This window comes from Tachypleus tridentatus, chromosome 13, assembly GCF_004210375.1.
Source record: "Tachypleus tridentatus isolate NWPU-2018 chromosome 13, ASM421037v1, whole genome shotgun sequence".
Taxonomy (NCBI): Eukaryota; Metazoa; Arthropoda; class Merostomata; order Xiphosura; family Limulidae; genus Tachypleus; species Tachypleus tridentatus.
In genome coordinates, this window is record NC_134837.1 from 198,841,585 (window position 1) to 198,913,673 (window position 72,089).

The 72,089-nt window shown below is 34.3% G+C and overlaps 18 non-coding genes across 18 annotated transcripts; all 18 read right to left on the reverse strand.

Moving 5' to 3' along the window:
- Positions 1 to 10,624: 10,624 nt before the first annotated feature.
- TRNAF-GAA (transfer RNA phenylalanine (anticodon GAA)) lies at positions 10,625 to 10,697 on the reverse strand. Its single transcript has one exon. It is a non-coding gene; the product is annotated as a tRNA-Phe (tRNA).
- Positions 10,698 to 13,078: 2,381 nt separating this feature from the next.
- TRNAF-GAA (transfer RNA phenylalanine (anticodon GAA)) lies at positions 13,079 to 13,151 on the reverse strand. The gene has a single exon. It is a non-coding gene; the product is annotated as a tRNA-Phe (tRNA).
- A 2,449-nt stretch (positions 13,152 to 15,600) lies between these two features.
- TRNAF-GAA (transfer RNA phenylalanine (anticodon GAA)) lies at positions 15,601 to 15,673 on the reverse strand. The gene has a single exon. It is a non-coding gene; the product is annotated as a tRNA-Phe (tRNA).
- Positions 15,674 to 18,120: 2,447 nt separating this feature from the next.
- On the reverse strand, positions 18,121 to 18,193 carry TRNAF-GAA (transfer RNA phenylalanine (anticodon GAA)). The gene has a single exon. It is a non-coding gene; the product is annotated as a tRNA-Phe (tRNA).
- A 2,444-nt stretch (positions 18,194 to 20,637) lies between these two features.
- Positions 20,638 to 20,710, reverse strand: TRNAF-GAA (transfer RNA phenylalanine (anticodon GAA)). Its single transcript has one exon. It is a non-coding gene; the product is annotated as a tRNA-Phe (tRNA).
- Positions 20,711 to 23,150: 2,440 nt separating this feature from the next.
- TRNAF-GAA (transfer RNA phenylalanine (anticodon GAA)) lies at positions 23,151 to 23,222 on the reverse strand. The gene has a single exon. It is a non-coding gene; the product is annotated as a tRNA-Phe (tRNA).
- A 2,442-nt stretch (positions 23,223 to 25,664) lies between these two features.
- TRNAF-GAA (transfer RNA phenylalanine (anticodon GAA)) lies at positions 25,665 to 25,736 on the reverse strand. Its single transcript has one exon. It is a non-coding gene; the product is annotated as a tRNA-Phe (tRNA).
- Positions 25,737 to 28,176: 2,440 nt separating this feature from the next.
- On the reverse strand, positions 28,177 to 28,248 carry TRNAF-GAA (transfer RNA phenylalanine (anticodon GAA)). The gene has a single exon. It is a non-coding gene; the product is annotated as a tRNA-Phe (tRNA).
- A 2,436-nt stretch (positions 28,249 to 30,684) lies between these two features.
- TRNAF-GAA (transfer RNA phenylalanine (anticodon GAA)) lies at positions 30,685 to 30,756 on the reverse strand. Its single transcript has one exon. It is a non-coding gene; the product is annotated as a tRNA-Phe (tRNA).
- A 2,434-nt stretch (positions 30,757 to 33,190) lies between these two features.
- TRNAF-GAA (transfer RNA phenylalanine (anticodon GAA)) lies at positions 33,191 to 33,262 on the reverse strand. Its single transcript has one exon. It is a non-coding gene; the product is annotated as a tRNA-Phe (tRNA).
- Positions 33,263 to 35,695: 2,433 nt separating this feature from the next.
- On the reverse strand, positions 35,696 to 35,767 carry TRNAF-GAA (transfer RNA phenylalanine (anticodon GAA)). Its single transcript has one exon. It is a non-coding gene; the product is annotated as a tRNA-Phe (tRNA).
- A 2,434-nt stretch (positions 35,768 to 38,201) lies between these two features.
- Positions 38,202 to 38,274, reverse strand: TRNAF-GAA (transfer RNA phenylalanine (anticodon GAA)). Its single transcript has one exon. It is a non-coding gene; the product is annotated as a tRNA-Phe (tRNA).
- Positions 38,275 to 40,709: 2,435 nt separating this feature from the next.
- TRNAF-GAA (transfer RNA phenylalanine (anticodon GAA)) lies at positions 40,710 to 40,781 on the reverse strand. Its single transcript has one exon. It is a non-coding gene; the product is annotated as a tRNA-Phe (tRNA).
- A 2,431-nt stretch (positions 40,782 to 43,212) lies between these two features.
- TRNAF-GAA (transfer RNA phenylalanine (anticodon GAA)) lies at positions 43,213 to 43,285 on the reverse strand. The gene has a single exon. It is a non-coding gene; the product is annotated as a tRNA-Phe (tRNA).
- Positions 43,286 to 45,721: 2,436 nt separating this feature from the next.
- Positions 45,722 to 45,794, reverse strand: TRNAF-GAA (transfer RNA phenylalanine (anticodon GAA)). The gene has a single exon. It is a non-coding gene; the product is annotated as a tRNA-Phe (tRNA).
- Positions 45,795 to 48,230: 2,436 nt separating this feature from the next.
- TRNAF-GAA (transfer RNA phenylalanine (anticodon GAA)) lies at positions 48,231 to 48,302 on the reverse strand. Its single transcript has one exon. It is a non-coding gene; the product is annotated as a tRNA-Phe (tRNA).
- Positions 48,303 to 50,739: 2,437 nt separating this feature from the next.
- Positions 50,740 to 50,812, reverse strand: TRNAF-GAA (transfer RNA phenylalanine (anticodon GAA)). The gene has a single exon. It is a non-coding gene; the product is annotated as a tRNA-Phe (tRNA).
- Positions 50,813 to 53,250: 2,438 nt separating this feature from the next.
- On the reverse strand, positions 53,251 to 53,322 carry TRNAF-GAA (transfer RNA phenylalanine (anticodon GAA)). Its single transcript has one exon. It is a non-coding gene; the product is annotated as a tRNA-Phe (tRNA).
- Between the last annotated feature and the right edge of the window lie 18,767 nt (positions 53,323 to 72,089).

The window sequence follows — 72,089 nt, forward strand, 5'->3', positions numbered from 1 at the left end:
TGAATTTAAATTCAATTTATTTTCCACATGCACGTATTGAAATTCTATCTTCTCTACCCCGTACTCATACATTGATGTAACATTTTGTAAACTATTACTGAAAGTTATACGTACTGAAAAACGATAAACCATTGAGATGTGTAGAAATGTCTGTTACGCGGAAAGAATCAAATTGAATTCCATTAAGAAGTCAACGCCCTCTACCTTCAATTCTTAAACATCAGGATATTTCATGAGTATATCTTATTGCAAATAAAGGAAATTGTTTTTCACTCTTTTCCAGTGCACCTCCTTCTCATTTTCCAAGAACGTTAGGCAGTGATGCGCTGCTTTGTATTTATATAATAGTTTATAGATGAAAACATAAAAAGACAAAAAACGATACTCTTAAAGAAATGTGCGAGAAACTGTCACGTATATTTACCTCGTGATTTATATACACAATTAGGTGTTCATAATGGTTAGCTATACGAGATGCTGGTCACTTCAAAGTTTAACGAATTCAATGGAAACGTAAGAGACAGAGAGAGAAAATAAAATATTTAAGAATGTAAACTACAACCACAGAAACACTATGATAAAAGCTGTAGTTCAAGTGACCGTAGTGAAACATATCTTCAGTATAAGAAACACAATGATAAAAGCTGTATTTCAAGTGATAGTTGTGAAACATATCTTCAGTATAAGAAACACTATGATAAAAGCCATGCTTCAAGTGACCGTGATTAAACATATCTTCAGCTTAAGAAACACTGATAAAAGCTGTACTTCAAGTGACAGTAGTGAAACATATCTTTAGCATAAGAAACACTATGATAAAAGCTGTACTTCAAGTGACCATGCTGAAACAAGTCTTCAGCATAAGAAACAATATGATGAAAGCTGTACTTCAAGTGACCATAATGAAACATATTTTGAGTATAAGAAACACTATGATAAAAGCTGTATTTCAAGTGACCATGCTGAAACAAGTCTTCAGCATAAGAAACAATATGATGAAAGCTGTACTTCAAGTGACCATAATGAAACATATTTTGAGTATAAGAAACACTATGATAAAAGCTGTATTTCAAGTGACCATAATGAAACAAATCTTCAGCATGTGAAACACTATGATGAAAGCTCTACTTCATGTGACAGTAGTGAAACATATTTCCAGTATAAGAAACACTATGATAAAAGCTGTACTTTAAGTGACCGTGATTAAACAAATCTTCAGTATAAGAAACACTATGATAAAAGCTGTACTTCAAGTGACCGTATGGAAACATATTTTGAGTTTAAGAAACACTATGATAAAAGCTGTACTTCAAGTGACCGTAATGAAACATGTCTTCAGGAGAAGAAACACAATGATAAGAGCTGTATAACTTAAACAAACGGAAAGTTGACATAAAGAAAATGCCAGTAATAAAAGAAGAAATATATTTTCTAGTATCTATGAATTGTCAGACATATGTTTTTGTTTACATGCTATATTAACAGATATCAAAGGAATACCGCAAGGTTGTAATGTCCGTATAGAAGCACTGTACTATATACTAAGATTATATAATAGTCGTATGAATATGAAAAGATACACATTGATTGAATTTGAACATTTGAATTGTCGTGAAGGAAAGAGAAATATGTTTGTTTACGTTAATGGTTATGAATGTGAAAATAAACATAATTCGTGATGACGAGAAACCCACTTGAAGTAAAAATGTATCTTAAGATGTCTGGTATGGGTATTAAAACTTTTACACTGTCGTCCTTAAGACGTGCCCGGCAACTGCCAGTTGCGAACTCTCTCTTTGTTAACCTGAGATGACCTAAGAGAGTCGAAACGTTGTTCTCTACTTTATTTTAATAAAAAATAAAATAACAATCCGGAGTAACTGCTACGCACAAACTGTTTTCTTTGCGCTCGTGTGAGTATGTTTGTTTGTTTTTTGAATTTCGTCCAAAGCTACACAAGGGCTATCTGCTCTAGCCGTCCGTAATTTAGCAGTGTAAGACTAGAGGGAAGGCAGTTAGTCATCGCCACCCAACGCCAGCTTCTGGGCTACTCTTTTACCAATAAATAGTGGGATTGACCGTATTATTATAAAAGGACTGAAAGGGCGAGCATGTTTGGTGTGACGGGGATTCGAACTCGCGAACATCAGATTATGAGTCGAACGCCTACCCTCTAAGTGAAGATCTTTCAGTGAACTGGGTGTGACCCTGTGTTAAAGGTTATCGGTCATTTTGTAAATGATCCTTGAACTTTACCTTAGGATTTAATCAACTGCACAATGATATTTCAATTTCATCATATTTTAATGCATGACGCCTTATTACAGTTCAAGCCTAATAACAAGTGAAACAAAGAATTAAGAGTAGTTCAGTAAATACATTTATTTATCAATTCTGGAGAAATTTTATAATCTTAAATTCTTTTTTTTTAAATTATTTATCCACTTGAACTTATATAGGTAAAGTTTCAATTATACAAATGTTTTTACAGGTGCACAATTTATGAATATCTGGACACTAGGAAACCTCCTGGCTCGGACAGTTGACCCTTGACTGTCAAATCTTACTATTTAGTCAGAAAAAGTAGCGTAATACTTAGTGGTGGTTACTACTGATTTGCTGTATTTTCTCTTGAATCTTAACTTATGGTGGTTACTGTTGATTTGCTGTTTTTTTTTTTCTAGAGTCTTAACTTATGGTGGTTACTGTTGATTTGTTGTATTTTCTCTAGAGTCTTAACTTATGGTGGTTACTGTTGATTTGCTGTTTTTTTTTCTAGAGTCTTAATTTATGGTGGTTACTGTTGATTTGTTGTATTTTCTCTAGAGTCTTAACTTATGGTTGTTACTGTTGATTTGCTATTTTTTCTCTAGAGTCTTAACTTATGGTAGTTACTGTTGATTTGCTGTTTTTTCTCTAGAGTCTTGACTTCAAAATTAGGGATGGGCATGTTTTGTGTATCCGTGAAACACGAACAAACCAGTAAAACAGATTGTAAAGAAATATATTTGTTATAATTTTCTAGTTTGAAACTTAAAGACTGAAGTCTATTTAGCTATCTGTACAATAACTTTCTATCGTTATTTTAGAATCAGTTTGTTATAAAACCTGTACATTTAGTGACTATATGATTGGTAACAGACAGGCTTGCTATTTCGGGACATGAATAAACTATGTTGCTTCCAATACTTTGTTTTATAAATTATCTTCTTACACATTAGTTTATCCTTCGGTAGAACAGGGGTAAGTTCACAAATTTACAAGTTTTTAATTTAGGATAAAGTAATAACCCTGTGGCTTAGCTATGAAACACAAACTATACCATTTTTCAAAATCATTTGCCAACATTAATACAAGAGATATAATAACATAGATTGAAACAGCTTTTTGAAATTATTTTATTTCCTACATGAATGATATCATATGCGAAACACGGGGTAACTAGCTAGGTCAGAGACCCCTGAAGTTCATCACAGCTCTCCCTAATTTTAACTGTTGAAGAGAGTGGAATTAACCAGCCAGAAAAACTCGTCGCCTTTGCAGCTACTCTTAGCTGGATAGAAAGATTGGCATCCACAGTTATATCACTAAAAGTATAGGATATCTCGAGCAGCGTATCAAGGTTTAAACCTTGATCAGAATTACTTCTTTCTTTACTCTCACATTATCTTGGAATGTTACTGAAGGATATTAAAAAAAAATAAAGTAACAATGTCTTGATGCACAAGAGAAAAACTTGGAAGTAACCAAGAGGACTGAAGAAAATATACTTTATTTAATATCTCATTTTGACCCTTTATTGTTTTCACTTAAATCTCTTAGAAAAAAATCTGTTTTATCTCATCTCTTCCCGAAAATTATTTAAAATTTACTTTTTTATTTCTTGGCAAATATTTATTAGTTTATAATCTTAACCTCCATTCCCATGGCAGAGCGGTATGTTTTCAGACTTACAATGTTGGAAAACTGATTTCGATACCCGTGGTGAGCAGAGCACAGATAGCCCATTGTGCTTAACCTCAAACAAACGAACTTATAATCTTAACCTTATGTTTTCAAAATTATTCAGTTTATCCTAATCCAGACTGAAAAAGATTTGGATTACTAAATTTCTCACTTTGTCTAGTTTTGGATTCTCTTTGTCTTTACTTTTTGCCCTTTTGGATAAATTTCATCATTTTTATGTTCATTTTACTTTGATTTTTTGTTTGGTTATTTGTTGTTAAATGCAAAGCTGCATAATGGACTATCTGGAGTGCGCCAACCTCAGGGATCGAACACTGTAAATTATCGTTATAAGCCCTCAAGCTTACCGTTGAGTCATGGTGTTTGAGATCTCCTGGAGTACCTATTTATTCATTTTCACAAAGGATGAATCGTTAGATTCTAAAGGGATGACCATTTCAGAGAAGTAGGGCGGCTTTAAGTGGTATTTCCTTTTTGTATATGCTTGCCCTTTCAGCCGTGGGGGAGTTATGTTACGGTGAATCCCACTATTCGTTGGTAAAAGAGTAGCCCAAAAGTTGGCGGTGAGTGGTAATGACTAGCTGCCTTCCTTCTAGTCTTAAACTGAAAAATTAAGGACGGCTAGCGCAGATAGCCCTCGTGTAGCTTTGCGCGAAATTCAAAAACAAGCAAACAAGCAACTTCAACCCCGGATTTTGTGGTAGCAATGAATTATAAATATTAAACATTGGAATTTCTTAAAAGGTAAGGAATTTGTCAAATATGAACAGAAAATTAGAAATCAAATGAAACTCGGCAATTATAACATTCATAAACACAATAAGATGATGGCGCCATGCAGAGGGAAAAATCCTCTTAGTTTAAAACCAATCTGTGTTTTTTTTATAATTACATGCGCTACACGTTGACTTTGTGTGAAGACAAAAATTTAAATACTCGTTCATCATGCTACCACTGAGGTCGCTGTTATCGTGAGCGAAAAGGTTAAATCCCACGTGTGCCATGTCGGATATAAAGAATGGATTAGATATTAAATTCCAAATTATTAAAAGTTGTAGCAAGTTTATGTGACGTAGCAGTTTGAAATTTGGCGCTCACTTTACTGTATATAGTCTTTTTACTGTGTAATGTATGGATAGAAACCTTTACAACGTTAAAGCGTACATCCAACAAAACAGCTATTTTCATTCTGAAGTAACAATACTGTTTGATGTTTACATTGTTAAAAAAGTACGGTAAGAACGAACATCTTTTATGGTTGGAAAAAAAAATATAAAAATGTACTATATGTCGTCGTTATTTGTATACTTCAATTTCTCGAAATATCTTCCCAAAATTTTAAATATATCGCTGGATAATTTGACAACGCGAACAGTGTCGTTGTATGAAATATAATCGTATCCCAAGCACAAGTTTCTATCACTCAAGATCGATTCATTTATTTGCCAAAGTTCCTGTGCATAGAGACGGTCCCGCCCGTCACCTGTACACAGGTAAGTGGATGGCCTTCAAAATAGTTGATGACCTCATTCAGGACGTCGATGTATTTTGTTATGCGGGAAGATGATCCGTAGTTATAAATAGTAAAGGCAAAACTAAACTGAAAATGACTACAACTGAACCTTTGCATCACGAATTTAATATAGTGTGTGTATGTGTGTGTTTACAGCAAAGCCACATCGGGCTACTGCTGAGCCAACCGAGGGGAATCGAACACCTGATTTTAGCGTTGTAAATCCGTAGACTTACCTCTATACTAGCGGGGGATTTAATATAGAAGAAAATAAACTGCCTTTAATATTTAACTTTTTCACGTTTTATTGATCGTGTCGATGTAAACCTTGACGTATGGAATCTAATTTCTCCCCTTTGTATCTAAACCAATCATGCTCGATTATCTCAGCCAATCACATTTCAGTGATTTAAGGTTGAACCAGGAATAGTTAGCAAAAGTTAACTTTCGATCACATTTTCATGATAGGTGTGCGTATAAAATCTTAATATTGTAGAATTTAATCTGCATCGGTGACATCTGTTAGTGTTTTCAGACTAAATCCTCTGTATGAAGTGAGTGTAATAAAACACGTTCGAGACAACAAACAATATGATGAAACGTGTATCTCAAGTGTCCGTAATAAAACATCTTCAGAATAAGAAACAAGGAGGTAAAAGCTATATTTAAAGTGACTAGAAAAACTGTCAACACTGATATTCACGTTATCTCGTGACTTGAGAACTAACGACACTGATATGGATGGCATGTCGTGACTGGGAAACTGAAGACACTGGTATGGACAGTATGTCGTGACTAGAGAACTGACGACATTGATATGGATGACATGTCGTGACCAGGAAACTGACGATACTGGTGTGGACGTTATGTCGTGACTAGAGAACTGACAACACTGATATGGTTGACATGTCGTGACTTGAAAACTGATGGCACTGATATTACGCCACCTAATGAATAGGAAACTGACGACACTGATATGAACATTATGTCGTGACCAGGAAACTGACGACACTGATATGAACATTATGTCGTGACTTAAGGACTAAAGACTGGAACGTTATCAGTTTAAAACATCATTTATTAACTTTTGGGGCATAAAAGCTCCAGGTTTATATGAAGTAAGTTTAAAAACACATCACAAAACAAAACGTGAGTGTTGTCTACACACCGAATACCATACGTTTAAACACGTATACTTAACCAGACAAGTCTAAACCTGTATGATTTGTTTTAATCGATTTCTACAAAACTGACTCACAACTGTTTGAGAAATTGAAATTTTTCACCAGTACGTATCTCAAATAATGACTAATATGTCACATTACGCGATTTGCACGTTTTCTGGATGTTTCTCACTTAACAAGAGGAACATTTAACATAATGACAGAACTAATGTAAGTTATATTATATTAATATACTCTGTTCTCCATTAATTTCAGTACTTATCCTAGGAGATAGAAATGACGTTTAGACAAGTATATACAATACCAAGGTTGGGAGAAAGTCGGTCAGCTGTTTGTGAACTTATTTTAAACGATAGATATTCATTCGAAAAGAATACGTTAAATATCGTAGTAACAAAACTAATCTGGTATGAAGGGCACATTCATTATGTTACAGGAAAAAAACCCAACTTAAATGACCTTATAGAGCGTTTATTTTCAAGGAGAGGTTAGATTGCAGAATTAAACATTCTCTTATTATAAATCTTGTGTGTAATTTATTTTTAGAGCAAAAACAATGTCATATTTAATTGCTTTTCGTATAGTTTCTGTTGATGTAGATACAGTAATAAGTGGAAAGTAAGCCATATTTAACGGGAAAGGTGAAATTCTGAAATGGCGTACAGGACTCCAGTCCCAAGGGGGCGCTAAAATCGACATTGCAATAAGCAGTTCTTGTTGATTTTACAGGGTTGCCGCAAACAAAATTAGCACGTGCCACGATTTTTCCCAGGGCCGGAAATGATCAAAATGACATTTAGTTTCTTATTTCTACTCCCCTCCAAACATTTATCTGAATTTTTTTTCCAAAATTTACATTAAAACTAACAAATTATAAAACGTAATTTAGTGTATTGTGATTTAAACATGTGTTAGAATTTTATTATCTCCTACCAAATACCATTAAAAATGTATATACAAAAGTAAAAATATGGTTTCTATTCTCCTGAGATTTTGGCGATATTTCGAAATTTCATCCTTCGTTAAGGTTGAACCAATATCACGAGAAAACTTTCTGAGGTGTTTGGTAACCTTTTGAACTCTTTACCACCTGGCGGTAGGTTTACCATGTGGTAGATCTGTGGATTTTGGTAATAGCTAACCGGGTTCGAATTCGTGCAATGCCATAAAATATTTTCCGCTCTAGCCGTTGTTGCGTTTTAAGAACGACAGTCGGTCACTTAACCTGGGTGGTTTTGATTGGCAACCTTCTCTCTGGTCAGTAGCCGGAAACGAAGAAATGTGTCAGAAAACTTTCTTCGCTTCGTCAAGAAAGGAAAACGGTGTCGATTGGTAAGAAAAGTCCGTTACAAGTTCACCTGTTAGTGATAGTAAAATATTTGTATGAAACATGAACGAACGTACAAGACACCAAAAACCATGTGTATCTACGTGTGTCATAAACGTGTATCTACGCGATAATAACCATACGTATTTACGTGTGTGATAAATATGTGGATCTACGTGAGTGGTAACCATTTTGGTAAACTCGTTACATAAGCATCTTATCTGCACCTGGTTGAAACGATTTAGAAACGGTTAATAGAGTAGGAAAATTTAGGTTTTCGAACTTACCTGTATGTATGTATCTGTTAAAATGAAGCTTACCTGTATGTATCTGTTAAAATGTTCTTCGTTTTAAACCGTTTTTTGAAGTAGTAATATAACTTAGTTTTCGTTTAAACGCGTGCGTTGTTGTTTATAAAAATCAGTACACGTCAGTTGGTTGCTGCGTGCGTAATCTGTTTTTTAAATGTTTGTTTGTTTTTTGAATTTCGCGTAAAGCTACACGAGGGCTATCTGCGCTAGCCGTCCCTAATTTTGCAGTGTAAGACTAAAGGGAAGACAGCTAGTCATCACCACCCACCGCCAACTCATGGGTTACTCTTTTACCAACGAATAGTGGGATTGGCCGTTACATTATAACGCCCCCACGACTGAAAGGGCGAACATGTTTGGTGTGACGGGGATTCGAACCCACGACCCTCAGAATACGAGTCGAATGCCTTAACCATCTGGCCATGCTGGGCCGTTTTTTAAATGTTTTATGATAAGACAACTTGAATTTCAAGTAAAATCTCGTTTTGACATCAAACCATACATTTGCCAGCTAGAAGCAATATTTAATTCCAGCTGTCAGCAAAACGTTATCAAAACTTTTGAAGAAATTTCGACATTGTTTGTTTTAATAATAACTTGACAAACAACGATTTACCATAGTACTGGTTTCTACAGTGAATTAGTTTGTCTTATTCAGGACGAAACATGTATTATGCCCCTCCCTAAAAACATATAATAGTAAATGAACAAAGACGATTTATCAGGAAAATTATAATATCATAATATTTTCTCATACATAATACTGTATAAATGATTAAACAAATACGGTTCTAGAAGACTGGGTTGTCAGATGTGTCTCGCCCACTACAAACACCCACCAGCCAAACTAGTCCGTCACACGGTAAAGTACTTTAAGACACGTTAGCAGTCATGCTGTTATCATTTTTAGGTATTATTACATTAAAATTCAGAGGTGAAAGAAACAAAACAAATTATTCATTTCACATTATAGTGATAAAGAGTAATTAGATAATCTAATCTCTTGTTCTACAGGCCAACAGTTACATTCTAGTTCTCACTTCTACGATTTTATGTTCGAAACACACCATCTTTCTTTTACCTACTTACTCCATTAAACTTTAATATGACACAGTTGTATCTGTGAAAAGCCTGCTCACGTGGAAGTATGTACTACGAAAACAGGTTTCTTCATATTAACTTCAGTAAGATGTAACAGTAAAATTATTATACAATGTAACAGGAAATTAAGTTAAAACAATAGCCCAATGTGGGATAAAACTTAAATATAGTTTAAAAGGCCAATGGCCCTTAATAAATTAAAAATGTTTGTAGTGTGGACAGTGTTACCATCGCCAATGACACTCTCAAACGTCTTGAGTGAACTCATGGTAAAAATACGTCTGTAATGGTGTCGTCAGATAAAAGAAAAGGATGAATTAAAAACTATGACCCATTCTTACCCTAGTTAGGACAACTTCCTCCTTCCGATCCTTACGGAAAAAAGACGGCAAAAGTCTAATAGAAGGTTCAATTTGAAAAGCTTCTTATCACGCTGTTCACTCAAGTCGATTGCGAACTGGCGCAGAGTCGAGCATTGAATACGTGTATGGAACAGGTATGATAGTGATAGCACCAGAGCAGATAGATTTCGCTGCGATGTCAGCGAACTCGTTCCCGGGAATACTGATGTGGCTTGGTTTTAAGAAAAATTGGACAGAAGTAAATTATAAAGAGAAAATGGCTGGTCGGTTGTGAATATTGATGAGAACAGGGTGCGAACTAACGTGAAGCGATTCCAAGATCAATACAGAGATAGCCGAGACTGTACAAATAGTACAATTCGTGTATCGCAAAGCATCTACGTGGTCAGAGCAAGACAAATGTCAAGCACGTATGGTTGACACAGGCTGTACGAGATATGTATGTACATCTTACCAACGGATTAAAAATATAACATCACTTAAAACTCGATGAATGAAATAACAAGAGCATTATAAAAAGAATGGATAAAGTTAGTGTTATTACGAAAGTTATACAAACAAAAACAAAAAAATTAATTATGTTTTGTTTAATTTCGCGTAAAGCTACACTAGGGCTAAGTGCGCAAGTCGTCCCTAATTAAGCAGTGTAAGGCCAGAGAGAAGGTCATGACAACCCACCACCAAATCTTGATCTACTCTTTTACCAACGAAAACTGGGATTGATCGTCACTAATAACGTCCAAACAGCTGAAAAAGCGAGGATGTTTGGGCGCCGGCGATGCGAATGCGCGACCCTCAAATCAAGAGTCGCACGCTTTCACTCACCTGGCCATGCCGGGCTTTAAAATATTTTAATGCATCGCCGAGACCCGTGATCGAACCAGGGACCTTTAGATCTTCAGTCTAACGCTCTCCCAACTGAGCTATCTCGGCCCGAGCATTCAGTTATGGCAGTGAGTTATATGACGCTATTACAGTACAAATATGTATTTTACGGGCATTCATTAAAATACTGGTAAAAATAAATCTTACTTTTGGTCAGTTGATTTCTACAATTACAAAAACGTTCATACATAAACACATATACAAATGTATATTACGTTTAAGACATCTTTTGCGTTTTAGTTTTGAAAAGTTAGCCAACATAATTTGATACCACAGGCCAAGTATTTGTGTTCTTTTCAAAAGTAGAAGAAAATACAATTATCGCAAGATCAAGTTTTAATATAACAAAATGTCAAGAGTCAATCCAGCCAATATCACTTTCCTGAATTGTCTAATTCACTTTGATATCGTGAAATTTATTAAAATATGTTAAAATCGTATATAATAATTTGAATAACACATAAAAACGTTATTCGAATGCAAAGCTAAATATAAATATTTGACTTATCAATCTTAATACACAAAAAAAATATATATTTTATTTTCTCAATAGATGTAAGAATAATCCCAATACATCTATACAGAAGTTAGGGGGAAGGCGAGTAGGATAGTACCTTAACTTTGAATTTGATTTCCACTAATTAATATGAGCATTATAGAGAAAAGGTTTTAAAACTTCTCCATATCTAGTTAAAACAAAGAATGGACGAAGCACTTTTTGAAATACTCAAAAAAATGCACACCTTGTGGCTCCTTCAATTTTACCTGTAAGGTAGGATAAAACGGATCTCTAAAATCAGGTAACTGCTATGGAAATTTGCACGTTTTTAAATCACGTGTAAAATGTAAGTCTATAATATAATAGCAGTGAAATTTGTAAAAAAAAAAAAAAAAATATTGAACCGCATCAACGTACTTGGGACTTTCTATTTAGTTTTCAAATACTTTTGAAAAGGTATTTGACGCTACAGGTAATCAATCACCCATAACACGTATTACATTGTTTAATTTTAAATAATATGCCACCTAAGTGCAAATTTTGTTTGCAAACAGCAAAATATTTGTTCTGTTGAAAAATTTTGGAGAGTATCTTGTGTATATTGCATTATTTTTTTTTTATGAGATTTCGTGAGAAATACAAATAATAAGATACTAACAAAATATTCGAGCGGTTCGATTAAGAATAACAGCATCCACTAATGATAATGTGGTCCCTCAACTGAAAATGGCTGTTAAAGCATTCGTCAGTATAACATGACATATAGTATTTTTGCCAAAAAATCGGTAAAAAATAAAATAACAGTAAAATTATTATAAAATGTAACAGGAAATTAAGTTAAAACAATAGCCCAATGTCGGATAAAACTTAAATATAGTTTAAAAGGCCAATGGCCCTTAATAAATTAAAAATGTTTGTAGTGTGGACAGTGTTACCATCGCCAATGACACTCTCAAACGTCTTGAGTGAACTCATGGTAAAAATACGTCTGTAATGGTGTCGTCAGATAAAAGAAAAGGATGAATTAAAAACTATGACCCATTCTTACCCTAGTTAGGACAACTTCCTCCTTCCGATCCTTACGGAAAAAAGACGGCAAAAGTCTAATAGAAGGTTCAATTTGGAAAAGCTTCTTATCACGCTGTTCACTCCAAGTCGATTGCGAACTGGCGCAGAGTCGAGCATTGAATACGTGTATGGAACAGGTATGATAGTGATAGCACCAGAGCAGATAGATTTAGCTGCGATGTCAGCGAACTCGTTCCCGGGAATACTGATGTGGCTTGGTTTTAAGAAAAATTGGACAGAAGTAAATTATAAAGAGAAAATGGCTGGTCGGTTGTGAATATTGATGAGAACAGGGTGCGAACTAACGTGAAGCGATTCCAAGATCAATACAGAGATAGCCGAGACTGTACAAATAGTACAATTCGTGTATCGCAAAGCATCTACGTGGTCAGAGCAAGACAAATGTCAAGCACGTATGGTTGACACAGGCTGTACGAGATATGTATGTACATCTTACCAACGGATTAAAAATATAACATCACTTAAAACTCGATGAATGAAATAACAAGAGCATTATAAAAGAATGGATAAAGTTAGTGTTATTACGAAAGTTATACAAACAAAAACAAAAAAATTAATTATGTTTTGTTTAATTTCGCGTAAAGCTACACTAGGGCTAAGTGCGCAAGGCGTCCCTAATTAAGCAGTGTAAGGCCAGAGAGAAGGTCATGACAACCCACCACCAAATCTTGATCTACTCTTTTACCAACGAAAACTGGGATTGATCGTCACTAATAACGTCCAAACAGCTGAAAAAGCGAGGATGTTTGGGCGCCGGCGATGCGAATGCGCGACCCTCAAATCAAGAGTCGCACGCTTTCACTCACCTGGCCATGCCGGGCTTTAAAATATTTTAATGCATCGCCGAGACCCGGGATCGAACCAGGGACCTTTAGATCTTCAGTCTAACGCTCTCCCAACTGAGCTATCTCGGCCCGAGAATTCAGTTATGGCAGTGAGTTATATGACGCTATTACAGTACAAATATGTATTTTACGGGCATTCATTAAAATACTGGTAAAAATAAATCTTACTTTTGGTCAGTTGATTTCTACAATTACAAAAACGTTCATACATAAACACATATACAAATGTATATTACGTTTAAGACATCTTTTGCGTTTTAGTTTTGAAAAGTTAGCCAACATAATTTGATACCACAGGCCAAGTATTTGTGTTCTTTTCAAAAGTAGAAGAAAATACAATTATCGCAAGATCAAGTTTTAATATAACAAAATGTCAAGAGTCAATCCAGCCAATATCACTTTCCTGAATTGTCTAATTCACTTTGATATCGTGAAATTTATTAAAATATGTTAAAATCGTATATAATAATTTGAATAACACATAAAAACGTTATTCGAATGCAAAGCTAAATATAAATATTTGACTTATGAATCTTGATACACAAAAAAATATATATTTTTTTCTCAATAGATGTAAGAATAATCCCAATACATCTATACAGAAGTTAGGGGGAAGGCGAGTAGGATAGTACCTTAACTTTGAATTTGATTTCCACTAATTAATATGAGCATTATAGAGAAAAGGTTTTAAAACTTCTCCATATCTAGTTAAAACAAAGAATGGACGAAGCACTTTTTGAAATACTCAAAAGAATGCACACCTTGTGGCTCCTTCAATTTTACCTGTAAGGTAGGATAAAACGGATCTCTAAAATCAGGTAACTGCTATGGAAATTTGCACGTTTTTAAATCACGTGTAAAATGTAAGTAATGTTTAGTTAATTTTAAACATGAAAGCAAAGAATCCGACATGTCATTAAGCAATGTTTTGTTTTGTGGTACTATAATATAATAGCAGTGAAATTTGTAAAAAAAAAATAAAAAAATATTGAACCGCATCAACGTACTTGGGACTTTCTATTTAGTTTTGAAATACTTTTGAAAAGGTATTTGACGCTACAGGTAATCAATCACCCATAACACGTATTACATTGTTTAATTTTAAATAATATGCCACCTAAGTGCAAATTTTGTTTGCAAACAGCAAAATATTTGTTCTGTTGAAAAATTTTGGAGAGTATCTTGTGTATATTGCATTATTTTTTTTATGAGATTTCGTGAGAAATACAAATAATAAGATACTAACAAAATATTCGAGCGTTTCGATTAACAATAACAGCATCCACTAATGATAATGTGGTCCCTCAACTGGAAATGGCTGTTAAAGCATTCGTCAGTATAACATGACATATAATTTTTTTGCCAAAAAATCGGTAAAAAATAAAATAACAGTAAAATTATTATAAAATGTAACAGGAAATTAAGTTAAAACAATAGCCCAATGTCGGATAAAACTTAAATATAGTTTAAAAGGCCAATGGCCCTTAATAAATTAAAAATGTTTGTAGTGTGGACAGTGTTACCATCGCCAATGACACTCTCAAACGTCTTGAGTGAACTCATGGTAAAAATACGTCTGTAATGGTGTCGTCAGATAAAAGAAAAGGATGAATTAAAAACTATGACCCATTCTTACCCTAGTTAGGACAACTTCCTCCTTCCGATCCTTACGGAAAGAAGACGGCAAAAGTCTAATAGAAGGTTCAATTTGGAAAAGCTTCTTATCACGCTGTTCACTCCAAGTCGATTACGAACTGGCGCAGAGTCGAGCATTGAATACGTGTATGGAACAGGTATGATAGTGATAGCACCAGAGCAGATAGATTTAGCTGCGATGTCAGCGAACTCGTTCCCGGGAACACTGATGTGGCTTGGTTTTAAAAAAAATTGGACAGAAGTAAATTATAAAGAGAAAATGGCTGGTCGGTTGTGAATATTGATGAGAAGAGGGTGCGAACTAACGTGAAGCGATTCCAAGATCAATACAGAGATAGCCGAGACTGTACAAATAGTACAATTCGTGTATCGCAAAGCATCTACGTGGTCAGAGCAAGACAAATGTCAAGCACGTATGGTTGACACAGGCTGTACGAGATATGTATGTACATCTTACCAACGGATTAAAAATATAACATCACTTAAAACTCGATGAATGAAATAACAAGAGCATTATAAAAGAATGGATAAAGTTAGTGTTATTACGAAAGTTATACAAACAAAACAAAAAAAATTAATTATGTTTTGTTTAATTTCGCGTAAAGCTACACTAGGGCTAAGTGCGCAAGGCGTCCCTAATTAAGCAGTGTAAGGCCAGAGAGAAGGTCATGACAACCCACCACCAAATCTTGATCTACTCTTTTACCAACGAAAACTGGGATTGATCGTCACTAATAACGTCCAAACAGCTGAAAAAGCGAGGATGTTTGGGCGCCGGCGATGCGAATGCGCGACCCTCAAATCAAGAGTCGCACGCTTTCACTCACCTGGCCATGCCGGGCTTTAAAATATTTTAATGCATCGCCGAGACCCGGGATCGAACCAGGGACCTTTAGATCTTCAGTCTAACGCTCTCCCAACTGAGCTATCTCGGCCCGAGAATTCAGTTATGGCAGTGAGTTATATGACGCTATTACAGTACAAATATGTATTTTACGGGCATTCATTAAAATACTGGTAAAAATAAATCTTACTTTTGGTCAGTTGATTTCTACAATTACAACAAACGTTCATACATAAACACATATACAAATGTATATTACGTTTAAGACATCTTTTGCGTTTTAGTTTTGAAAAGTTAGCCAACATAATTTGATACCACAGGCCAAGTATTTGTGTTCTTTTCAAAAGTAGAAGAAAATACAATTATCGCAAGATCAAGTTTTAATATAACAAAATGTCAAGAGTCAATCCAGCCAATATCACTTTCCTGAATTGTCTAATTCACTTTGATATCGTGAAATTTATTAAAATATGTTAAAATCGTATATAATAATTTGAATAACACATAAAAACGTTATTCGAATGCAAAGCTAAATATAAATATTTGACTTATGAATCTTGATACACAAAAAAATATATATTTTTTTTCTCAATAGATGTAAGAATAATCCCAATACATCTATACAGAAGTTAGGGGGAAGGCGAGTAGGATAGTACCTTAACTTTGAATTTGATTTCCACTAATTAATATGAGCATTATAGAGAAAAGGTTTTAAAACTTCTCCATATCTAGTTAAAACAAAGAATGGACGAAGCACTTTTTGAAATACTCAAAAGAATGCACACCTTGTGGCTCCTTCAATTTTACCTGTAAGGTAGGATAAAACGGATCTCTAAAATCAGGTAACTGCTATGGAAATTTGCACGTTTTTAAATCACGTGTAAAATGTAAGTAAAGTTTAGTTAATTTTAAACATGAAAGCAAAGAATCCGACATGTCATTAAGCAATGTTTTGTTTTGTGGTACTATAATATAATAGCAGTGAAATTTGTAAAAAAAAAAAAAAAATATTGAACCGCATCAACGTACTTGGGACTTTCTATTTAGTTTTGAAATACTTTTGAAAAGGTATTTGACGCTACAGGTAATCAATCACCCATAACACGTATTACATTGTTTAATTTTAAATAATATGCCACCTAAGTGCAAATTTTGTTTGCAAACAGCAAAATATTTGTTCTGTTGAAAAATTTTGGAGAGTATCTTGTGTATATTGCATTAATTTTTTTATGAGATTTCGTGAGAAATACAAATAATAAGATACTAACAAAATATTCGAGCGTTTCGATTAACAATAACAGCATCCACTAATGATAATGTGGTCCCTCAACTGGAAATGGCTGTTAAAGCATTCGTCAGTATAACATGACATATAATTTTTTGCCAAAAAATCGGTAAAAAATAAAATAACAGTAAAATTATTATAAAATGTAACAGGAAATTAAGTTAAAACAATAGCCCAATGTCGGATAAAACTTAAATGTAGTTTAAAAGGCCAATGGCCCTTAATAAATTAAAAATGTTTGTAGTGTGGACAGTGTTACCATCGCCAATGACACTCTCAAACGTCTTGAGTGAACTCATGGTAAAAATACGTCTGTAATGGTGTCGTCAGATAAAAGAAAAGGATGAATTAAAACTATGACCCATTCTTACCCTAGTTAGGACAACTTCCTCCTTCCGATCCTTACGGAAAGAAGACGGCAAAAGTCTAATAGAAGGTTCAATTTGGAAAAGCTTCTTATCACGCTGTTCACTCCAAGTCGATTACGAACTGGCGCAGAGTCGAGCATTGAATACGTGTATGGAACAGGTATGATAGTGATAGCACCAGAGCAGATAGATTTAGCTGCGATGTCAGCGAACTCGTTCCCGGATATACTGATGTGGCTTGGTTTTAAGAAAAATTGGACAGAAGTAAATTATAAAGAGAAAAGGGCTGGTCGGTTGTGAATATTGATGAGAAGAAGGTGCGAACTAACGTGAAGCGATTCCAAGATCAATACAGAGATAGCCGAGACTGTACAAATAGTACAATTCGTGTATCGCAAAGCATCTACGTGGTCAGAGCAAGACAAATGTCAAGCACGTATGGTTGACACAGGCTGTACGAGATATGTATGTACATCTTACCAACGGATTAAAAATATAACATCACTTAAAACTCGATGAATGAAATAACAAGAGCATTATAAAAAGAATGGATAAAGTTAGTGTTATTACGAAAGTTATACAAACAAAAACAAAAAAATTAATTATGTTTTGTTTAATTTCGCGTAAAGCTACACTAGGGCTAAGTGCGTAAGGCGTCCCTAATTTAGAAGTGAAGGCCAGAGAGAAGGTCATGACAACCCACCACCAAATCTTGATCTACTCTTTTACCAACGAAAACTGGGATTGATCGTCACTAATAACGTCCAAACAGCTGAAAAAGCGAGGATGTTTGGGCGCCGGCGATGCGAATGCGCGACCCTCAAATCAAGAGTCGCACGCTTTCACTCACCTGGCCATGCCGGGCTTTAAAATATTTTAATGCATCGCCGAGACCCGTGATCGAACCAGGGACCTTTAGATCTTCAGTCTAACGCTCTCCCAACTGAGCTATCTCGGCCCGAGCATTCAGTTATGGCAGTGAGTTATATGACGCTATTACAGTACAAATATGTATTTTACGGGCATTCATTAAAATACTGGTAAAAATAAATCTTACTTTTGGTCAGTTGATTTCTACAATTACAAAAACGTTCATACATAAACACATATACAAATGTATATTACGTTTAAGACATCTTTTGCGTTTTAGTTTTGAAAAGTTAGCCAACATAATTTGATACCACAGGCCAAGTATTTGTGTTCTTTTCAAAAGTAGAAGAAAATACAATTATCGCAAGATCAAGTTTTAATATAACAAAATGTCAAGAGTCAATCCAGCCAATATCACTTTCCTGAATTGTCTAATTCACTTTGATATCGTGAAATTTATTAAAATATGTTAAAATCGTATATAATAATTTGAATAACACATAAAAACGTTATTCGAATGCAAAGCTAAATATAAATATTTGACTTATGAATCTTGATACACAAAAAAAATATATATTTTTTTTCTCAATAGATGTAAGAATAATCCCAATACATCTATACAGAAGTTAGGGGGAAGGCGAGTAGGATAGTACCTTAACTTTGAATTTGATTTCCACTAATTAATATGAGCATTATAGAGAAAAGGTTTTAAAACTTCTCCATATCTAGTTAAAACAAAGAATGGACGAAGCACTTTTTGAAATACTCAAAAGAATGCACACCTTGTGGCTCCTTCAATTTTACCTGTAAGGTAGGATAAAACGGATCTCTAAAATCAGGTAACTGCTATGGAAATTTGCACGTTTTTAAATCACGTGTAAAATGTAAGTAAAGTTTAGTTAATTTTAAACATGAAAGCAAAGAATCCGACATGTCATCAATGTTTTGTTTTGTGGTACTATAATATAATAGCAGTGAAATTTGTAAAAAAAAAAAAAAAATATTGAACCGCATCAACGTACTTGGGACTTTCTATTTAGTTTTGAAATACTTTTGAAAAGGTATTTGACGCTACAGGTAATCAATCACCCATAACACGTATTACATTGTTTAATTTTAAATAATATGCCACCTAAGTGCAAATTTTGTTTGCAAACAGCAAAATATTTGTTCTGTTGAAAAATTTTGGAGAGTATCTTGTGTATATTGCATTATTTTTTTTTATGAGATTTCGTGAGAAATACAAATAATAAGATACTAACAAAATATTCGAGCGTTTCGATTAACAATAACAGCATCCACTAATGATAATGTGGTCCCTCAACTGGAAATGGCTGTTAAAGCATTCGTCAGTATAACATGACATATAATTTTTTTGCCAAAAAATCGGTAAAAAATAAAATAACAGTAAAATTATTATAAAATGTAACAGGAAATTAAGTTAAAACAATAGCCCAATGTCGGATAAAACTTAAATGTAGTTTAAAAGGCCAATGGCCCTTAATAAATTAAAAATGTTTGTAGTGTGGACAGTGTTACCATCGCCAATGACACTCTCAAACGTCTTGAGTGAACTCATGGTAAAAATACGTCTGTAATGGTGTCGTCAGATAAAAGAAAAGGATGAATTAAAACTATGACCCATTCTTACCCTAGTTAGGACAACTTCCTCCTTCCGATCCTTACGGAAAGAAGACGGCAAAAGTCTAATAGAAGGTTCAATTTGGAAAAGCTTCTTATCACGCTGTTCACTCCAAGTCGATTACGAACTGGCGCAGAGTCGAGCATTGAATACGTGTATGGAACAGGTATGATAGTGATAGCACCAGAGCAGATAGATTTAGCTGCGATGTCAGCGAACTCGTTCCCGGAATACTGATGTGGCTTGGTTTTAAGAAAAATTGGACAGAAGTAAATTATAAAGAGAAAAGGGCTGGTCGGTTGTGAATATTGATGAGAAGAAGGTGCGAACTAACGTGAAGCGATTCCAAGATCAATACAGAGATAGCCGAGACTGTACAAATAGTACAATTCGTGTATCGCAAAGCATCTACGTGGTCAGAGCAAGACAAATGTCAAGCACGTATGGTTGACACAGGCTGTACGAGATATGTATGTACATCTTACCAACGGATTAAAAATATAACATCACTTAAAACTCGATGAATGAAATAACAAGAGCATTATAAAAGAATGGATAAAGTTAGTGTTATTACGAAAGTTATACAAACAAAAAAAAAAAAATTAATTATGTTTTGTTTAATTTCGCGTTAGGCTACACTAGGGCTAAGTGCGCAAGGCGTCCCTAATTTAGCAGTGTAAGGCCAGAGAGAAGGTCATGACAACCCACCACCAAATCTTGATCTACTCTTTTACCAACGAAAACTGGGATTGATCGTCACTAATAACGTCCAAACAGCTGAAAAAGCGAGGATGTTTGGGCGCCGGCGATGCGAATGCGCGACCCTCAAATCAAGAGTCGCACGCTTTCACCCACCTGGCCATGTCGGGCTTTAAAATATTTTAATGCATCGCCGAGACCCGGGATCGAACCAGGGACCTTTAGATCTTCAGTCTAACGCTCTCCCAACTGAGCTATCTCGGCCCGAGCATTCAGTTATGGCAGTGAGTTATATGACGCTATTACAGTACAAATATGTATTTTACGGGCATTCATTAAAATACTGGTAAAAATAAATCTTACTTTTGGTCAGTTGATTTCTACAATTACAAAAACGTTCATACATAAACACATATACAAATGTATATTACGTTTAAGACATCTTTTGCGTTTTAGTTTTGAAAAGTTAGCCAACATAATTTGATACCACAGGCCAAGTATTTGTGTTCTTTTCAAAAGTAGAAGAAAATACAATTATCGCAAGATCAAGTTTTAATATAACAAAATGTCAAGAGTCAATCCAGCCAATATCACTTTCCTGAATTGTCTAATTCACTTTGATATCGTGAAATTTATTAAAATATGTTAAAATCGTATATAATAATTTGAATAACACATAAAAACGTTATTCGAATGCAAAGCTAAATATAAATATTTGACTTATGAATCTTGATACACAAAAAAATATATATTTTTTTTCTCAATAGATGTAAGAATAATCCCAATACATCTATACAGAAGTTAGGGGGAAGGCGAGTAGGATAGTACCTTAACTTTGAATTTGATTTCCACTAATTAATATGAGCATTATAGAGAAAAGGTTTTAAAACTTCTCCATATCTAGTTAAAACAAAGAATGGACGAAGCACTTTTTGAAATACTCAAAAGAATGCACACCTTGTGGCTCCTTCAATTTTACCTGTAAGGTAGGATAAAACGGATCTCTAAAATCAGGTAACTGCTATGGAAATTTGCACGTTTTTAAATCACGTGTAAAATGTAAGTAAAGTTTAGTTAATTTTAAACATGAAAGCAAAGAATCCGACATGTCATCAATGTTTTGTTTTGTGGTACTATAATATAATAGCAGTGAAATTTGTAAAAAAAAAAAAAAAATATTGAACCGCATCAACGTACTTGGGACTTTCTATTTAGTTTTGAAATACTTTTGAAAAGGTATTTGACGCTACAGGTAATCAATCACCCATAACACGTATTACATTGTTTAATTTTAAATAATATGCCACCTAAGTGCAAATTTTGTTTGCAAACAGCAAAATATTTGTTCTGTTGAAAAATTTTGGAGAGTATCTTGTGTATATTGCATTATTTTTTTTTATGAGATTTCGTGAGAAATACAAATAATAAGATACTAACAAAATATTCGAGCGTTTCGATTAACAATAACAGCATCCACTAATGATAATGTGGTCCCTCAACTGGAAATGGCTGTTAAAGCATTCGTCAGTATAACATGACATATAATTTTTTTGCCAAAAAATCGGTAAAAAATAAAATAACAGTAAAATTATTATAAAATGTAACAGGAAATTAAGTTAAAACAATAGCCCAATGTCGGATAAAACTTAAATGTAGTTTAAAAGGCCAATGGCCCTTAATAAATTAAAAATGTTTGTAGTGTGGACAGTGTTACCATCGCCAATGACACTCTCAAACGTCTTGAGTGAACTCATGGTAAAAATACGTCTGTAATGGTGTCGTCAGATAAAAGAAAAGGATGAATTAAAACTATGACCCATTCTTACCCTAGTTAGGACAACTTCCTCCTTCCGATCCTTACGGAAAGAAGACGGCAAAAGTCTAATAGAAGGTTCAATTTGGAAAAGCTTCTTATCACGCTGTTCACTCCAAGTCGATTACGAACTGGCGCAGAGTCGAGCATTGAATACGTGTATGGAACAGGTATGATAGTGATAGCACCAGAGCAGATAGATTTAGCTGCGATGTCAGCGAACTCGTTCCCGGGAATACTGATGTGGCTTGGTTTTAAGAAAAATTGGACAGAAGTAAATTATAAAGAGAAAAGGGCTGGTCGGTTGTGAATATTGATGAGAAGAAGGTGCGAACTAACGTGAAGCGATTCCAAGATCAATACAGAGATAGCCGAGACTGTACAAATAGTACAATTCGTGTATCGCAAAGCATCTACGTGGTCAGAGCAAGACAAATGTCAAGCACGTATGGTTGACACAGGCTGTACGAGATATGTATGTACATCTTACCAACGGATTAAAAATATAACATCACTTAAAACTCGATGAATGAAATAACAAGAGCATTATAAAAGAATGGATAAAGTTAGTGTTATTACGAAAGTTATACAAACAAAAAACAAAAAAATTAATTATGTTTTGTTTAATTTCGCATAAAGCTACACTAAAGTGCGCAAGGCGTCCCTAATTTAGCAGTGTAAGGCCAGAGAGAAGGTCATGACAACCCACCACCAAATCTTGATCTACTCTTTTACCAACGAAAACTGGGATTGATCGTCACTAATAACGTCCAAACAGCTGAAAAAGCGAGGATGTTTGGGCGCCGGCGATGCGAATGCGCGACCCTCAAATCAAGAGTCGCACGCTTTCACCCACCTGGCCATGTCGGGCTTTAAAATATTTTAATGCATCGCCGAGACCCGGATCGAACCAGGGACCTTTAGATCTTCAGTCTAACGCTCTCCCAACTGAGCTATCTCGGCCCGAGCATTCAGTTATGGCAGTGAGTTATATGACGCTATTACAGTACAAATATGTATTTTACGGGCATTCATTAAAATACTGGTAAAAATAAATCTTACTTTTGGTCAGTTGATTTCTACAATTACAAAAAACGTTCATACATAAACACATATACAAATGTATATTACGTTTAAGACATCTTTTGCGTTTTAGTTTTGAAAAGTTAGCCAACATAATTTGATACCACAGGCCAAGTATTTGTGTTCTTTTCAAAAGTAGAAGAAAATACAATTATCGCAAGATCAAGTTTTAATATAACAAAATGTCAAGAGTCAATCCAGCCAATATCACTTTCCTGAATTGTCTAATTCACTTTGATATCGTGAAATTTATTAAAATATGTTAAAATCGTATATAATAATTTGAATAACACATAAAAACGCTATTCGAATGCAAAGCTAAATATAAATATTTGACTTATGAATCTTGATACACAAAAAAATATTTTTTTCTTTTTCTCAATAGATGTAAGAATAATCCCAATACATCTATACAGAAGTTAGGGGGGAAGGCGAGTAGGATAGTACCTTAACTTTGAATTTGATTTCCACTAATTAATATGAGTATTATAGAGAAAAGGTTTTAAAACTTCTCCATATCTAGTTAAAACAAAGAATGGACGAAGCACTTTTTGAAATACTCAAAAGAATGCACACCTTGTGGCTCCTTCAATTTTACCTGTAAGGTAGGATAAAACGGATCTCTAAAATCAGGTAACTGCTATGGAAATTTGCACGTTTTTAAATCACGTGTAAAATGTAAGTAAAGTTTAGTTAATTTTAAACATGAAAGCAAAGAATCCGACATGTCATCAATGTTTTGTTTTGTGGTACTATAATATAATAGCAGTGAAATTTGTAAAAAAAAAAAAAAAAATATTGAACCGCATCAACGTACTTGGGACTTTCTATTTAGTTTTGAAATACTTTTGAAAAGGTATTTGACGCTACAGGTAATCAATCACCCATAACACGTATTACATTGTTTAATTTTAAATAATATGCCACCTAAGTGCAAATTTTGTTTGCAAACAGCAAAATATTTGTTCTGTTGAAAAATTTTGGAGAGTATCTTGTGTATATTGCATTAATTTTTTTATGAGATTTCGTGAGAAATACAAATAATAAGATACTAACAAAATATTCGAGCGTTTCGATTAACAATAACAGCATCCACTAATGATAATGTGGTCCCTCAACTGGAAATGGCTGTTAAAGCATTCGTCAGTATAACATGACATATAATTTTTTTGCCAAAAAATCGGTAAAAAATAAAATAACAGTAAAATTATTATAAAATGTAACAGGAAATTAAGTTAAAACAATAGCCCAATGTCGGATAAAACTTAAATGTAGTTTAAAAGGCCAATGGCCCTTAATAAATTAAAAATGTTTGTAGTGTGGACAGTGTTACCATCGCCAATGACACTCTCAAACGTCTTGAGTGAACTCATGGTAAAAATACGTCTGTAATGGTGTCGTCAGATAAAAGAAAAGGATGAATTAAAACTATGACCCATTCTTACCCTAGTTAGGACAACTTCCTCCTTCCGATCCTTACGGAAAGAAGACGGCAAAAGTCTAATAGAAGGTTCAATTTGGAAAAGCTTCTTATCACGCTGTTCACTCCAAGTCGATTACGAACTGGCGCAGAGTCGAGCATTGAATACGTGTATGGAACAGGTATGATAGTGATAGCACCAGAGCAGATAGATTTAGCTGCGATGTCAGCGAACTCGTTCCCGGAATACTGATGTGGCTTGGTTTTAAGAAAAATTGGACAGAAGTAAATTATAAAGAGAAAAGGGCTGGTCGGTTGTGAATATTGATGAGAAGAAGGTGCGAACTAACGTGAAGCGATTCCAAGATCAATACAGAGATAGCCGAGACTGTACAAATAGTACAATTCGTGTATCGCAAAGCATCTACGTGGTCAGAGCAAGACAAATGTCAAGCACGTATGGTTGACACAGGCTGTACGAGATATGTATGTACATCTTACCAACGGATTAAAAATATAACATCACTTAAAACTCGATGAATGAAATAACAAGAGCATTATAAAAAGAATGGATAAAGTTAGTGTTATTACGAAAGTTATACAAACAAAAACAAAAAAAATTAATTATGTTTTGTTTAATTTCGCATAAAGCTACACTAAGTGCGCAAGGCGTCCCTAATTTAGCAGTGTAAGGCCAGAGAGAAGGTCATGACAACCCACCACCAAATCTTGATCTACTCTTTTACCAACGAAAACTGGGATTGATCGTCACTAATAACGTCCAAACAGCTGAAAAAGCGAGGATGTTTGGGCGCCGGCGATGCGAATGCGCGACCCTCAAATCAAGAGTCGCACGCTTTCACCCACCTGGCCATGTCGGGCTTTAAAATATTTTAATGCATCGCCGAGACCCGGATCGAACCAGGGACCTTTAGATCTTCAGTCTAACGCTCTCCCAACTGAGCTATCTCGGCCCGAGCATTCAGTTATGGCAGTGAGTTATATGACGCTATTACAGTACAAATATGTATTTTACGGGCATTCATTAAAATACTGGTAAAATAAATCTTACTTTTGGTCAGTTGATTTCTACAATTACAACAAACGTTCATACATAAACACATATACAAATGTATATTACGTTTAAGACATCTTTTGCGTTTTAGTTTTGAAAAGTTAGCCAACATAATTTGATACCACAGGCCAAGTATTTGTGTTCTTTTCAAAAGTAGAAGAAAATACAATTATCGCAAGATCAAGTTTTAATATAACAAAATGTCAAGAGTCAATCCAGCCAATATCACTTTCCTGAATTGTCTAATTCACTTTGATATCGTGAAATTTATTAAAATATGTTAAAATCGTATATAATAATTTGAATAACACATAAAAACGTTATTCGAATGCAAAGCTAAATATAAATATTTGACTTATGAATCTTGATACACAAAAAAATATATATATTTTTTTCTCAATAGATGTAAGAATAATCCCAATACATCTATACAGAAGTTAGGGGGAAGGCGAGTAGGATAGTACCTTAACTTTGAATTTGATTTCCACTAATTAATATGAGTATTATAGAGAAAAGGTTTTAAAACTTCTCCATATCTAGTTAAAACAAAGAATGGACGAAGCACTTTTTGAAATACTCAAAAGAATGCACACCTTGTGGCTCCTTCAATTTTACCTGTAAGGTAGGATAAAACGGATCTCTAAAATCAGGTAACTGCTATGGAAATTTGCACGTTTTTAAATCACGTGTAAAATGTAAGTAAAGTTTAGTTAATTTTAAACATGAAAGCAAAGAATCCGACATGTCATCAATGTTTTGTTTTGTGGTACTATAATATAATAGCAGTGAAATTTGTAAAAAAAAAAAAAAAAATATTGAACCGCATCAACGTACTTGGGACTTTCTATTTAGTTTTGAAATACTTTTGAAAAGGTATTTGACGCTACAGGTAATCAATCACCCATAACACGTATTACATTGTTTAATTTTAAATAATATGCCACCTAAGTGCAAATTTTGTTTGCAAACAGCAAAATATTTGTTCTGTTGAAAAATTTTGGAGAGTATCTTGTGTATATTGCATTAATTTTTTTATGAGATTTCGTGAGAAATACAAATAATAAGATACTAACAAAATATTCGAGCGTTTCGATTAACAATAACAGCATCCACTAATGATAATGTGGTCCCTCAACTGGAAATGGCTGTTAAAGCATTCGTCAGTATAACATGACATATAATTTTTTTGCCAAAAAATCGGTAAAAAATAAAATAACAGTAAAATTATTATAAAATGTAACAGGAAATTAAGTTAAAACAATAGCCCAATGTCGGATAAAACTTAAATGTAGTTTAAAAGGCCAATGGCCCTTAATAAATTAAAAATGTTTGTAGTGTGGACAGTGTTACCATCGCCAATGACACTCTCAAACGTCTTGAGTGAACTCATGGTAAAAATACGTCTGTAATGGTGTCGTCAGATAAAAGAAAAGGATGAATTAAAACTATGACCCATTCTTACCCTAGTTAGGACAACTTCCTCCTTCCGATCCTTACGGAAAGAAGACGGCAAAAGTCTAATAGAAGGTTCAATTTGGAAAAGCTTCTTATCACGCTGTTCACTCCAAGTCGATTACGAACTGGCGCAGAGTCGAGCATTGAATACGTGTATGGAACAGGTATGATAGTGATAGCACCAGAGCAGATAGATTTAGCTGCGATGTCAGCGAACTCGTTCCCGGGAATACTGATGTGGCTTGGTTTTAAGAAAAATTGGACAGAAGTAAATTATAAAGAGAAAAGGGCTGGTCGGTTGTGAATATTGATGAGAAGAAGGTGCGAACTAACGTGAAGCGATTCCAAGATCAATACAGAGATAGCCGAGACTGTACAAATAGTACAATTCGTGTATCGCAAAGCATCTACGTGGTCAGAGCAAGACAAATGTCAAGCACGTATGGTTGACACAGGCTGTACGAGATATGTATGTACATCTTACCAACGGATTAAAAATATAACATCACTTAAAACTCGATGAATGAAATAACAAGAGCATTATAAAAAGAATGGATAAAGTTAGTGTTATTACGAAAGTTATACAAACAAAAACAAAAAAATTAATTATGTTTTGTTTAATTTCGCATAAAGCTACACTAAGTGCGCAAGGCGTCCCTAATTTAGCAGTGTAAGGCCAGAGAGAAGGTCATGACAACCCACCACCAAATCTTGATCTACTCTTTTACCAACGAAAACTGGGATTGATCGTCACTAATAACGTCCAAACAGCTGAAAAAGCGAGGATGTTTGGGCGCCGGCGATGCGAATGCGCGACCCTCAAATCAAGAGTCGCACGCTTTCACCCACCTGGCCATGTCGGGCTTTAAAATATTTTAATGCATCGCCGAGACCCGGATCGAACCAGGGACCTTTAGATCTTCAGTCTAACGCTCTCCCAACTGAGCTATCTCGGCCCGAGCATTCAGTTATGGCAGTGAGTTATATGACGCTATTACAGTACAAATATGTATTTTACGGGCATTCATTAAAATACTGGTAAAATAAATCTTACTTTTGGTCAGTTGATTTCTACAATTACAAAACGTTCATACATAAACACATATACAAATGTATATTACGTTTAAGACATCTTTTGCGTTTTAGTTTTGAAAAGTTAGCCAACATAATTTGATACCACAGGCCAAGTATTTGTGTTCTTTTCAAAAGTAGAAGAAAATACAATTATCGCAAGATCAAGTTTTAATATAACAAAATGTCAAGAGTCAATCCAGCCAATATCACTTTCCTGAATTGTCTAATTCACTTTGATATCGTGAAATTTATTAAAATATGTTAAAATCGTATATAATAATTTGAATAACACATAAAAACGTTATTCGAATGCAAAGCTAAATATAAATATTTGACTTATGAATCTTGATACACAAAAAAAATATATATTTTTTTCTCAATAGATGTAAGAATAATCCCAATACATCTATACAGAAGTTAGGGGGAAGGCGAGTAGGATAGTACCTTAACTTTGAATTTGATTTCCACTAATTAATATGAGTATTATAGAGAAAAGGTTTTAAAACTTCTCCATATCTAGTTAAAACAAAGAATGGACGAAGCACTTTTTGAAATACTCAAAAGAATGCACACCTTGTGGCTCCTTCAATTTTACCTGTAAGGTAGGATAAAACGGATCTCTAAAATCAGGTAACTGCTATGGAAATTTGCACGTTTTTAAATCACGTGTAAAATGTAAGTAAAGTTTAGTTAATTTTAAACATGAAAGCAAAGAATCCGACATGTCATCAATGTTTTGTTTTGTGGTACTATAATATAATAGCAGTGAAATTTGTAAAAAAAAAAAAAAAAATATTGAACCGCATCAACGTACTTGGGACTTTCTATTTAGTTTTGAAATACTTTTGAAAAGGTATTTGACGCTACAGGTAATCAATCACCCATAACACGTATTACATTGTTTAATTTTAAATAATATGCCACCTAAGTGCAAATTTTGTTTGCAAACAGCAAAATATTTGTTCTGTTGAAAAATTTTGGAGAGTATCTTGTGTATATTGCATTAATTTTTTTATGAGATTTCGTGAGAAATACAAATAATAAGATACTAACAAAATATTCGAGCGTTTCGATTAACAATAACAGCATCCACTAATGATAATGTGGTCCCTCAACTGGAAATGGCTGTTAAAGCATTCGTCAGTATAACATGACATATAATTTTTTTGCCAAAAAATCGGTAAAAAATAAAATAACAGTAAAATTATTATAAAATGTAACAGGAAATTAAGTTAAAACAATAGCCCAATGTCGGATAAAACTTAAATGTAGTTTAAAAGGCCAATGGCCCTTAATAAATTAAAAATGTTTGTAGTGTGGACAGTGTTACCATCGCCAATGACACTCTCAAACGTCTTGAGTGAACTCATGGTAAAAATACGTCTGTAATGGTGTCGTCAGATAAAAGAAAAGGATGAATTAAAACTATGACCCATTCTTACCCTAGTTAGGACAACTTCCTCCTTCCGATCCTTACGGAAAGAAGACGGCAAAAGTCTAATAGAAGGTTCAATTTGGAAAAGCTTCTTATCACGCTGTTCACTCCAAGTCGATTACGAACTGGCGCAGAGTCGAGCATTGAATACGTGTATGGAACAGGTATGATAGTGATAGCACCAGAGCAGATAGATTTAGCTGCGATGTCAGCGAACTCGTTCCCGGGAATACTGATGTGGCTTGGTTTTAAGAAAAATTGGACAGAAGTAAATTATAAAGAGAAAAGGGCTGGTCGGTTGTGAATATTGATGAGAAGAAGGTGCGAACTAACGTGAAGCGATTCCAAGATCAATACAGAGATAGCCGAGACTGTACAAATAGTACAATTCGTGTATCGCAAAGCATCTACGTGGTCAGAGCAAGACAAATGTCAAGCACGTATGGTTGACACAGGCTGTACGAGATATGTATGTACATCTTACCAACGGATTAAAAATATAACATCACTTAAAACTCGATGAATGAAATAACAAGAGCATTATAAAAGAATGGATAAAGTTAGTGTTATTACGAAAGTTATACAAACAAAAACAAAAAAATTAATTATGTTTTGTTTAATTTCGCATAAAGCTACACTAAGTGCGCAAGGCGTCCCTAATTTAGCAGTGTAAGGCCAGAGAGAAGGTCATGACAACCCACCACCAAATCTTGATCTACTCTTTTACCAACGAAAACTGGGATTGATCGTCACTAATAACGTCCAAACAGCTGAAAAAGCGAGGATGTTTGGGCGCCGGCGATGCGAATGCGCGACCCTCAAATCAAGAGTCGCACGCTTTCACCCACCTGGCCATGTCGGGCTTTAAAATATTTTAATGCATCGCCGAGACCCGGATCGAACCAGGGACCTTTAGATCTTCAGTCTAACGCTCTCCCAACTGAGCTATCTCGGCCCGAGCATTCAGTTATGGCAGTGAGTTATATGACGCTATTACAGTACAAATATGTATTTTACGGGCATTCATTAAAATACTGGTAAAATAAATCTTACTTTTGGTCAGTTGATTTCTACAATTACAAAACGTTCATACATAAACACATATACAAATGTATATTACGTTTAAGACATCTTTTGCGTTTTAGTTTTGAAAAGTTAGCCAACATAATTTGATACCACAGGCCAAGTATTTGTGTTCTTTTCAAAAGTAGAAGAAAATACAATTATCGCAAGATCAAGTTTTAATATAACAAAATGTCAAGAGTCAATCCAGCCAATATCACTTTCCTGAATTGTCTAATTCACTTTGATATCGTGAAATTTATTAAAATATGTTAAAATCGTATATAATAATTTGAATAACACATAAAAACGTTATTCGAATGCAAAGCTAAATATAAATATTTGACTTATGAATCTTGATACACAAAAAAAAAATATATTTTTTTCTCAATAGATGTAAGAATAATCCCAATACATCTATACAGAAGTTAGGGGGAAGGCGAGTAGGATAGTACCTTAACTTTGAATTTGATTTCCACTAATTAATATGAGTATTATAGAGAAAAGGTTTTAAAACTTCTCCATATCTAGTTAAAACAAAGAATGGACGAAGCACTTTTTGAAATACTCAAAAGAATGCACACCTTGTGGCTCCTTCAATTTTACCTGTAAGGTAGGATAAAACGGATCTCTAAAATCAGGTAACTGCTATGGAAATTTGCACGTTTTTAAATCACGTGTAAAATGTAAGTAAAGTTTAGTTAATTTTAAACATGAAAGCAAAGAATCCGACATGTCATCAATGTTTTGTTTTGTGGTACTATAATATAATAGCAGTGAAATTTGTAAAAAAAAAAAAAAAAATATTGAACCGCATCAACGTACTTGGGACTTTCTATTTAGTTTTGAAATACTTTTGAAAAGGTATTTGACGCTACAGGTAATCAATCACCCATAACACGTATTACATTGTTTAATTTTAAATAATATGCCACCTAAGTGCAAATTTTGTTTGCAAACAGCAAAATATTTGTTCTGTTGAAAAATTTTGAGAGTATCTTGTGTATATTGCATTAATTTTTTTATGAGATTTCGTGAGAAATACAAATAATAAGATACTAACAAAATATTCGAGCGTTTCGATTAACAATAACAGCATCCACTAATGATAATGTGGTCCCTCAACTGGAAATGGCTGTTAAAGCATTCGTCAGTATAACATGACATATAATTTTTTTGCCAAAAAATCGGTAAAAAATAAAATAACAGTAAAATTATTATAAAATGTAACAGGAAATTAAGTTAAAACAATAGCCCAATGTCGGATAAAACTTAAATGTAGTTTAAAAGGCCAATGGCCCTTAATAAATTAAAAATGTTTGTAGTGTGGACAGTGTTACCATCGCCAATGACACTCTCAAACGTCTTGAGTGAACTCATGGTAAAAATACGTCTGTAATGGTGTCGTCAGATAAAAGAAAAGGATGAATTAAAACTATGACCCATTCTTACCCTAGTTAGGACAACTTCCTCCTTCCGATCCTTACGGAAAGAAGACGGCAAAAGTCTAATAGAAGGTTCAATTTGGAAAAGCTTCTTATCACGCTGTTCACTCCAAGTCGATTACGAACTGGCGCAGAGTCGAGCATTGAATACGTGTATGGAACAGGTATGATAGTGATAGCACCAGAGCAGATAGATTTAGCTGCGATGTCAGCGAACTCGTTCCCGGGAATACTGATGTGGCTTGGTTTTAAGAAAAATTGGACAGAAGTAAATTATAAAGAGAAAAGGGCTGGTCGGTTGTGAATATTGATGAGAAGAAGGTGCGAACTAACGTGAAGCGATTCCAAGATCAATACAGAGATAGCCGAGACTGTACAAATAGTACAATTCGTGTATCGCAAAGCATCTACGTGGTCAGAGCAAGACAAATGTCAAGCACGTATGGTTGACACAGGCTGTACGAGATATGTATGTACATCTTACCAACGGATTAAAAATATAACATCACTTAAAACTCGATGAATGAAATAACAAGAGCATTATAAAAGAATGGATAAAGTTAGTGTTATTACGAAAGTTATACAAACAAAAACAAAAAAATTAATTATGTTTTGTTTAATTTCGCATAAAGCTACACTAAGTGCGCAAGGCGTCCCTAATTTAGCAGTGTAAGGCCAGAGAGAAGGTCATGACAACCCACCACCAAATCTTGATCTACTCTTTTACCAACGAAAACTGGGATTGATCGTCACTAATAACGTCCAAACAGCTGAAAAGCGAGGATGTTTGGGCGCCGGCGATGCGAATGCGCGACCCTCAAATCAAGAGTCGCACGCTTTCACCCACCTGGCCATGTCGGGCTTTAAAATATTTTAATGCATCGCCGAGACCCGGATCGAACCAGGGACCTTTAGATCTTCAGTCTAACGCTCTCCCAACTGAGCTATCTCGGCCCGAGCATTCAGTTATGGCAGTGAGTTATATGACGCTATTACAGTACAAATATGTATTTTACGGGCATTCATTAAAATACTGGTAAAATAAATCTTACTTTTGGTCAGTTGATTTCTACAATTACAAAACGTTCATACATAAACACATATACAAATGTATATTACGTTTAAGACATCTTTTGCGTTTTAGTTTTGAAAAGTTAGCCAACATAATTTGATACCACAGGCCAAGTATTTGTGTTCTTTTCAAAAGTAGAAGAAAATACAATTATCGCAAGATCAAGTTTTAATATAACAAAATGTCAAGAGTCAATCCAGCCAATATCACTTTCCTGAATTGTCTAATTCACTTTGATATCGTGAAATTTATTAAAATATGTTAAAATCGTATATAATAATTTGAATAACACATAAAAACGTTATTCGAATGCAAAGCTAAATATAAATATTTGACTTATGAATCTTGATACACAAAAAAATATATATATTTTTTCTCAATAGATGTAAGAATAATCCCAATACATCTATACAGAAGTTAGGGGGAAGGCGAGTAGGATAGTACCTTAACTTTGAATTTGATTTCCACTAATTAATATGAGTATTATAGAGAAAGGTTTTAAAACTTCTCCATATCTAGTTAAAACAAAGAATGGACGAAGCACTTTTTGAAATACTCAAAAGAATGCACACCTTGTGGCTCCTTCAATTTTACCTGTAAGGTAGGATAAAACGGATCTCTAAAATCAGGTAACTGCTATGGAAATTTGCACGTTTTTAAATCACGTGTAAAATGTCAGTAAAGTTTAGTTAATTTTAAACATGAAAGCAAAGAATCCGACATGTCATCAATGTTTTGTTTTGTGGTACTATAATATAATAGCAGTGAAATTTGTAAAAAAAAAAAAAAAAATATTGAACCGCATCAACGTACTTGGGACTTTCTATTTAGTTTTGAAATACTTTTGAAAAGGTATTTGACGCTACAGGTAATCAATCACCCATAACACGTATTACATTGTTTAATTTTAAATAATATGCCACCTAAGTGCAAATTTTGTTTGCAAACAGCAAAATATTTGTTCTGTTGAAAAATTTTGGAGAGTATCTTGTGTATATTGCATTAATTTTTTTATGAGATTTCGTGAGAAATACAAATAATAAGATACTAACAAAATATTCGAGCGTTTCGATTAACAATAACAGCATCCACTAATGATAATGTGGTCCCTCAACTGGAAATGGCTGTTAAAGCATTCGTCAGTATAACATGACATATAATTTTTTTGCCAAAAAATCGGTAAAAAATAAAATAACAGTAAAATTATTATAAAATGTAACAGGAAATTAAGTTAAAACAATAGCCCAATGTCGGATAAAACTTAAATGTAGTTTAAAAGGCCAATGGCCCTTAATAAATTAAAAATGTTTGTAGTGTGGACAGTGTTACCATCGCCAATGACACTCTCAAACGTCTTGAGTGAACTCATGGTAAAAATACGTCTGTAATGGTGTCGTCAGATAAAAGAAAAGGATGAATTAAAACTATGACCCATTCTTACCCTAGTTAGGACAACTTCCTCCTTCCGATCCTTACGGAAAGAAGACGGCAAAAGTCTAATAGAAGGTTCAATTTGGAAAAGCTTCTTATCACGCTGTTCACTCCAAGTCGATTACGAACTGGCGCAGAGTCGAGCATTGAATACGTGTATGGAACAGGTATGATAGTGATAGCACCAGAGCAGATAGATTTAGCTGCGATGTCAGCGAACTCGTTCCAGGAATACTGATGTGGCTTGGTTTTAAGAAAAATTGGACAGAAGTAAATTATAAAGAGAAAAGGGCTGGTCGGTTGTGAATATTGATGAGAAGAAGGTGCGAACTAACGTGAAGCGATTCCAAGATCAATACAGAGATAGCCGAGACTGTACAAATAGTACAATTCGTGTATCGCAAAGCATCTACGTGGTCAGAGCAAGACAAATGTCAAGCACGTATGGTTGACACAGGCTGTACGAGATATGTATGTACATCTTACCAACGGATTAAAAATATAACATCACTTAAAACTCGATGAATGAAATAACAAGAGCATTATAAAAGAATGGATAAAGTTAGTGTTATTACGAAAGTTATACAAACAAAAACAAAAAAAATAATTATGTTTTGTTTAATTTCGCATAAAGCTACACTAAGTGCGCAAGGCGTCCCTAATTTAGCAGTGTAAGGCCAGAGAGAAGGTCATGACAACCCACCACCAAATCTTGATCTACTCTTTTACCAACGAAAACTGGGATTGATCGTCACTAATAACGTCCAAACAGCTGAAAAAGCGAGGATGTTTGGGCGCCGGCGATCGAATGCGCGACCCTCAAATCAAGAGTCGCACGCTTTCACCCACCTGGCCATGTCGGGCTTTAAAATATTTTAATGCATCGCCGAGACCCGGATCGAACCAGGGACCTTTAGATCTTCAGTCTAACGCTCTCCCAACTGAGCTATCTCGGCCCGAGCATTCAGTTATGGCAGTGAGTTATATGACGCTATTACAGTACAAATATGTATTTTACGGGCATTCATTAAAATACTGGTAAAATAAATCTTACTTTTGGTCAGTTGATTTCTACAATTACAAAAACGTTCATACATAAACACATATACAAATGTATATTACGTTTAAGACATCTTTTGCGTTTTAGTTTTGAAAAGTTAGCCAACATAATTTGATACCACAGGCCAAGTATTTGTGTTCTTTTCAAAAGTAGAAGAAAATACAATTATCGCAAGATCAAGTTTTAATATAACAAAATGTCAAGAGTCAATCCAGCCAATATCACTTTCCTGAATTGTCTAATTCACTTTGATATCGTGAAATTTATTAAAATATGTTAAAATCGTATATAATAATTTGAATAACACATAAAAAACGTTATTCGAATGCAAAGCTAAATATAAATATTTGACTTATGAATCTTGATACACAAAAAAATATATATATTTTTTTCTCAATAGATGTAAGAATAATCCCAATACATCTATACAGAAGTTAGGGGGAAGGCGAGTAGGATAGTACCTTAACTTTGAATTTGATTTCCACTAATTAATATGAGTATTATAGAGAAAAGGTTTTAAAACTTCTCCATATCTAGTTAAAACAAAGAATGGACGAAGCACTTTTTGAAATACTCAAAAGAATGCACACCTTGTGGCTCCTTCAATTTTACCTGTAAGGTAGGATAAAACGGATCTCTAAAATCAGGTAACTGCTATGGAAATTTGCACGTTTTTAAATCACGTGTAAAATGTCAGTAAAGTTTAGTTAATTTTAAACATGAAAGCAAAGAATCCGACATGTCATCAATGTTTTGTTTTGTGGTACTATAATATAATAGCAGTGAAATTTGTAAAAAAAAAATAAAAAAATATTGAACCGCATCAACGTACTTGGGACTTTCTATTTAGTTTTGAAATACTTTTGAAAAGGTATTTGACGCTACAGGTAATCAATCACCCATAACACGTATTACATTGTTTAATTTTAAATAATATGCCACCTAAGTGCAAATTTTGTTTGCAAACAGCAAAATATTTGTTCTGTTGAAAAATTTTGGAGAGTATCTTGTGTATATTGCATTAATTTTTTTATGAGATTTCGTGAGAAATACAAATAATAAGATACTAACAAAATATTCGAGCGTTTCGATTAACAATAACAGCATCCACTAATGATAATGTGGTCCCTCAACTGGAAATGGCTGTTAAAGCATTCGTCAGTATAACATGACATATAATTATTTTGCCAAAAAATCGGTAAAAAATAAAATAACAGTAAAATTATTATAAAATGTAACAGGAAATTAAGTTAAAACAATAGCCCAATGTCGGATAAAACTTAAATGTAGTTTAAAAGGCCAATGGCCCTTAATAAATTAAAAAATGTTTGTAGTGTGGACAGTGTTACCATCGCCAATGACACTCTCAAACGTCTTGAGTGAACTCATGGTAAAAATACGTCTGTAATGGTGTCGTCAGATAAAAGAAAAGGATGAATTAAAACTATGACCCATTCTTACCCTAGTTAGGACAACTTCCTCCTTCCGATCCTTACGGAAAGAAGACGGCAAAAGTCTAATAGAAGGTTCAATTTGGAAAAGCTTCTTATCACGCTGTTCACTCCAAGTCGATTACGAACTGGCGCAGAGTCGAGCATTGAATACGTGTATGGAACAGGTATGATAGTGATAGCACCAGAGCAGATAGATTTAGCTGCGATGTCAGCGAACTCGTTCCCGGAATACTGATGTGGCTTGGTTTTAAGAAAAATTGGACAGAAGTAAATTATAAAGAGAAAAGGGCTGGTCGGTTGTGAATATTGATGAGAAGAAGGTGCGAACTAACGTGAAGCGATTCCAAGATCAATACAGAGATAGCCGAGACTGTACAAATAGTACAATTCGTGTATCGCAAAGCATCTACGTGGTCAGAGCAAGACAAATGTCAAGCACGTATGGTTGACACAGGCTGTACGAGATATGTATGTACATCTTACCAACGGATTAAAATATAACATCACTTAAAACTCGATGAATGAAATAACAAGAGCATTATAAAAAGAATGGACAAAGTTAGTGTTATTATGAAAGTTATACAAACAAAAAAATTAATTATGTTTTGTTTAATTTCGCATAAAGCTACACTAAGTGCGCAAGGCGTCCCTAATTTAGCAGTGTAAGGCCAGAGAGAAGGTCATGACAACCCACCACCAAATCTTGATCTACTCTTTTACCAACGAAAACTGGGATTGATCGTCACTAATAACGTCCAAACAGCTGAAAAAGCGAGGATGTTTGGGCGCCGGCGATGCGAATGCGCGACCCTCAAATCAAGAGTCGCACGCTTTCACCCACCTGGCCATGTCGGGCTTTAAAATATTTTAATGCATCGCCGAGACCCGGGATCGAACCAGGGACCTTTAGATCTTCAGTCTAACGCTCTCCCAACTGAGCTATCTCGGCCCGAGCATTCAGTTATGGCAGTGAGTTATATGACGCTATTACAGTACAAATATGTATTTTACGGGCATTCATTAAAATACTGGTAAAATAAATCTTACTTTTGGTCAGTTGATTTCTACAATTACAAAATCGTTCATACATAAACACATATACAAATGTATATTACGTTTAAGACATCTTTTGCGTTTTAGTTTTGAAAAGTTAGCCAACATAATTTGATACCACAGGCCAAGTATTTGTGTTCTTTTCAAAAGTAGAAGAAAATACAATTATCGCAAGATCAAGTTTTAATATAACAAAATGTCAAGAGTCAATCCAGCCAATATCACTTTCCTGAATTGTCTAATTCACTTTGATATCGTGAAATTTATTAAAATATGTTAAAATCGTATATAATAATTTGAATAACACATAAAAACGTTATTCGAATGCAAAGCTAAATATAAATATTTGACTCATGAATCTTGATACACAAAAAAATATTATTTTTTTCTCAATAGATGTAAGAATAATCCCAATACATCTATACAGAAGTTAGGGGGAAGGCGAGTAGGATAGTACTTTAACTTTGAATTTGATTTCCACTAATTAATATGAGTATTATAGAGAAAGGTTTTAAAACTTCTCCATATCTAGTTAAAACAAAGAATGGACGAAGCACTTTTTGAAATACTCAAAAGAATGCACACCTTGTGGCTCCTTCAATTTTACCTGTAAGGTAGGATAAAACGGATCTCTAAAATCAGGTAACTGCTATGGAAATTTGCACGTTTTAAATCACGTGTAAAATGTCAGTAAAGTTTAGTTAATTTTAAACATGAAAGCAAAGAATCCGACATGTCATCAATGTTTTGTTTTGTGGTACTATAATATAATAGCAGTGAAATTTGTAAAAAAAAAATAAAAAAATATTGAACCGCATCAACGTACTTGGGACTTTCTATTTAGTTTTGAAATACTTTTGAAAAGGTATTTGACGCTACAGGTAATCAATCACCCATAACACGTATTACATTGTTTAATTTTAAATAATATGCCACCTAAGTGCAAATTTTGTTTGCAAACAGCAAAATATTTGTTCTGTTGAAAAATTTTGGAGAGTATCTTGTGTATATTGCATTAATTTTTTTATGAGATTTCGTGAGAAATACAAATAATAAGATACTAACAAAATATTCGAGCGTTTCGATTAACAATAACAGCATCCACTAATGATAATGTGGTCCCTCAACTGGAAATGGCTGTTAAAGCATTCGTCAGTATAACATGACATATAATTCTTTTGCCAAAAAATCGGTAAAAAATAAAATAACAGTAAAATTATTATAAAATGTAACAGGAAATTAAGTTAAAACAATAGCCCAATGTCGGATAAAACTTAAATGTAGTTTAAAAGGCCAATGGCCCTTAATAAATTAAAAATGTTTGTAGTGTGGACAGTGTTACCATCGCCAATGACACTCTCAAACGTCTTGAGTGAACTCATGGTAAAAATACGTCTGTAATGGTGTCGTCAGATAAAAGAAAAGGATGAATTAAAACTATGACCCATTCTTACCCTAGTTAGGACAACTTCCTCCTTCCGATCCTTACGGAAAGAAGACGGCAAAAGTCTAATAGAAGGTTCAATTTGGAAAAGCTTCTTATCACGCTGTTCACTCCAAGTCGATTACGAACTGGCGCAGAGTCGAGCATTGAATACGTGTATGGAACAGGTATGATAGTGATAGCACCAGAGCAGATAGATTTAGCTGCGATGTCAGCGAACTCGTTCCCGGGAAATACTGATGTGGCTTGGTTTTAAGAAAAATTGGACAGAAGTAAATTATAAAGAGAAAAGGGCTGGTCGGTTGTGAATATTGATGAGAAGAAGGTGCGAACTAACGTGAAGCGATTCCAAGATCAATACAGAGATAGCCGAGACTGTACAAATAGTACAATTCGTGTATCGCAAAGCATCTACGTGGTCAGAGCAAGACAAATGTCAAGCACGTATGGTTGACACAGGCTGTACGAGATATGTATGTACATCTTACCAACGGATTAAAAATATAACATCACTTAAAACTCGATGAATGAAATAACAAGAGCATTATAAAAAGAATGGATAAAGTTAGTGTTATTACGAAAGTTATACAAACAAAAAAAAAAAATTAATTATGTTTTGTTTAATTTCGCATAAAGCTACACTAAGTGCGCAAGGCGTCCCTAATTTAGCAGTGTAAGGCCAGAGAGAAGGTCATGACAACCCACCACCAAATCTTGATCTACTCTTTTACCAACGAAAACTGGGATTGATCGTCACTAATAACGTCCAAACAGCTGAAAAAGCGAGGATGTTTGGGCGCCGGCGATGCGAATGCTCGACCCTCAAATCAAGAGTCGCACGCTTTCACCCACCTGGCCATGTCGGGCTTTAAAATATTTTAATGCATCGCCGAGACCCGGATCGAACCAGGGACCTTTAGATCTTCAGTCTAACGCTCTCCCAACTGAGCTATCTCGGCCCGAGCATTCAGTTATGGCAGTGAGTTATATGACGCTATTACAGTACAAATATGTATTTTACGGGCATTCATTAAAATACTGGTAAAAATAAATCTTACTTTTGGTCAGTTGATTTCTACAATTACAAAAACGTTCATACATAAACACATATACAAATGTATATTACGTTTAAGACATCTTTTGCGTTTTAGTTTTGAAAAGTTAGCCAACATAATTTGATACCACAGGCCAAGTATTTGTGTTCTTTTCAAAAGTAGAAGAAAATACAATTATCGCAAGATCAAGTTTTAATATAACAAAATGTCAAGAGTCAATCCAGCCAATATCACTTTCCTGAATTGTCTAATTCACTTTGATATCGTGAAATTTATTAAAATATGTTAAAATCGTATATAATAATTTGAATAACACATAAAAACGTTATTCGAATGCAAAGCTAAATATAAATATTTGACTTATGAATCTTGATACACAAAAAAATATATATTTTTTTCTCAATAGATGTAAGAATAATCCCAATACATCTATACAGAAGTTAGGGGAAGGCGAGTAGGATAGTACCTTAACTTTGAATTTGATTTCCACTAATTAATATGAGTATTATAGAGAAAGGTTTTAAAACTTCTCCATATCTAGTTAAAACAAAGAATGGACGAAGCACTTTTTGAAATACTCAAAAGAATGCACACCTTGTGGCTCCTTCAATTTTACCTGTAAGGTAGGATAAAACGGATCTCTAAAATCAGGTAACTGCTATGGAAATTTGCACGTTTTAAATCACGTGTAAAATGTCAGTAAAGTTTAGTTAATTTTAAACATGAAAGCAAAGAATCCGACATGTCATCAATGTTTTGTTTTGTGGTACTAAAATATAATAGCAGTGAAATTTGTAAAAAAAAAAAAAAAATATTGAACCGCATCAACGTACTTGGGACTTTCTATTTAGTTTTGAAATACTTTTGAAAAGGTATTTGACGCTACAGGTAATCAATCACCCATAACACGTATTACATTGTTTAATTTTAAATAATATGCCACCTAAGTGCAAATTTTGTTTGCAAACAGCAAAATATTTGTTCTGTTGAAAAATTTTGGAGTATCTTGTGTATATTGCATTAATTTTTTTATGAGATTTCGTGAGAAATACAAATAATAAGATACTAACAAAATATTCGAGCGTTTCGATTAACAATAACAGCATCCACTAATGATAATGTGGTCCCTCAACTGGAAATGGCTGTTAAAGCATTCGTCAGTATAACATGACATATAATTCTTTTGCCAAAAAATCGGTAAAAAATAAAATAACAGTAAAATTATTATAAAATGTAACAGGAAATTAAGTTAAAACAATAGCCCAATGTCGGATAAAACTTAAATGTAGTTTAAAAGGCCAATGGCCCTTAATAAATTAAAAATGTTTGTAGTGTGGACAGTGTTACCATCGCCAATGACACTCTCAAACGTCTTGAGTGAACTCATGGTAAAAATACGTCTGTAATGGTGTCGTCAGATAAAAGAAAAGGATGAATTAAAAACTATGACCCATTCTTACCCTAGTTAGGACAACTTCCTCCTTCCGATCCTTACGGAAAGAAGACGGCAAAAGTCTAATAGAAGGTTCAATTTGGAAAAGCTTCTTATCACGCTGTTCACTCCAAGTCGATTACGAACTGGCGCAGAGTCGAGCATTGAATACGTGTATGGAACAGGTATGATAGTGATAGCACCAGAGCAGATAGATTTAGCTGCGATGTCAGCGAACTCGTTCCCGGAATACTGATGTGGCTTGGTTTTAAGAAAAATTGGACAGAAGTAAATTATAAAGAGAAAAGGGCTGGTCGGTTGTGAATATTGATGAGAAGAAGGTGCGAACTAACGTGAAGCGATTCCAAGATCAATACAGAGATAGCCGAGACTGTACAAATAGTACAATTCGTGTATCGCAAAGCATCTACGTGGTCAGAGCAAGACAAATGTCAAGCACGTATGGTTGACACAGGCTGTACGAGATATGTATGTACATCTTACCAACGGATTAAAATATAACATCACTTAAAACTCGATGAATGAAATAACAAGAGCATTATAAAAAGAATGGATAAAGTTAGTGTTATTACGAAAGTTATACAAACAAAAACAAAAAAATTAATTATGTTTTGTTTAATTTCGCATAAAGCTACACCAAGTGCGCAAGGCGTCCCTAATTTAGCAGTGTAAGGCCAGAGAGAAGGTCATGACAACCCACCACCAAATCTTGATCTACTCTTTTACCAACGAAAACTGGGATTGATCGTCACTAATAACGTCCAAACAGCTGAAAAAGCGAGGATGTTTGGGCGCCGGCGATGCGAATGCGCGACCCTCAAATCAAGAGTCGCACGCTTTCACCCACCTGGCCATGTCGGGCTTTAAAATATTTTAATGCATCGCCGAGACCCGGGATCGAACCAGGGACCTTTAGATCTTCAGTCTAACGCTCTCCCAACTGAGCTATCTCGGCCCGAGCATTCAGTTATGGCAGTGAGTTATATGACGCTATTACAGTACAAATATGTATTTTACGGGCATTCATTAAAATACTGGTAAAAATAAATCTTACTTTTGGTCAGTTGATTTCTACAATTACAAAAACGTTCATACATAAACACATATACAAATGTATATTACGTTTAAGACATCTTTTGCGTTTTAGTTTTGAAAAGTTAGCCAACATAATTTGATACCACAGGCCAAGTATTTGTGTTCTTTTCAAAAGTAGAAGAAAATACAATTATCGCAAGATCAAGTTTTAATATAACAAAATGTCAAGAGTCAATCCAGCCAATATCACTTTCCTGAATTGTCTAATTCACTTTGATATCGTGAAATTTATTAAAATATGTTAAAATCGTATATAATAATTTGAATAACACATAAAAACGTTATTCGAATGCAAAGCTAAATATAAATATTTGACTTATGAATCTTGATACACAAAAAAAAATATATATTTTTTCTCAATAGATGTAAGAATAATCCCAATACATCTATACAGAAGTTAGGGGGAAGGCGAGTAGGATAGTACCTTAACTTTGAATTTGATTTCCACTAATTAATATGAGTATTATAGAGAAAAGGTTTTAAAACTTCTCCATATCTAGTTAAAACAAAGAATGGACGAAGCACTTTTTGAAATACTCAAAAGAATGCACACCTTGTGGCTCCTTCAATTTTACCTGTAAGGTAGGATAAAACGGATCTCTAAAATCAGGTAACTGCTATGGAAATTTGCACGTTTTAAATCACGTGTAAAATGTCAGTAAAGTTTAGTTAATTTTAAACATGAAAGCAAAGAATCCGACATGTCATCAATGTTTTGTTTTGTGGTACTATAATATAATAGCAGTGAAATTTGTAAAAAAAAAAAAAAAATATTGAACCGCATCAACGTACTTGGGACTTTCTATTTAGTTTTGAAATACTTTTGAAAAGGTATTTGACGCTACAGGTAATCAATCACCCATAACACGTATTACATTGTTTAATTTTAAATAATATGCCACCTAAGTGCAAATTTTGTTTGCAAACAGCAAAATATTTGTTCTGTTGAAAAATTTTGAGAGTATCTTGTGTATATTGCATTAATTTTTTTTATGAGATTTCGTGAGAAATACAAATAATAAGATACTAACAAAATATTCGAGCGTTTCGATTAACAATAACAGCATCCACTAATGATAATGTGGTCCCTCAACTGGAAATGGCTGTTAAAGCATTCGTCAGTATAACATGACATATAATTTTTTTGCCAAAAAATCGGTAAAAAATAAAATAACAGTAAAATTATTATAAAATGTAACAGGAAATTAAGTTAAAACAATAGCCCAATGTCGGATAAAACTTAAATGTAGTTTAAAAGGCCAATGGCCCTTAATAAATTAAAAATGTTTGTAGTGTGGACAGTGTTACCATCGCCAATGACACTCTCAAACGTCTTGAGTGAACTCATGGTAAAAATACGTCTGTAATGGTGTCGTCAGATAAAAGAAAAGGATGAATTAAAACTATGACCCATTCTTACCCTAGTTAGGACAACTTCCTCCTTCCGATCCTTACGGAAAGAAGACGGCAAAAGTCTAATAGAAGGTTCAATTTGGAAAAGCTTCTTATCACGCTGTTCACTCCAAGTCGATTACGAACTGGCGCAGAGTCGAGCATTGAATACGTGTATGGAACAGGTATGATAGTGATAGCACCAGAGCAGATAGATTTAGCTGCGATGTCAGCGAACTCGTTCCCGGGAATACTGATGTGGCTTGGTTTTAAGAAAAATTGGACAGAAGTAAATTATAAAGAGAAAAGGGCTGGTCGGTTGTGAATATTGATGAGAAGAAGGTGCGAACTAACGTGAAGCGATTCCAAGATCAATACAGAGATAGCCGAGACTGTACAAATAGTACAATTCGTGTATCGCAAAGCATCTACGTGGTCAGAGCAAGACAAATGTCAAGCACGTATGGTTGACACAGGCTGTACGAGATATGTATGTACATCTTACCAACGGATTAAAAATATAACATCACTTAAAACTCGATGAATGAAATAACAAGAGCATTATAAAAAGAATGGATAAAGTTAGTGTTATTACGAAAGTTATACAAACAAAAACAAAAAAAATAATTATGTTTTGTTTAATTTCGCATAAAGCTACACCAAGTGCGCAAGGCGTCCCTAATTTAGCAGTGTAAGGCCAGAGAGAAGGTCATGACAACCCACCACCAAATCTTGATCTACTCTTTTACCAACAAAAACTGGGATTGATCGTCACTAATAACGTCCAAACAGCTGAAAAGCGAGGATGTTTGGGCGCCGGCGATGCGAATGCGCGACCCTCAAATCAAGAGTCGCACGCTTTCACCCACCTGGCCATGTCGGGCTTTAAAATATTTTAATGCATCGCCGAGACCCGGGATCGAACCAGGGACCTTTAGATCTTCAGTCTAACGCTCTCCCAACTGAGCTATCTCGGCCCGAGCATTCAGTTATGGCAGTGAGTTATATGACGCTATTACAGTACAAATATGTATTTTACGGGCATTCATTAAAATACTGGTAAAAATAAATCTTACTTTTGGTCAGTTGATTTCTACAATTACAAAAACGTTCATACATAAACACATATACAAATGTATATTACGTTTAAGACATCTTTTGCGTTTTAGTTTTGAAAAGTTAGCCAACATAATTTGATACCACAGGCCAAGTATTTGTGTTCTTTTCAAAAGTAGAAGAAAATACAATTATCGCAAGATCAAGTTTTAATATAACAAAATGTCAAGAGTCAATCCAGCCAATATCACTTTCCTGAATTGTCTAATTCACTTTGATATCGTGAAATTTATTAAAATATGTTAAAATCGTATATAATAATTTGAATAACACATAAAAACGCTATTCGAATGCAAAGCTAAATATAAATATTTGACTTATGAATCTTGATACACAAAAAAAATATATATTTTTTTCTCAATAGATGTAAGAATAATCCCAATACATCTATACAGAAGTTAGGGGGAAGGCGAGTAGGATAGTACCTTAACTTTGAATTTGATTTCCACTAATTAATATGAGTATTATAGAGAAAAGGTTTTAAAACTTCTCCATATCTAGTTAAAACAAAGAATGGACGAAGCACTTTTTGAAATACTCAAAAGAATGCACACCTTGTGGCTCCTTCAATTTTACCTGTAAGGTAGGATAAAACGGATCTCTAAAATCAGGTAACTGCTATGGAAATTTGCACGTTTTAAATCACGTGTAAAATGTCAGTAAAGTTTAGTTAATTTTAAACATGAAAGCAAAGAATCCGACATGTCATCAATGTTTTGTTTTGTGGTACTATAATATAATAGCAGTGAAATTTGTAAAAAAAAAATAAAAAAATATTGAACCGCATCAACGTACTTGGGACTTTCTATTTAGTTTTGAAATACTTTTGAAAAGGTATTTGACGCTACAGGTAATCAATCACCCATAACACGTATTACATTGTTTAATTTTAAATAATATGCCACCTAAGTGCAAATTTTGTTTGCAAACAGCAAAATATTTGTTCTGTTGAAAAATTTTGGAGAGTATCTTGTGTATATTGCATTAATTTTTTTATGAGATTTCGTGAGAAATACAAATAATAAGATACTAACAAAATATTCGAGCGTTTCGATTAACAATAACAGCATCCACTAATCATAATGTGGTCCCTCAACTGGAAATGGCTGTTAAAATATTCGTCAGTATAACATGACATATAATTCTTTTGCCAAAAAATCGGTAAAAAATAAAATAACAGTAAAATTATTATAAAATGTAACAGGAAATTAAGTTAAAACAATAGCCCAATGTCGGATAAAACTTAAATGTAGTTTAAAAGGCCAATGGCCCTTAATAAATTAAAAATGTTTGTAGTGTGGACAGTGTTACCATCGCCAATGACACTCTCAAACGTCTTGAGTGAACTCATGGTAAAAATACGTCTGTAATGGTGTCGTCAGATAAAAGAAAAGGATGAATTAAAACTATGACCCATTCTTACCCTAGTTAGGACAACTTCCTCCTTCCGATCCTTACGGAAAGAAGACGGCAAAAGTCTAATAGAAGGTTCAATTTGGAAAAGCTTCTTATCACGCTGTTCACTCCAAGTCGATTACGAACTGGCGCAGAGTCGAGCATTGAATACGTGTATGGAACAGGTATGATAGTGATAGCACCAGAGCAGATAGATTTAGCTGCGATGTCAGCGAACTCGTTCCCGGAATACTGATGTGGCTTGGTTTTAAGAAAAATTGGACAGAAGTAAATTATAAAGAGAAAAGGGCTGGTCGGTTGTGAATATTGATGAGAAGAAGGTGCGAACTAACGTGAAGCGATTCCAAGATCAATACAGAGATAGCCGAGACTGTACAAATAGTACAATTCGTGTATCGCAAAGCATCTACGTGGTCAGAGCAAGACAAATGTCAAGCACGTATGGTTGACACAGGCTGTACGAGATATGTATGTACATCTTACCAACGGATTAAAAATATAACATCACTTAAAACTCGATGAATGAAATAACAAGAGCATTATAAAAGAATGGATAAAGTTAGTGTTATTACGAAAGTTATACAAACAAAAACAAAAAATTAATTATGTTTTGTTTAATTTCGCATAAAGCTACACCAAGTGCGCAAGGCGTCCCTAATTTAGCAGTGTAAGGCCAGAGAGAAGGTCATGACAACCCACCACCAAATCTTGATCTACTCTTTTACCAACGAAAACTGGGATTGATCGTCACTAATAACGTCCAAACAGCTGAAAAAGCGAGGATGTTTGGGCGCCGGCGATGCGAATGCGCGACCCTCAAATCAAGAGTCGCACGCTTTCACCCACCTGGCCATGTCGGGCTTTAAAATATTTTAATGCATCGCCGAGACCGGGATCGAACCAGGGACCTTTAGATCTTCAGTCTAACGCTCTCCCAACTGAGCTATCTCGGCCCGAGCATTCAGTTATGGCAGTGAGTTATATGACGCTATTACAGTACAAATATGTATTTTACGGGCATTCATTAAAATACTGGTAAAATAAATCTTACTTTTGGTCAGTTGATTTCTACAATTACAAAACGTTCATACATAAACACATATACAAATGTATATTACGTTTAAGACATCTTTTGCGTTTTAGTTTTGAAAAGTTAGCCAACATAATTTGATACCACAGGCCAAGTATTTGTGTTCTTTTCAAAAGTAGAAGAAAATACAATTATCGCAAGATCAAGTTTTAATATAACAAAATGTCAAGAGTCAATCCAGCCAATATCACTTTCCTGAATTGTCTAATTCACTTTGATATCGTGAAATTTATTAAAATATGTTAAAATCGTATATAATAATTTGAATAACACATAAAAACGCTATTCGAATGCAAAGCTAAATATAAATATTTGACTTATGAATCTTGATACACAAAAAAAATATATATTTTTTTCTCAATAGATGTAAGAATAATCCCAATACATCTATACAGAAGTTAGGGGGAAGGCGAGTAGGATAGTACCTTAACTTTGAATTTGATTTCCACTAATTAATATGAGTATTATAGAGAAAAGGTTTTAAAACTTCTCCATATCTAGTTAAAACAAAGAATGGACGAAGCACTTTTTGAAATACTCAAAAGAATGCACACCTTGTGGCTCCTTCAATTTTACCTGTAAGGTAGGATAAAACGGATCTCTAAAATCAGGTAACTGCTATGGAAATTTGCACGTTTTTAAATCACGTGTAAAATGTCAGTAAAGTTTAGTTAATTTTAAACATGAAAGCAAAGAATCCGACATGTCATCAATGTTTTGTTTTGTGGTACTATAATATAATAGCAGTGAAATTTGTAAAAAAAAAATAAAAAAATATTGAACCGCATCAACGTACTTGGGACTTTCTATTTAGTTTTGAAATACTTTTGAAAAGGTATTTGACGCTACAGGTAATCAATCACCCATAACACGTATTACATTGTTTAATTTTAAATAATATGCCACCTAAGTGCAAATTTTGTTTGCAAACAGCAAAATATTTGTTCTGTTGAAAAATTTTGGAGAGTATCTTGTGTATATTGCATTAATTTTTTTATGAGATTTCGTGAGAAATACAAATAATAAGATACTAACAAAATATTCGAGCGTTTCGATTAACAATAACAGCATCCACTAATGATAATGTGGTCCCTCAACTGGAAATGGCTGTTAAAATATTCGTCAGTATAACATGACATATAATTCTTTTGCCAAAAAATCGGTAAAAAATAAAATAACAGTAAAATTATTATAAAATGTAACAGGAAATTAAGTTAAAACAATAGCCCAATGTCGGATAAAACTTAAATGTAGTTTAAAAGGCCAATGGCCCTTAATAAATTAAAAATGTTTGTAGTGTGGACAGTGTTACCATCGCCAATGACACTCTCAAACGTCTTGAGTGAACTCATGGTAAAAATACGTCTGTAATGGTGTCGTCAGATAAAAGAAAAGGATGAATTAAAAACTATGACCCATTCTTACCCTAGTTAGGACAACTTCCTCCTTCCGATCCTAACGGAAAGAAGACGGCAAAAGTCTAATAGAAGGTTCAATTTGGAAAAGCTTCTTATAACGCTGTTCACTCCAAGTCGATTACGAACTGGCGCAGAGTCGAGCATTGAATACGTGTATGGAACAGGTATGATAGTGATAGCACCAGAGCAGATAGATTTAGCTGCGATGTCAGCGAACTCGTTCCCGGGAATACTGATGTGGCTTGGTTTTAAGAAAAATTGGACAGAAGTAAATTATAAAGAGAAAAGGGCTGGTCGGTTGTGAATATTGATGAGAAGAAGGTGCGAACTAACGTGAAGCGATTCCAAGATCAATACAGAGATAGCCGAGACTGTACAAATAGTACAATTCGTGTATCGCAAAGCATCTACGTGGTCAGAGCAAGACAAATGTCAAGCACGTATGGTTGACACAGGCTGTACGAGATATGTATGTACATCTTACCAACGGATTAAAAATATAACATCACTTAAAACTCGATGAATGAAATAACAAGAGCATTATAAAAAGAATGGATAAAGTTAGTGTTATTACGAAAGTTATACAAACAAAAACAAAAAATTAATTATGTTTTGTTTAATTTCGCATAAAGCTACACCAAGTGCGCAAGGCGTCCCTAATTTAGCAGTGTAAGGCCAGAGAGAAGGTCATGACAACCCACCACCAAATCTTGATCTACTCTTTTACCAACGAAAACTGGGATTGATCGTCACTAATAACGTCCAAACAGCTGAAAAGCGAGGATGTTTGGGCGCCGGCGATGCGAATGCGCGACCCTCAAATCAAGAGTCGCACGCTTTCACCCACCTGGCCATGTCGGGCTTTAAAATATTTTAATGCATCGCCGAGACCCGGGATCGAACCAGGGACCTTTAGATCTTCAGTCTAACGCTCTCCCAACTGAGCTATCTCGGCCCGAGCATTCAGTTATGGCAGTGAGTTATATGACGCTATTACAGTACAAATATGTATTTTACGGGCATTCATTAAAATACTGGTAAAATAAATCTTACTTTTGGTCAGTTGATTTCTACAATTACAAAACGTTCATACATAAACACATATACAAATGTATATTACGTTTAAGACATCTTTTGCGTTTTAGTTTTGAAAAGTTAGCCAACATAATTTGATACCACAGGCCAAGTATTTGTGTTCTTTTCAAAAGTAGAAGAAAATACAATTATCGCAAGATCAAGTTTTAATATAACAAAATGTCAAGAGTCAATCCAGCCAATATCACTTTCCTGAATTGTCTAATTCACTTTGATATCGTGAAATTTATTAAAATATGTTAAAATCGTATATAATAATTTGAATAACACATAAAAACGCTATTCGAATGCAAAGCTAAATATAAATATTTGACTTATGAATCTTGATACACAAAAAAAATATATATTTTTTTCTCAATAGATGTAAGAATAATCCCAATACATCTATACAGAAGTTAGGGGGAAGGCGAGTAGGATAGTACCTTAACTTTGAATTTGATTTCCACTAATTAATATGAGTATTATAGAGAAAAGGTTTTAAAACTTCTCCATATCTAGTTAAAACAAAGAATGGACGAAGCACTTTTTGAAATACTCAAAAGAATGCACACCTTGTGGCTCCTTCAATTTTACCTGTAAGGTAGGATAAAACGGATCTCTAAAATCAGGTAACTGCTATGGAAATTTGCACGTTTTAAATCACGTGTAAAATGTCAGTAAAGTTTAGTTAATTTTAAACATGAAAGCAAAGAATCCGACATGTCATCAATGTTTTGTTTTGTGGTACTATAATATAATAGCAGTGAAATTTGTAAAAAAAAAATAAAAAAATATTGAACCGCATCAACGTACTTGGGACTTTCTATTTAGTTTTGAAATACTTTTGAAAAGGTATTTGACGCTACAGGTAATCAATCACCCATAACACGTATTACATTGTTTAATTTTAAATAATATGCCACCTAAGTGCAAATTTTGTTTGCAAACAGCAAAATATTTGTTCTGTTGAAAATTTTGGAGAGTATCTTGTGTATATTGCATTAATTTTTTTATGAGATTTCGTGAGAAATACAAATAATAAGATACTAACAAAATATTCGAGCGTTTCGATTAACAATAACAGCATCCACTAATGATAATGTGGTCCCTCAACTGGAAATGGCTGTTAAAATATTCGTCAGTATAACATGACATATAATTCTTTTGCCAAAAAATCGGTAAAAAATAAAATAACAGTAAAATTATTATAAAATGTAACAGGAAATTAAGTTAAAACAATAGCCCAATGTCGGATAAAACTTAAATGTAGTTTAAAAGGCCAATGGCCCTTAATAAATTAAAAATGTTTGTAGTGTGGACAGTGTTACCATCGCCAATGACACTCTCAAACGTCTTGAGTGAACTCATGGTAAAAATACGTCTGTAATGGTGTCGTCAGATAAAAGAAAAGGATGAATTAAAAACTATGACCCATTCTTACCCTAGTTAGGACAACTTCCTTTTTCCGATCCTTACGGAAAGAAGACGGCAAAAGTCTAGTAGAAGGTTCAATTTGGAAAAGCTTCTTATCACGCTGTTCACTCCAAGTCGATTACGAACTGGCGCAGAGTCGAGCATTGAATACGTGTATGGAACAGGTATGATAGTGATAGCACCAGAGCAGATAGATTTAGCTGCGATGTCAGCGAACTCGTTCCCGGGAATACTGATGTGGCTTGGTTTTAAGAAAAATTGGACAGAAGTAAATTATAAAGAGAAAAGGGCTGGTCGGTTGTGAATATTGATGAGAAGAAGGTGCGAACTAACGTGAAGCGATTCCAAGATCAATACAGAGATAGCCGAGACTGTACAAATAGTACAATTCGTGTATCGCAAAGCATCTACGTGGTCAGAGCAAGACAAATGTCAAGCACGTATGGTTGACACAGGCTGTACGAGATATGTATGTACATCTTACCAACGGATTAAAAATATAACATCACTTAAAACTCGATGAATGAAATAACAAGAGCATTATAAAAAGAATGGATAAAGTTAGTGTTATTACGAAAGTTATACAAACAAAAACAAAAAAAAATAATTATGTTTTGTTTAATTTCGCATAAAGCTACACCAAGTGCGCAAGGCGTCCCTAATTTAGCAGTGTAAGGCCAGAGAGAAGGTCATGACAACCCACCACCAAATCTTGATCTACTCTTTTACCAACGAAAACTGGGATTGATCGTCACTAATAACGTCCAAACAGCTGAAAAAGCGAGGATGTTTGGGCGCCGGCGATGCGAATGCGCGACCCTCAAATCAAGAGTCGCACGCTTTCACCCACCTGGCCATGTCGGGCTTTAAAATATTTTAATGCATCGCCGAGACCGGGATCGAACCAGGGACCTTTAGATCTTCAGTCTAACGCTCTCCCAACTGAGCTATCTCGGCCCGAGCATTCAGTTATGGCAGTGAGTTATATGACGCTATTACAGTACAAATATGTATTTTACGGGCATTCATTAAAATACTGGTAAAATAAATCTTACTTTTGGTCAGTTGATTTCTACAATTACAAAACGTTCATACATAAACACATATACAAATGTATATTACGTTTAAGACATCTTTTGCGTTTTAGTTTTGAAAAGTTAGCCAACATAATTTGATACCACAGGCCAAGTATTTGTGTTCTTTTCAAAAGTAGAAGAAAATACAATTATCGCAAGATCAAGTTTTAATATAACAAAATGTCAAGAGTCAATCCAGCCAATATCACTTTCCTGAATTGTCTAATTCACTTTGATATCGTGAAATTTATTAAAATATGTTAAAATCGTATATAATAATTTGAATAACACATAAAAACGTTATTCGAATGCAAAGCTAAATATAAATATTTGAATTATGAATCTTGATACACAGAAAAATATTTTTTTTTCTCAATAGATGTAAGAATAATCCCAATACATCTATACAGAAGTTAGGGGGAAGGCGAGTAGGATAGTACCTTAACTTTGAAGTTGATTTCCAGTAATTAATATGAGCATTATAGAGAAAAGGTTTTAAAACTTCTCCATATCTAGTTAAAACAAAGAATGGACGAAGCACTTTTTGAAATACTCAAAAAAATGCACACCTTGTGGCTCCTTCAATTTTACCTGTAAGGTAGGATAAAACGGATCTCTAAAATCAGGTAACTGCTATGGAAATTTGCACGTTTTTAAATCACGTGTAAAATGTCAGTAAAGTTTAGTTAATTTTAAACATGAAAGCAAAGAATCCGACATGTCATCAATGTTTTGTTTTGTGGTACTATAATATAATAGCAGTGAAATTTGTAAAAAAAAAAAAAATATTGAACCGCATCAACATACTTGGGACTTTCTATTTAGTTCTGAAATACTTTTGAAAAGGTATTTGACGCTACAGGTAATCAATCACCCATAACACGTATTACATTGTTTAATTTTAAATAATATGCCACCTACGTGCAAATTTTGTTTGCAAACAGCAAAATATTTGTTCTGTTGAAAAATTTTGGAGAGTATCTTGTGTATATTGCATTATTTTTTTTATGAGATTTCGTGAGAAATACAAATAATAAGATACTAACAAAATATTCGAGCGTTTCGATTAACAATAACAGCATCCACTAATGATAATGTGGTCCCTCAACTGGAAATGGCTGTTAAAGCATTCGTCAGTATAACATGACATATAGTTTTTTTGCAAAAAATCGGTAAAAAATAAAATAACAGTAAAATTATTATACAATGTAACAGGAAATTAAGTTAAAACAATAGCCCAATGTCGAATAAAACTTAAATATAGTTTAAAAGGCCAATGGCCCTTAATAAATTAAAAATGTTTGTAGTGTGGACAGTGTTACCATCGCCAATGACACTCTCAAACGTCTTGAGTGAACTCATGGTAAAAATACGTCTGTAATGGTGTCGTCAGATAAAAGAAAAGGATGAATTAAAAATTATGACCCATTCTTACCCTAGTTAGGACAACTTCCTCCTTCCGATCCTTACGGAAAGAAGACGGCAAAAGTCTAATAGAAGGTTCAATTTGGAAAAGCTTCTTATCACGCTGTTCACTCCAAGTCGATTGCCAACTGGCGCAGAGTCGAGCATTGAATACGTGTATGGAACAGGTATGATAGTGATAGCACCAGAGCAGATAGATTTAGCTGCGATGTCAGCGAACTCGTTCCCGGGAATACTGATGTGGCTTGGTTTTAAGAAAAATTGGACAGAAGTAAATTATAAAGAGAAAAGGGCTGGTCGGTTGTGAATATTGATGAGAAGAAAGGTGCGAACTAACGTGAAGCGATTCCAAGATCAATACAGAGATAGCCGAGACTGTACAAATAGTACAATTCGTGTATCGCAAAGCATCTACGTGGTCAGAGCAAGACAAATGTCAAGCACGTATGGTTGACACAGGCTGTACGAGATATGTATGTACATCTTACCAACGGATTAAAAATATAACATCACTTAAAACTCGATGAATGAAATAACAAGAGCATTATAAAAAGAATGGATAAAGTTAGTGTTATTACGAAAGTTATACAAACAAAAACAAAAAAATTAATTATGTTTTGTTTAATTTCGCGTAAAGCTACACTAGGGCTAAGTGCGCAAGGCGTCCCTAATTTAGCAGTGTAATGCCTGGTGTACAGAAAAATTGGAATGAAGTAAATTATAAAGAGAAAAGCGCTAGTCGGTTGTGAATATTGATAAGAACAGGTTTAGAACTAACGTGAAGCTCTTCTAAGGGCAGTACAGAGCTAGCCGAGACTGTATAAATGGTGCTGTTTTGTACCGCATAGCATCTATGTGGTGAGAGCGCGAGAAATGTCATACAATTCGACAGCGAACACGAAACCTCTATTGGGTATTGATTTTGCGAACAACCACGAAACCAAAACACACCATGAAAGAGACCAGAATCACCTGATTTTAAACCCTCCATATAAATAAGAATATAAAAAATAGTTCGAAAGATGTTTAACAAATAAAAGATGGTACTTCCAATCGTTAGTATTGTCTTTTTTCAGGTTGCTCAATGAAAATCACATATGGGGATGGTAATTAGCCATCGTGGGATGGGCTGACCAGTGGAGACAGAAACATCATCCAAGGACAGGCCCAGTTCAGCCAATAGTACCTATATATATAGACCACAAGGAACCACGGCATTCTGTCTGTCGTGAAAAACATCGCCCACTGAGAAAGGAGAACAAAACCCCTTTTGTAACGATCGATGTTTTTCGTATACATTAAAGATAGTTACAAATGGCAGAGGTGTAGAGGAGGTTCATGAGACTCGGTTTACAAACTATGGACTTGAGAAGTGTGGAAAGCCCCCATGCAGAGCTGTGGAGAAGTGTGGAAAGCCTCCATGCAGAGCTGTGGAGAAGTGTGGAAAGCCCCCATGCAGAGCTGTGGAGAAGTGTGGAAAGCCCCCATGCAAAACTGTGGAGAAGTGTGGAAAACCCCCATGCAGAGCTGCCGCCCTGGTGGGGAACAGGGCCCAACATACTCAAGGCTGAGGTCCTAGCACAGCTATAGACCAGATACTCATAGTCCAGTTTAATCGAATGAGGTCACAATAGATCTTTAGTGTAGAACATCAATCCCCAAGAGGTGGAAGAGAGGACATGGTGGATTTTCAGTGCCCTTGTACACTTTTTGTGTAGCTGCTTGATCGATAGAATGAAAGTCAGCTCACGGATAAAGATAATTCCCAAAACCTTTGCTTCAGAGACCACAGGAATCACAGCTTCACTGAGAGAGAGCTCAGGATTCGGATGAATACCTCGTTGGTAGCAAACGATTTTAGAGAGAAAAAAGATAAGATTATTCGCTTTTGTCCACTTCAGTAAACAATTGAAGGCAGTCTGTAGCTGTCGTCCAACATATGTCATGCTCGATCGCTGACACGAGAAGAGGTAGTCATCAATATAAACACCATTTGCAACCGTAGGAGGGAGTTGTTCGGTGATTTAAATAATCTTTATACTGAAAAGTGGGACACTGAATACACAGCCCTAAGGGACGTCAAGTTCCTGTGAGATAGAACAGGAATGTGTCGATCCAATGCGAACTTGGAATTGTTTCTCCATTAAAAATGGTTTTGATAAAAATGGGCAAATGTCATGCAACCCATATGAGTGCAGGTGTCGTAAAATGCCGTATCACTACGTAGTATCGTAAACCTTCTCAAGGTAAAAAATATAGAAATAAGATGTTTTTGCTTGAGAAAGCATAACTGATTGACATTTCAAATCACATCAAGTTGTCTAGTGAAGGGTTGTTGTCGTAACCCACACTCGGTTGTTTGATTCGAGGAAACAAACTAGATTAGCATTAGCCATCTTCTCTCAGATGTTACAGAGACAGCTCGTCAAAGCTATTGGATTGTAGTTTGAAGGAATCTTGGGAGTCCTTCCCAGGCTTAGGAAAAGGTAGGACAACAGCACAGTGCCAAGCAACAGGAAAACATTCTCCTGCCAGATCTGGCTGAAAACAACCAGAAGAATAGCAAGAGACAGAGAGATGGTGCAGCATTTACTGATGAACATCATCAGGTCCGACCAATGTACTGCCAGACCAATGAAGAGCAAGTTTGAGTTCAACCAGTGTAAAGGGGCGGTTATAGTCACAGAGACAATCAGACCTGAGGGAAAGATAGGATCGCTCTGCACGAGTATTGACGGCCGATAAAGTGAGGGTTGAAACAGAAGTGCTAGATGCATGAGTAGAGCTTTCGCCAGGAGCATCAGAAACATCCTGGCCATTAGAGCAAGATTTAAAGGGGAGAGAAGAATACTGCCCACTGACCTTCTGAATATTATCCCATATGACTTTAGAACTGGTGGTGGAAGAGATGTGGGTTGTGAATTTAATCTAGAATTCCTTCTGGCTTTGACATCTTACCTGCCAGCATGTACACGAACTCGCTGCAAAGCAATGCGGTTCGAAAGTTTGGGATACCTACAAAAGGTATCCCAGGGCTGTTTTTGAGCCTTCTGTGCCATGTGGCAGGCAGAATTCCACCACGGACGAAGATGCCGTGGAAAAACGTGTCGAGGTTTTAGGAATCCATCGAGTAGCTGCCTCGACAATACAGTCAGTCATTACTGCCATGCAGACATTAATTAGTGGCTTATAAACGATGACAGGATCAAGTTCCGAGAGAGCAGTGAAAGAAAGCCTGGGTCAGCTACCATCGAGGTATGCAGATTGGGTAACATCGATCACAGTCAGTCTCTTTCAAAATGATAGGAAAATTATTACTATCTAATGGGCCACTCTCAACCCTCCAAGAAAGGTAAGAGAATAGTGAAGTGGAACAGATAGAGAGATCAATAGCAATAAAAGACTGACTATGTACATGAAAATAAGTATAAGATCCAGTATTGAAGAATGTAAAATTGTGATCCAAGAGCACATGCTCTATGGAATGACCTCTCCCATCAATATAAGCACCACTCTAGAGGGGATTATGTCCATTAAAATTTCTCAAGGTTAAAAAGGAAGACAGCATCTGTTCAATGAGAGCATTAAGATATGATTGATTACACTGCACAACAAAGTTTTTGCTTCTTGAATACTGTTGGATGTTCCTTATAGGTTTTTGGCTGCTGATCATGAAAATCACATCTAAATTTTCCCATCACGTACCGTTTCATCTAAATCTTCAGTTTCACCAGGACATTGCTACAATGGAAAAACGATATCAAGGCAACTGGAATCCGTCAATGCTTGCTGACTACTGTTGGACACTGCAACATGATGCACTGGACATTGAAAACAAACGAAAATCAGGAGCAAAATACTTTTAATTATGTTGAGCCTAATAGCATATTAGAAACATAAACGCAATTAAATACGTTTTTGCCGGTAAACAGTTAACTGTCTATTTCTCAGAGTTCCTACGTGATGAAGCAAAACCAAAACTATATTTGTGCATACCTGTCACAATCAGCAAAAACCTTTCAGGAAGCAAAACCTTTTAAAAAATTGTTGTGCAGTGTTATAGGTCTCTCCCCAAGACAGATAGAGAGAACAAACAGTAATGGCACGACCCAAGGAAACATGGATAGCTATGGCCTCTAAGGGTGTATCAAGTGTATTTGGCAAGAAAACTGTCAAAAGATGATTGCATCAGTAGGTATCAGAAACGTTTTTTGTAAGGAGAAACACAGGATGATAAGAATCAGTCAAATCCTTGAGGTTATCAATATTCGGACAAAAATCTGAACAATTCCATTGTATCAAATTGGCCATTTTTACTTAAATGGAGGAGAATCGGATGGAAAACATTTTCGGCCACTTCTTTCTTTATTAGAAGATTTATCGACCTTCACGGACACTGCACTGAGTCGAGTGAGCAGGTCTCTGTCAGTTGGACGAAGATTCCAGCTACTGAGATCGTAAACAAATAATTGTTCTGCATCTCGGAGCTAGGAAAGAAGATGGACCCAGGAAACAACAGTACCTGGAGCCAAAAGAAGTAGTTGTGGGAGCCACTGGAATGAGTGGTGGGGACAGAGATTGGAGTAGACGTTGACTCGTCAACTCTCTTAACCATGGAGGATAAAGACTCTTTACATGATTAGAAACGACTGTTTTAGCATGGATAGACCTGACTGTATTACTGTAGTAGTGGAAAGGAGTGCAACAGAATATATCTGAGAACGAGTTTGGAGCTACCAATCATCTGGGTAGGAAATATTATTAATGGTCATCAAACGTTGCACCTCTTTCTCCTGCACTCACTTCAGACAAGAACGAAAGTACGAGGAGTATGAACCAGAAAAGTTTATACAATGCGGTTCCAGTTTGCATTCGCAAGTGTCGTTTTCTTTGCCACCACAACGAGCACACGTTAAAGATCCACGACAAGAGGTCTTTAAATGTTCAAACCGCTAGCACTGGAAACATTGGAAAGGATTTGGAATATATGTCCTTACTTTACAATTTAAGTATTCTGCCTTGATAGTGGCAGGTGGAGGTGGCAATGTAAATGTTAAAATAAGTTCACTTGTAGGTGGCATATTCTCTCTTTCTGAGTGGAGATACAGCACACTGCTGAAAATGCCTTGATTGGAGAAACCAGTAAGAATTTCCAACTCGGGGATGTTCTTTAAATCCCTCTGATCTATAACTACTATGGAAAAATTCAAAGTTGCATGGGGAGTAACCTCAATGGGTATATCCTCAACAGCCTGCGACTTTAAGAGAAGTTTGGTATGTTGTAGTAAAGATATCTTCACCAAAATATCTGCTGAGTGCAGCTTCTTTACTGAATTGGGGAAGCCAGCAAGCTCCTCTAACCCCATTTGAATCAAAAAGGAAGGCATCTGCTCTAGGTATTTTTAAGACAATGAATGCCACAAAAAGAAGTTGAGGTGTTGAGTCACCCTGTGATGGCGACTGTCGAACAGAGTCGCCCGTACGTGGTTATTTTCCAACAATCTGTTTTTTCAGTTTTATTTTTCATTTTTGTTAGATGGGGTTATCCATAATAAATAGAATACATTTCTGTGCTCACTGTCCTTACCCGCCATGGAGCTCTATGAGGAGACGCACTGGATGTCAAACAAAGACATCGCAGCAACGTTAGGGTTTCGTGAGCACTTTACCCAAACACTAGCATCAGATACAATGTCCACAACATCTGTTGAGAACGTCCAACACACTGGCACTTGGTTGACCCTAGCCCAGGTAGACCAGCCGATTGAGTCTGGGTGGTCCACATCAAGGCCTTCAGTCTACAGGAATTCAAGACTGAAGGGGTGTGTTAGGGCTGGAATCCTGAACCACTAGGATCCTCTCCTCCCCTTCACGTGTCGCCATGCATGGCAAACACGTGGGTGGATGTTCAGATGCTAGAGAATGTAAATTGAAAGCACCGAACATTATCTGGGAGGTCCCTCACCACGTAAGGAATCCATCTCGAGGGGCGATTGACCTGAGTCCATAGTAGACGCTAACACAACTTAACATACTTACTTTCCTGTATTGTTATTTCTTTGTTGACCCAATGACTAGCTTCGTGATTATAACAAACAAATAAACAACAAATGCCACTAAATAACTCGTTAAACTACCTATTCTAACAAAATAAAAAGAAGTTCTAGCACTACTGGCTTATTTGGTGCAACTGAAATTGTTCTTTACACTTCAATAAAATTCCAGACGTTAAGCCCTGCACTTGTGAAAACTTCATATGGCGAGACAATATTACAATCCTCTAAATTGACAACTTAACAAAAATATAGCCTGTAACATTATAATTATTGCAGTAAAAAAACAATGTGTACATTTTACACTTTAAGCAATATGTACATTTTATAATTTAAACAATATGTATATTTTATATTTTAAATAACTTGTATATTTCATACTTTAGGCAATGAGTTTGTTTTATACTTTAAATAATATGTATATTTTATACTTGAAATACTATGTATAGTTCATATATTAAATAATATCTATATTTTATACTTTAAACACAATGTATATTTTATACTTTAAACACTAGGTATATTTTATACTTTAAACACTAGGTATATTTTATACTTTAAACAATATGTGTATTTTATACTTTAAATAATATGTATATTTTATGATTTAAACACAATGTATATTTTACACTTCAAATAATATGTATATTTCATCAATTAAATAATATATATATTTTACACTTTAAACAATATGAACGTTTTATACTTTAAATACTATGTATATTTTATACTTTAAAATATGGATATCTTCTACTTTAAATAATATGTATATTTTATACTTTAAACACTGTGTATATTTGGTACTTTAAACAATATTTACATTTTGTACTTGAAACTATGTATATTTATACTTTAAACAATATGTGTATTGTATGCTTTAAATAATATGTATATTTTATATTTTAAACAATATGTATATTTCATACTTTAGAAACTATGTATATTTTATACTTGAAGAACATGTACATCTTTTACTTTAAATAATATGTATATTTTATACGCTAAACACTATATATATTTGATACTTTAAACAATATATATATTATTCTTTAAATAATATGAATATTTTATACTTTAAACACAATGTATATTTTATACTTTAAACAATACGAATATTTTATAGTTTAAACAATGTGTATATTTTATACTTTAAACAATACGAATATTTTATACTTTAAATAATATGTATATTTTATATTTCAAATAATATTATATTTTATACTTCCAAAAATTTGTATGTTTCATACTTTAATTAATATGTACATTTTGTACTTTAAGCGCTATGTATATTTTACACTTTAAACAATGTGTTTCTGTTATACTTGACACTTTAACAAATATGTAGATTTTATACTTTAATAATATGTATATTTTCTACTTTAAACAATATCCATATTTCATACTTTATATAATTTATATATATTAGACTTTAGAGTTAGACAATGTGTATGTTTTATACTTTAAATAATATGTACTTTTTATACTTTAATCAATATGTATAATTAATACTTTAAATAATATGTATATTTTATACTTTAAATAACATGTATATCGTATACTTTAAACACTAGGTATATTTGAAACTTTAAGTAATATGTATATTTGAGACCTTAAATAACATGTATATTTAATACTTTAAACAATGTGTACATTTTGTACTTTAAACGCTGTGTATATTTTATACTTTAAATAATATATACATTTTATACTTTAAACACTATATATATATTTTATACTTTAAGCAATATTTACATTTTTACATCAAATAATATGTATAGTTTCTACTTTACACACTACGTATGTTTTATACTTTAAACAATTTGTATATTTGGTACTTTAAGTATTATGTACATTTTGTATTTTAAACGCTATGTATCGTTTATACTTTGATGAATATGTATTTTTATACTTTATACATTTGGTATATTTGACACCATAAATAATATGCATATTTCATATTTCAAACACTATGTACATTTTATACTTTAAACAATATATAAATTTAATACTTTAAATAATATGTATATTTTAGACAATATGTATATTTTGTACTTAATTGCTATGTATATTTTATACTTTAAACAATATGTTTGTTTTATACTTTAAATAATATGTATATTTGACACTTTAAAGAATATGTAGATTGTATACTTTAAATAATATGTATATTTCACATTTTAAATAATTTGTAGATTTTATGCTTTAAACACCATGTACATTTTATACTTTAAAATATTTATATTTAATACTTTAAACACCATGTGTATTTTATACTTCAAATAATATGTATATTTTATACTTTATACACTAGATATATTTGATACCATGAATAATGTGTACATTTCATACTTTAAACACTATGTACATTTTATACTTTAAAATATTTATATTTTATACTTTAAACAATATACTTATTTTACACTTCAAATAATGTGTATATTTTATACTTTAAACACTGTGTATGTTTTAGGCAATCTTAATAATATCTATATTTCCTACTTTAAACAATATGTATATTTTATAGCTAAAATAATGTGGATATTTTACACTTTAAACACTTTGTATATTCTATAGCTTAAATTATATGTATATTTTATACTTTAAACACTAGGTGTATTTTATACTTTAAATAATATGTATATTTCATTGTTTATACATTATGTATATTTTATTCTTTAAACAATATGTATATTTTATTGTTTTAACAATATGTATATTTGTACGTGAAATTCTCAATATGTGTTTGATACTGTAAACAATATTTACATTTTGTACTTGAAACTATGTATATTTTATACTTTAAACAATATGTACATTTTATATTTTGAAGAATATATATATTTTGTAATTTAAACAATATATGTATTTTATACTTCAAACAATATGTATATTTTATACTTTAAACAATATGTTCATTTTGCACTTTAAACCTAGATTACTTGATATAAAGATCCGGTTCAGTGATTACTCCTATAAGTATACATGTATTACGATAATCACCAAACTAGCTTACAGTATTAAGTAATTTAGTATGTCCGTGTAAAACAAGTGTACTGGCTTTCAATGAAACAGCAGGAGTAGTGTTAGAACGTACAAACTATTAATTGAAACGTCTGATGTGTTTGTAATTTTTAAGACATTAAGTATGATGTTTAACAACACAACATACTACCTTATTTACATTATACGTACACAAGATATTGTAAGCATTTCTTCAAGTGATCTTTCAGGGTTTGGTCGGACCTTTTAACTGATTTTACAAAAACCGGTTCAAAGTGGTTCGTTTTGTTCTTTAAGTAACTAACAGGAAAGGAAACAGAAGTTTTTAAATGCTATATTCAGAAATATTTATATGAGAAATGACGACCTAAAGTAGTCAACAATAACCCTTGGACAAATAAAAAAAGAACGACTTAGATTTCAAAATCATGAACTATCACTTCACGCTGACCTATGAAGCCACAGTTAAACGATTCATTCCTAATTAGCCATATAATAAACAGGAGAGATAGTGTGGAGGAGCAGTAATCGAAACTTGAGCCTGTGATCTTATGATAGTTTATGATCATTAGATAATCTACTAAGTACGAAGTTTGTTTGTTTGTTTTTTATTTCGCACAAAGCTACTCGAGGGCTATCTGTGCTAGCCGTCCCTAATTTAGCAGTGTAAGACTAGAGGGAAGGCAGCTAGTCATCACCACCCACCGCCAACTCTTGGGCTACTCTTTTACCAACGAATAGTGGGATTAACCGTAACATTATAACGCCCTTATAGCTGAAAGGGCAAGCATGTTTGGCGCGACGGGGATGCGAACCCGCGACCCTCAGATTACGAGTCGCACGCCTTAACACGCTTGGCCATGCCGGGCCGAGTAGAGTACGCAGTTAGAGTTCATGCACTAGAACCTGTATTACGGTACATTCTTCATCGAAATGGAATAAACTACACGGGATGCCGGCCTGAACAAAAAGGTCTTCTGTTTGTATAACTTACTGGGAGAAAAACGTTGGCAACATTTAACAGTCAACAATGGTCATTAATAATCTCCACAGTAACGCTGTTTTGTCATTAGTTTTGTTGGTAAGTTATGGCAGTCAGCCAGGAGTAATCCAGCCAACTATACGTGTAATCTTAGTACCAGACATTCATATATGCCATTGCTTGTAGCTTGATGTCCAAGTATTAGGAAATTATATAAATATAGCGAAAGACACATTGCATGTAACTGAATTTTACTCTTTTCCCATATTATGTACGTGTTATTACGAATTTTAATGTTTAAAAGCTAGCCAAACATGCTCTAGTGAAAAAATGTATCAGTTTTAAAGAAACACTAGTTTTTGTTTTTTAAAGTCACTGTATACTTGGGTTCTCGTTCCAAGAACTTCAGTTTTAAAAATATATATATATATATATATATATATATATACACACCTCAGTGCTGGATGTATAACTCAATCTTTGAACAATTTTAACAGTTGGCCTACTTGAAGAACATCACCTACATATTTTCTAGTACTTAAGAAGTAACTTGAATTCGGGTATATTTATGTTGTTGTCTGAGAAAATACACATTTTTACAATTATAAATGAAAGGTTACGTGTACATGTACTCGCATATATTTTGTATATCAGTTTATATGTAAGACTTCCATAAATGGTTTGATTTGAATGTCGTTTGAAATAAAACTACATAATTGGCTATCTTTGCTGTGCTTACCATGGGTATCGAAACTCCATTTTTAATGTTACAACTCCCAAGATTTATCTTTGAGTCCCTGGGAAGGAGGGCAGATTCTCTATAAATGGACTTGCACGTTAAATTACTTTTATCTAATTGATTCATGCTATACTTACTAGAGGCAACCGTGACACATAATTTCACCAACCTTGGACTTTTGCCTTCAAAACTGTTTTCTTCCACCATTCTTAACATTAGCCTTACGGTTCTTTTTCAGAAGATAGTGAAACCTGTTTCAGGAGATCATTCTGATGTAGTGAAATTGTTTGTTTGTTTTTCAATTTCTCGCAAAACTACACGAGGGCTATTTGTGCTGGCCGTCCCTAATTTAGTTGTGTCAGACTAGAGGGAAGGTAGCTTGTCATCACCACCTACCGCCAACTCTTGGACTACTTTTTTATTGTCGAGTAGTGGGATTGACCGTCACATTAACCCCTCCTCCACGGCTGAAAGAGGGGGAATGCTTGGTGTGACTGGAATTCGAACCCACGAGCAGTTTTACGGGTCGAACGTCCCCTAACCACCTAGCCATGCAAGGCTCATGGTGTAATGGAAGCATATACAAGTGTGAAAGGCTGTTGTATGTCCTAAATACAGATGTTTCTCTATGTACACATCATTGATACCTTGAACAAACAAAAGGGGCACTGTAATAACCCTCAAGAACAGTATTTTACTAATAACCCTTATGGTCTAGAGAAGTCCTTAAATAACGTAAGATATGTATTCATATACATTCAGCCATTTTGTGTTTGAAAAAGCGAATGCATATTTCATATTTAACTACAAGATTTATGCGAAAACGACCTTGAACTATGCTAATCTTGCCCTGGGAGGAAGTACGAGTCACTTCTTCAGATTGGTTCCAAGATTTATGTATTCTCAAATCTACCTGACTTAAGTCTTGATGTGTCTGCCTATCATTTTATTCGTATATAGAGATAGAAATGTCTGGTTTTCTTTATTAATAGTGTTCACGTGCATAGTGACATGGTATTCTAGGAAGTCGTGATATGTTTTTGTTTCCGACTTTTCAGTCTTAAAGGAGTATCTGTACAACAGCCAATAATTAGTTGTCTTGTCGCTTCCAGCAGTTTACACTTGTTAACAGCACCCACAAGTCTCATTGAGGTGGGATGATAATTGAATCTTGCAGTATAGTATCATCTAATGGCAGATCCATGTCATTCAACGTCAGAGATAGAAACAACAGGCCATCTCTTTGGAACAAAATACTGCCTACTGATGTATGAAACCACAAAACGTATGATCCTTGTAAGAATTGAAGCTTTACAATATACTGAAAAGAAAGCAATAGCATGTGAGGTAAAAGTTTATGGGACTCAATGACTAAACTCTGTAGAGAAGAAATGTGGAGAGCCCCTAAAGCCACGGATAATGTACAGGGTACAACATCTTGAATGGAGATTCCCCTGCCAAAATATAGATCATAGCTCCATAGTTCAGCTTAGATCGAATAAGGTGTGATAAATCCTGAGCACAGAACAGTTATTTTCTCGCAAAGAGGTTGAAGAAATTATGGAGAGGACGTTCAGTGCCCATGTGTACTTTATTTTAAATCGTTTAATATGTAAAAGAAATGTAAGATCGCGGTAAAGGTGAATCTGATCCAAGATTTCTTCTAGTTTAAAAATTGACCTACTGGGTCTGATCACAAGTCTATACAGTTTGGAAGAATGGGGTATCTGTGTAAGATATTCTAGGCCTGTTTCTGAGCCTCTAGTGCATACTGGCAGTCAAAGGTTCACCATAACATGGAAAAATTTATCAAAAGTATTAAGGTGGCCAGGACAGCTGTCTAGACAATGTAATCAGTTTCTGTACCCACCTGTTTGTCAACAAATTATAGGGTGACTACAACAGAACCAAGCTACAACAGTCTGTGTGAAGGAGGGCCAGTTAGTCTTTTCCAGATAACATCATGGCATATTAGTCAGATGATATTGACCATGGTGGCTAACCTCTCTTAGAATGCTACATTCCATAAAAAAACAGAGAAGAAGAGAAAATGAACAAACAGATGACTCTATGGAAGTAAAAGGTGGATCTGAGTCAAGAAAATAAGTAGACTCTCTGGTATTGAAGAGAGAATGGTTGTAATCTGAGAGTCCTTGCTCTACTTATCAACCCTTCCTATTAATATTTTCACAACCACATAGTGCATTGTGTCCATAAAAGTATTCCAGGATGAAGAAGTGAGATTGTGACTGCTGGATAAGATCATTCAGATCCACTTGAGAGAACTTTAACCAGAGTGTGATGGTAAGACCAATAGAAATGTGAATGTCAACAGCCTCCAGTGATGCATTGATTAGAAGAGTTATTGAGGTGCATGCTGGTGAAACAGTAGTGCTACACCTCTATGAACCTGTCCATTAAACAACATGTCTTTTCTATGAAAACCACCAAATGATGACAATATCAGCGATTTTCAGGAATGGCTTCTGTAAGATCTCTGGTTGTCAGGTGCCTTGATGTCATTGAAATTATAATGAAAACTCAATACTTCCACTTCGTTCTTATTGTTATTTTCACCAAGAAGGTGTTAGAGATCTTCATTGTTTTGATTTATGACAACCTTTTGTCATTGTTTTATGTTTATCAACCTCCATGGTTTTGCAAGTCTGTATCACAGGAACATGTTTCCAATCAACGTGAATAGGATCTAATGATGGTCCTGCACTTCACAGCTGATGAATTTGGATCTAGTTTTTGTTAATGACGAAGAGATAGATATTGGTTTGTCAATATGTTTGTTCATAATAAAAGACTCTGTATGTGAGAAAGGGAGGTCTACTTGCATTCCCACTGTGATCGTGGGACAGAGTACCAGAGTGCAGCAGTGTAAGCCCATGTGGGAAAAAATGCTAACATCTGCCTAGTTTTTTTAGATAAGAGAAAATTTTCAAGGACTTAACTTTTTGTACCTTTTGTATTCGATCCAGTGAGGACATGGTCTATACCTTGCACCCTTACTATTATGGGCCTTATATCTATAATGAGTACAAATTAAATTATTGTGGTAAGATGTTTTGGAGATTCCTTGGCACTGGGAGTTAAATGTTCAAAGAGAGTTAGGAATATAATGCAGTTGGATGTTCTGTAGCATATGTCACTATTAGAACTCTAGTTAATTAAGATAGTCTAATCTTTATCATGCTGATACTTCTTAAATAAAGAGATCTTGGAAAATCTCCGACTGAAGGATTTTAATTAGATTCATTTCCAAGTAATTCCTCACCATAAATATAAAGTAACATGAAGAAAACTCACATCAAGCAGTTCCTCGTTGGACTTCTGACTTTAACAGGATTTCACTATCGTTTAATCAACCAGTCCCAAAATCTTAATTTCTTAACTAACTCTGGAGAGCCAGCAAGATGAAAAAGGGAGGGAGATCATTGAAATAAATTCTCCTGATAGAAAATGTAAGATCAGAAAACGAGGTACAGAACTTAGTTAATGTTGTTACTGTATTTTGTTAGAGTTTTAAATCCATAATCATTTGTCAATGAATATAAACATCTTCATTTTTCTTATCTATTAGGAAAAGAAGTAAATATATAGTACTCACTGACACAAACCACCACAGATTCCAATAAGGAAATGCGCTAAGCTGTTATATTTTATTTTTTAAAGTTGCATAATTCAGTAATAAGGAGACATGCCATATATTTGTTACTTCTTTAGTTAACAAACATTCGTTAATTTTGTTTTTTATTGTCCTTTTGTTTGGTTTGTCTTTAATTTCGCGCAAAGCTACACAAGGGCTAGCTGTACTAGCCGTCCCGAATTTAGCAGTGTAAGACTATAGGGAAGGCAGCTAGTCATCACCACCCACCACCAACTCTTGGGCTACTCTTTTACCAAAGAAGAGTGGAATTGACCATAACGTTATAACGCCCCCACGGCCGAAAGGGAGAGCATATTTGGTGTGATGGGGATTTGAACCCGCGACCCTTGGATTACGAGTCGAGTGCCTTAACCACCTAGCCATGCTGGCCCCCTTTTGTTTAGATGCAGTCAGACATTCAAGTGAGTTACTAACGCTAGTAAGTGAAATTTTAATTTGCCTGTCTCCCCCTAATGGCACAGCGGTATGTCAGCGGACTTACAACTCTAGAAACCTAGTTTAGATACTCGTGGCTGTCAGAGCACAAATATAGCCCATTGTGAAGCTTTCTGCTTAATTTCAAACAAACAAATACGCAAGCCAGTAAGTTTACGTGTCTTGTTATCTTACAGAAATAACAAAGCAATCAAAAATAAATTAAGAGATACTTGTCCATAAATCAGATAATAACTGTGGAAAGACACGCACTTAATTTGTCCACTTTCCTCTAGCTACAACAGCTGTCACATAACATAGGCTTAGGTTAGTATGTTCACCTTCTACTAGCCACGAGAGAGAACTAGCACATAATATATACGTTCGTTTGTTCACCTTTCTCTAACCAAGAAAGGTACCTAACATATGGTATAGGCTTTAATCAATTTGCCCCTTTTACGCCAGTCAAGAGAGGTGACTTTCACATAATATGGACTTGAATGTGTTTAATATACATGTATTTTCATTCATTTACTTTGATTAGTAAAGGTAGTCAGTTTTTAACGATATTTTGATTGTTTGCAGTGAAAACTTAAATTCATTGCATCGGACTTCGGTGTAGTTTTAGTTTACCTTCAGTTTTCAGTGGAATTCTTACAGAGCGATTTTCTTCATATTTCGATCTCTATGCGCAAGCTTATCGGTATCGGATGTTTTTGTTTTACTTTGTTCTCTTGAGAGCGAAATTCCACTCAACTCATGGATCTTGGATTCCACTAAGATATAAATTATACATTATTTTGTATTGTACTGTTATGACTTAACTTGGCATCACTTTTCAATAACATTTTTACATGTTTTTTTTTACGTTTAACTTATGACTGAAACTTCTAAGAGTACGTTGTTTATTAAACTATTTACTAGCTCTTTTTAATTCGACACACACACTCTCATCACTTGCCCAATGTATTACGTATCGTCTTGTTTTGTACTTTAGTAAGTTGCCCATTGTTTATTATAATTTAAATTGTGGTTGTTAATATATTCTTCATTTGTGGATCTCTGTCTTATCTCTTTCCTTTCATGATATGTTAATTACAACTTGAAGAGAAACACACCCTAAAGCCTGAGATCCGAGAACAATTTGTTATTAATAGGTCTAACTTCTCCGCTTTTCTGGTAACCTGCGAGATATCTTTTGACTAATAAACACAGTCACGGTGATTATTTTAGCCTGTGGTAGCTAAAAACAAAACAAAAACTGAACTTGCAACTTTGCCATATTAGAAATACAATAGTGATTTTTAAACACCTTATCGCTGAAGTCCTACACATTGTTATAATATCTCATGCCTTGATAAATTTAGATTGTAGTCTCTTAAACTTTGATAATTCTTACTTGAGACAATGGTTCTGCGTATATATACCACGAAGTAATGGTACTGACTTTGCAGTTTAAGTTAGCAAAAAACGAAGAATGCAAATGATTAAGGTTCCCTCCCCCCCACGCATTCCAAACACAGCAGCGGAAACGAAAATAACTTTTTGTTGGAGGTCGACTCTGTTTCAATTATTTTCTAAGGAATGATTCATTGTTACTTTACCCCATTTATCAGTTTTATTGTAATGTTCTCAAAGCACCAAACTTACGTCCATTAGTTCCTTTCTTATGACACATTTTCACTTTACTTAAGCTATTTAACTTGACCCAACATTCACAAAACCCAGAGAACTAAGACTCCTTATTTCATCCCTTTCAATGTATGTTACTGTGTATTTCTCGTTCAGGCTTAGTGTAAATCCGGTAACACCCAAAGCACATAGCATAATTTTTCAATGCCTTAATTTGGGTATTTATTCTCTTTTAAATAAAGACTCGAATAAACTCAAAGCACCCAGTCAGTGTTTTTATCTAATTGTTGCAACATCATATAACTGATAAGTTTAGCTGGAATACTTGAAATAAAAAAATAAAATAAAAATAATGTATTATTGTATTATTAACGTTCAAAGTAAGATCCGAATAAATTCGAAACATTTCTTCATTAAAAATAATAAACTATTTTCTTTACAGTCAGTAAGTTTGATTGTTTGTTTCAGAGCAAAGTCACAATGAACTATCTATTTTTTTCTATCAGGAGGAATCGAACTCTACATTTTAGCGTTGTAAGTCAGTGAATTTACTGCTGACCACCTCTTTAAGTGGTACTAGGAAAGTGACGGTTCAAATACTAAAGTATCCACTTTACTAGATTCTGGAAATATATAATCCCAATCATTATTTTGACAAAAGTATGTGTATGTGTACAGATATATTTATTTCCTTACAACCAGCGAACCGTTGGATAAATTGTCAAAA